Below are 72,089 nucleotides of genomic sequence, written 5' to 3' on the forward strand. Positions count from 1 at the left end.
GAGGAGATATTGTATTGTTTGGTGAGATTGCCAACAGTCATCTATAAAATCAAGGGGAAATACTTATACTGGTAAGATTGTAAAGCTCCCAATGGGCTTACTCAAATCCTCTTTTCTGAAGGTGTTTATCCCAATGTTCTCCCTAAGCTTGAGACTGGGCTTCTCAGTGGGAACACTGCTAATGTTCAGGGCCAGACAGGTCTTTGTTGTTGGAAGGCAGTCCTGCGCATCCCATGATGTTTAGTAGCATCCCGTACCTTGATTCACTAGCTGCTGGTTGGGATGAACAAACCTATCATCAGACCTTGTCAAATGTCCCCTGAAAGTGGGGATGAGAGCCACTGGAGAAATGAGAAAGCCATATTGATGATTTCATGAGATCAAAGGGACCATATCTGTTGACTTGCCCTGAACTTGGGATCCTAAAAGTTGCAACTAATTTCGGCAACTTACTTCTCTGGTTGTCTTTTGACATCATCTCATTTCAGTTTTGGATTTGCATATGTTTTATCTGCAAATCTGGAATGGAATATTCAAATATATTGTGCTCTTTTTAACAATATAATTTAATTCACCCTATCAGTACTTGCTGGTGATACAAGTCCATGAAAGATTTTCATTAAAAAGGGACCATCTATCTTATTGTATTATTTTCTCAGTTGAGGTGAGTTCATTTACAAATTTTAATTTCTTTGATCTCATTTTAAAATAAACCATGATAAGAATAACACTAACACTTTAATACAAACAATCCATTTCTTTTATAGTTTATTATTTCTGACATTAAGGGACAGGAATTATGGGGACACATGGAACTGAGCAACACTAGTTCGAATTCAGACCCCAGATCTTCAAAGCTTGAGCTCTAAGACCTCAGGCAAGTCTGTGATCCTCAATTTCCTTTTCTGTATAGTGGGAATTTGATCTGGTCTCTTGGACTGTTGGAGAATCCACATGAAATCAAGGTTTCATGAACCTTTGAAAATTGAAAAAACACTATATAAATATAAAGGATTATTATAATTGTAATTATTACCATTTTTTTTTGAAAGAGAAAATGAAATAAACTAGGTATCAGGGAATACGAACCTTAGATGTGCCACTTACTGATGGTTTTAGCTCAGGTCTATTACTTAGGGTCTCAAAAATTCTGTCTCTTCATCTGTAAAACTCAACAGTAGGGTTCACAGCGTGGGGGTTTGAAGATTACAGACAAAAAAAGTGCACAAAATGCTGAGCACAGTGTGAGGCAGAGTACAGACTCAAGAAAGAGTAACTCTATTATTATTATTACCAGCATGGGTATTATTTCATCACTCTTGTTAATTTTTCAAACACATTTAGCCCTAATTCATATTTTAAAAAGAGATATGGCTGGGTTTTTAACCAAAAGCTGTCTTTTGGCATTTAAGCATGGAAGGGGAGTAATACAGAAATGCTATCTCATTTTATTTGCACAATTGCAACAATGGATCTTCTGGGCAACCCATTTAAAAGATGTTGTGACAAGATCATCAAGTGTGAGCCAGGTTGCCCTTGGCAAATCACCTGTAATGGAACCTCGGGTTTAATCCTCATGAGATCAAATGCACTTTATGGGATTGTAATTGTATTAGTGCCATTTTATAGATGAGGAAATCGTGGGAAGAAGCTGTAAGGAGGCAAAGGCTTTATCTTGTTCTCTGCCTTATCTTTGCCCTTAAATCAGCACCCACTCCGTAGCAGGCATACAATAAATACTGTGACCAATTCAGTGGATGGATGAGTGAACGGAGTTCAGAGCATAGCCAAGATGGTCCCAAGAGGAGGAGCAGAAATTCCCAGCCAGATGGTCTGGCTTCAGCTACCCCTCCAGGTCCATGGGACATGATGCAGCCCCTGCCAGGGATAGCTGCCCTGGAAATCCGTTTCTGCAGCACCTTATCCGTTCCTTTCTCAAAGCACGTGTGCGTCTTGTCTTAGGTCAGCCTCTTATCTGCTCCCTGTTCTCTCTGCTGTTCAGCTGCAAGGTCCTCACAGCAGTGTCCCTGTGTCTGAGCCACACCCGTGGTCCTGCCGCCATGCAGCAAGGTCTGATAACTTCAAGAGATGTTATTCCAAAGCATGCTCACTGGATTACTTAGCAAACACCTCCATCTGTGTGGCACTTGGTCCCAGGCATGGCATGGGCATTTTCTTATTTCATCATCACTGAAATTCCATAAAGGAACTATCTTCCTATTTTCCTCCCTTCTTATCATCATCATCCTTGTTTCGCGGGAGAAATAAGAAGGTCAAAGAGGTGAAATAGAAGCCAGAGTGAGTGTTCAAAGCAACTCCCCCAGGGAAGTGACCCCGTGCCCCATTCCATACCTCATCCATGCCCCCTTTTTGCATGTTCAGCCTCTCCCGGTTTCCTCCCACAACTCCTGGACCCTAGGAGCCCTGGCTCCCAGTGGAGACAAAAACGAGGCAGGTCTTTCCTGGCTGGTTCCGTGGCCTCTGTCACTGCTGCTGGAGGTGTCTCAGGGTCACTGTAGATATTCCACGGAGGGAACACTTGCGTCAGTTTGGATATCGTGACATGCTTTGAATCGTTAGAAAGTTATTAGCTCAAAAAACAAAAACCCTCAACTGTTTGTCAGATGCTACAGAGAGGAGAACCATGCCTTTAACCTCTGTCCACTCATGTTTCCTAGTCACTGGCCTTGGATCTTACTGGTGGCCTTGTCACTCCCTCCCCACTTCTAGGCTGGAATCCAGGAGGTTCTGACTTTCCTGGGGATGCGTTAGTCACGCGCAAGCTCCTCCTTCCTGTCTACCTCCACGGGGCCCCAGCAGGACCCCAGAAGACCTCAGTTGCCTCTCTTCGTCTCTCGGGTCTTCCTTCCTCCCGGGCAAGTCTTATCTTCCTGGGAGTTCAACCAATGTTCTTCCCTTAGGGGCTTTGCCTAGAGGAAGGTGCGAAGCTTAGCTTCACCCACTTGTCCACTGCTCTTGCTGTTGTTCAGTTGCCAAGTCGTGTCCAACTCTTTGTGACCCCATGGACTGCAGCACGCCAGGCTTCCCTGTCCATCACCCACTCCTGAAGCTTGCTCAAACTCGTGTCCGTTGAGTCAGTGATGCCATCCATCCATCTCCTCCTCTGTCATCCCCTTCTCCTCCCGCCTTCAATCTTTCCCAGTATTGGGGTCTTATCCAATGAGTCAGCTGTTCGCACCAGGTGGCCAAAGGATTGGAGCTTTATCTTCAGCATCAGTCCTTCCAATGAATATTCAGGGTTGATTTCCTTTAGGGTTGACTGGTCTGATCTCTTGCCCACCGCTGTACAGAGTGGCTTTTGCTTGTGACCCCTTCTGTCCTTTGTTGGGCAAAGGGGAGAGGAGGGTAAAGAAAAGAGATGGTATGTGCCAACCGCGGATCCAGTCTCAAAGGGAGACTGAGTCAGAGTGGCCTGCTGGGGCTGGCCCTCAGAGCGCCCGCCTCCTCCCGTCTGACTCAGCGACCATGCTCACTTCTTCCCACCTCCCTCCTCCCCATCAGCTCCTCCCCTCAGTACATCTCTGACCCACATCCTGCCCACACAACATCACACTAACTCGTAGAAAAATGTTCAAGGAGGCTCCTGTGAGCCTCCTTCCACTGGCCCAGCCTCGTCCCAACCAACAGCTCCTGTGATAATGTCAACTCCTGGCACCTGGAATTACTCTGCCTGCCTGGGGCTTCAGCTCCATCAGTGCCACCACCCAAGCCTGCCTCCCAGCCCACCCCTGCCACACACACATCCCCCTAGGTCTCTTCAACCCAGCACTGACCAGGCCTCCTGCTCCTTCTGCTTCTCCACTAAACTGGGACCCTCCTGTGGGCGGGGGCTGCTCTCAGCCTCCTCCGATTCCTCGGGGCCCGCTTAGATGAGGCTTTGACCAGGAGTAGACACTCCATAAAGCTTTTCGTCCCCAAGAAAGATTTATCACGGAGCCTCCGGAAAGAATGATGGGACTTGAAAAAACTGACAGGATTATTATTGGATTTCATTTATTAAAAAAAAAAAAAACTTCATATATTTTATTATCCCAAACCTTGCATTCCAAGACATTTTTTAATGCCAAACCTGACAAATGGATAGCTTTCCCCAGATTTTTTTTTCCTTTTAATTATTTGCATTCATTTTCTGTTTCAAAGACGTTTTAACATTGGGCAACCAGCTGATGACTGAAACCGACATTAATAATGGGAATATTAGAAAAATTAAAATAAGAACTTCTAATGTAAATTGAATGAAATGCTCAACCACCCAGCCAAATTGAACGACAGATTATTCGTTCTGAGCACACAGGAGCGGGTGAATAATTTGAGAGGCCGGGGGAGGTGGGCGGTAGGCAGGAAGTGAGATGGAAAGCAGGAAAGGCCTCAAAACTAAGATGCTCCTGACCTCTCTGAGCCTGAGTCTCTTCATCTAGATGTTAAAAGGGGGTGAATGAGTTAGCGGTTCTTAACCTGAATCCACAAGCTTTCTAGCCCTTCAGAGGGAGCTGTGAAAGTCCAAGTGTTTAGTTGCTCCGTCCTGTCTGACTTTTTGCCATCCCATGGACCATAGCCCACCAGGCTCCTCGGTCCATGGAATTTTCCAGTCAAGAATACTGGAGTGGGGTGCATTCCCTTCTCCAGGGGATCTTTCCCATCCAGGGGTCGAACCCCAGTCTCCTGCATTGCAGGCTGATTCTTTCTGTCGGAGCCAGCAGGGAAGCCTGAAATCCTGAAGTAATGTGCCAAAGTGTCCTGGATATGTGTTTTTCTCCAGAATATTGACAGCTTTCATCAGGTTTTCCCAGATCTGTGACTCAAAGGCATTTAGTAACTCCTAAACTAGGCGATTTCTAAGCTTCATTTATTCAGGTAGTCATTCATTCCAGTAACAAATATTTATGAACACTCAGTGGGCATTCTGGAGGCCCTGGGGAGCAGAAGTGCATAGGGAGAGCTTTCCACTCTCAAACTCCTTCCCAGTCGGACTGGGAAGGACTCTTAACCTATGCGGGTGAGAGTGCTGTCTTGAGTCCTTCCTGCTGTGACCTTGGAAGGTGAACCCCACCTCTCAGCTTTGTGCTTTTGATCGGGTGAGCAGAACCCGGGCCGAGGTGGGCCTCCATGGGCCCGGCGGAGGGGCCAAAACGTCCTGTGGGAAAGGCCGTCCGCGTGGGGAGGAGAGAGGAGGCAGCAGGCGAGGCGGCCGGGTCTCAGGGCCTTGGGCGCGACGGATGCCGGGGCCCAGGAGGTGCTCGGGGTTTTCTTTAACTCACAGTAATCTTCTGAAGCTCCGACTGCCTGCTTTTTGTGGCCCTAACTCCTGTATACCTGGCCCCTCCCTTACATCTTTGGAACAATCTCTCAGAGCCATGGGGAGACTGCCTCCCAGGGTTAAGAGCCCAGAGAGACCACCAAATAAAAGCTAACCCTCAAATTTTAGGTGGTGCATTTTTTTTCTCTGTTAACACAAAAATAATAAAATTTAGAAAAAAAAATGACAGAGTAATAGGTAATATTTTTGAGCTGTCTATGGCAGGTCTTGGGGGGATCCTGTGGGTCTGTCTCCCAGATGAAGAAACAGAGGCTTGCAGGGGGTTTGGGAACCTGCCCCCGCCAGGGTGTCAAGGGCCAGAGCTGTGTGTCGCCCCCTCTGGCTGCCTCCCCGACACCAGGGCTCTACCCGAGAGCTGGTCCTGGCTCTTATCTGTCCCAGGAGCCTCCTCTAGGTCCGAGTGGCTGCGTGCCTGCGTGCTCAGTCACTTCAGTCCTATCCGACTCTTTGCGACCCCATGGACTGTAGCCCACCAGTCTCCTCTGTCCGTGGGATTCTCCAGGCAAGAACACTGGAGTGGGTTGCCAGTCCCTTCTCCAGGGGATCTTCCCGACCTAGGGACTGAACCCTCATTCCCTGCGACTCTTGCATTGCAGGCAGATTGTTTTTGCCTACTGAGTCACCTGGGAAGCCTGGTCCGAGTGACTGTCTGTCTCTTCTTAAATCATCTCAGGTAGAGGTCAGCAGACTTTTCCGCACCAGGTCGGGTTGCAAGCCTGTCAGGACTCTTGTCAGCCTCCTCACATCTCCTGTTATAACATTAAATGAATATGTATACCTGTATCTGATTCATGTTGATGTATGGCAGAAACCAACAGAATATTGTAAAGCAATTATCCCTCAATTAAAAATAGATAAGTTAAAAAAAAATTAAATGAGGAAGCATGGCTATGTTTGTATAGAACCTTATTTATAAAAACCAGTCTGCTGACCTTGAATCTAAGGGTATTTGGTACCAAACAAAGGAAGCTGATAGCTCAGCAGGTGAAGAATCTGGCTCCAACACAGGAGACACAGGAAGTGCAGGGTTGTCCCCTGGCTTGGGAAGATCCCCTGGAGAAGGAAACGGCAGCCCACTCCAGTATTCTTGCCTGGGAAATCCCATGGACAGAGGAGCTGGGTGGGCTACATGCCAGAGAGTCACAAAGAATCAGCTAAGCGCAGTACAGCACAGAGGGAGCAGAGTGGTTAAAACCAAGCCCGCTGTGAACAGGCAAGCAGCGCTGGGTTCCTTGTTGGCTAGATTGCTCCTAGTCTGCTGTAGGCTCCCAGGAGTCCAGGTTCCCTATTAATTTGCTGAAAAGGCTTACACTTAAAACACATGAAAAAATGGCATGAATGTCCTGAGACTGCAGGGACAAGCAGGTGTAAATTGCTAGATGAGCCACAAGCTCAGATGGCCCAAGGTCAGAACTTCAGTCTGGACCCCAGCACACCCTGGTCATGCTTCCTTGGGGATTTATTTAATCTCTCTAAGCCTTGGATGGGGTAACTTGTTGGCTCAGATGGTAAAGAATCTGCCTGCAATGCAGGAGACCTGGGTTGGATCCCTGGGCTGGGAACATTCCCTGGAGGAGGGAATGGCAACCCTACTCCAATATTCTGGCCTGGAGAATTCCACAAACAGAGGGGTCTGGAGGGTTATACAGTCCATGGGGTCGCAAAGAGTTGGACACAACTGAACGACTTAACACTTTTAAGCCTCACATTGCTCATTTGCAAATTGAAGCTAGAAATATTATTTCATTAGGCTGTGTGGGGGTTGATGGGTCTGTGTTACTTACATGGTTGTCACTTGCTTCTCACTTTACTGTGGAGACCCTCCCGGACGCCCCTCCCCTCCTCGACTCTTCTCCAGGTAGCTTGCCTTCTCCCAGAACTCTGAGACTCCTTTAATAGGCTCCCAATTTAAAGGAGCAGAATTCCTCAGTGCCTGCTGCCAGATCTCATTTGCTAAACAATCATTTTGCTAACTGGGATTCAGACAATGTAGGAAGAAACACTTGAAAACAGTTTTAATTGGTGTTGAAAATAAGAAGCATGTGTGTGTTGGGGGTGGGGAAATCAGAGCATTATTAAATTTTGCCGCCATAATGACCATTGTAGAATTAGCTGGTTATTTCCCCATTAGGACATAATGACATCCATTGTTGGCAGCCCGGTGTTTGATTATAAGATAATGACAATAATTTATTGTTTGCTGCTCTTTACCTTGAGACAAGGTAACCACAAGTTTAAAAGAAGATGTATAAGAGGTAAATTACATGTTGCTAAATATGAAACAGCACCTCACTTGTCCTGGTTTATAACAGTAAAAACAACAATTTTAGATAGAACATATATTTAGTAGGTTTTCCCCCTAGGAGAGACAGAGACACTGATCGTTGCATAATTACTACAAAGGAAAATCCCGCTAAATTGTTAGGTTTAGATCCTGTATGAAACCGTATTCTTGAACTGTGGAAAGGAAAGGGGTCTGTTTTGAACCTCCTGCTTGCTGTTTGAACCAAGCCTTCTGATCACGGAACCGGAAGCCATCCCAAAGATCACCAGGGTGGGGGTTTATTAGCACCTTTCCAGGTTCGATGCAGGAGACAGGGTGCTCAGGACTGGTGCACTGGGATGACCCAGAGGGATGGGATGGGGGGGAGGTGGGAGGGGGGTTCAGGATGGGGACACATGTACACCCATGGTTGATTCATGTCAATGTATGGCAAAAACCACTACAATATTGTAAAGTAATTAGCCTCCAATTAAAATAAATAAATTAATTTAAAAATGTAGCACCTATTTACAAATGCAGTTATTCACTGATGAAAGTGAGAAAAGTGTTAGTTGCTTAGTTGTGTCAGACTTTTTGCAACCCCGTGGACTGCAGTCTCCCAGGCTCCTCTGGTCCATGGTATTTTTCAGGCAAAAATACTGAAGTGGGTTGCCATTCCTTTCTCCAGGGGATCTTCCCAATCCGGGAATCAAACCCAGGTTCCCTTCATTGCAGTCAGATTCTTTACCATCTGAGTCACTAGCGAAGCCCATTCACAGATGGGTCATAGGCAAAAAAGTTCTCTAAAAAAGAACTTTGAAGAAAAAGAGGCCCTTTTTCATTGAGTTGTCTTTGCCTCTGGTCAGCTGTCATCACCTCTGGTCTGCATAGGTTGCTTCTGCTCTGCTCAGATCGATAGAAGACTCTCTCTTTGGATAGGGAATAGCACATTTTGAGCTCAGGTCTATAAAGGAGTGTGGCTTGAAAGGCTGATACAGCTTAGCCCAGCAGCTAAGCACGCAGGCTGATGAGTCAAGGCTGTCTGGGTCCTGAATCCTGTTTCCACTACTTACAAGCTGCATAAACATTGCCAAAACATTGCCTGGCCAAATGAGGTTGGACTGCCTCATAGAGCTGCTGGGCTGTTTGAGAAAGTTTCTAAGTTTACAAAGCTACCCGGAACAGTCAATGGTACACACTCTTAAACTTTGTCCATCATTTAGAACAGGTGTAACATGGATCCGGTAAGGAGGTTTCAATGGCCATGGGATTACACCATCGTCTGCGGACATTTTCTCTGTAGCCTGTGACTGGAGTTTCTGAACTTTGTTGCTATTCAGTTGCTCAGTCGTGTCTGACTCTTTGCGACCCCATGGATAGCAGCACGCCAGGTTCCCTGTCCTTTACTACCTTCCAATGTTTCCTCAAACTCACGTTCATTGATTCAGTGATGCCTCTGTCGCCTCCTTCTCTTCCTGCCCTCAATCTTTCCCAGCATCAGGGGCTTTTCCAATGAGTCGGTTCTTCGCATCAGGTGGCCAAAGTATAGGAGCTTCAGCTTCAGCATCAGGCCTTCCAATATACAGTCAGAGTTGATTTCCGGTAAGATTGGCTGTTTTGGTCTGAACTTAACACATTCACTAAAAGCTAGGGGTGCACCGTCTCTGAATTTCAGACTCAGAGCATTGGAGGCACCAGAATACTGCAAGTCTACCTAGGAAACGGAAGAAATATAAAAATGCGGCCTTCCAGAGAAGTCTCAAACCATCTGTTCCCCCCTCCCCTCCCCAATGCAGGAAACCCCCTCCACGTATCCTGGAAAGAAAGTCCTCCAGCCCCTGCTCACACAGTCCGAGTTGGGACCTCAGTCCTACACGAGGAGTCTGATACGGGTGCACGCTAGTGGTCAGAAAGTTCGTCCTCACAGCGAGCTGCAGTCTGTGTCCTGAAACTTCTCCCACAGTTCCTAGTTTCCCGTTTGCAATTCCAGAAACAAGTCAACTCCCTAGCTCCTGCAAAAAAAAAAGTTCGAAACATTTTGGCTGCTTTAGAATCTTTTTCTCCAGGGTAATTGTTTTCAGTTTTTCTTGCAGCTTTCCCAGGAACTTGACCTCCAAGCCACATGTCTTCTTGGTTGCCTGCCTTTTCAGAATCTGTGTCCCATCCCTGTGTTCTGGAGGAAGCTAGCAGCCCAGTTTTAACCTGCCATTGAAGGGGGAGGCGTACTTCTTTCCCGTCCTGGCGTTTCCTCCCAAGTTGTGGGGAGGGGATTCTGCTATAATTCCTGTTACTGGTCAGCCTCTGTCTCTTCACTTGCTCTTCCCCAGGAAAGGTGGGGTGAACTCTCTGAGGGAATATTTAGAAGCGGTGCCCTCGGGTGCTCAGCTCAGATCTCTTTTTCCACTGGGAGTCATTTACCCAAAGGATGTGACTTCTACTGCTTCCTTGATACTGTCAGTTTTGTAGAGCCAGGTTCCCCGAGCAAAGATGCTCATGATAAGCTCATTCTGGGACTAAAGTGCTAGGAAACCCGTTCATTTGCAGATGGAAGCCTCCATCTCCATGAGCTGCTCGATCAATAATCAAGGCATCCCGTGGCTTCAATCTGCTGACTCTCGTTGGCTTCTCAATAGGTTTCAAATAACATATTCAGATGTTACTTGAAAATCACTGCAGATGGTGACTGCAGTCATGAAATTAAAAGACGTTTGCTCCTTGGAAGAAAAACTATGGTCAACCTAGACAGCATATTAGAAAGTAGAGACATAACTTTGCTGACAAAGTCCACCTAATCAAAGCTATGGTTTTTCCAGTAATCATGTATGGATGTGAGAGTTGGACTTTAAAGAAAGCTGAGTGCCAAATAATTGATAATTTGGACTGTGGTGTTGGAGAAGACTCTTGAGAGTCCGTTGGATAGCAAGGGACAAGTCAATCATAAAGGAAATCAGTCCTGAATATTCATTGGAAGAACTGATACTAAAGCTGAAACTTAGATACTTTGGCCACCTAATGCAAAGAACTGACTCTTTGGAAAAGATCCTGATGCTGGGAAAGATTGAAGGCAGGAGGAGAAGGGGCTGACAGAGGATGAGATGGTTGGATGGCATCACCAACTCAATGGCCATGCGTTTGAGCAAGTTTCGGGAGCTGGTGATGGACAGGGAAGCCTGGAGTGCTGCAGTCCACGGGGTCGCAAAGAATCTAACACAACTGAGTGACTGAACTGAACTGAACATGTTCGGAGAGAACTATTAGATTAGGAAAGATACATACACCTCCATGTTCATAGCAGCATTGTTCACCATAGTCAAGACATGGGAGCAATCTAAGCTGTCATTCACAGATGAATGGATAAAGATGTGGTGCATATGCACAATGGAGTGCTACGCCGTCATAAAAATGAATGAAATAAAGCCGTTTGCCTCTCCTTGAATGGACCTAGAGATTGTCATACTAAGTGAAATAAATCAAAGAGAGAAAGACAGACATCATATGATATCACTTTTGTGTGTAATCTAAAAAAATAATGCAAATGAACTTGTTTACAAGACATAAGTAAACTCACAGACATTGAATACAAATTTGTGGTTACCAAAGGGGGAAGGGGGGAGGGAAAAATTAGGAGTTTGGGGTTAACAAATATACTATACTTATACCACTTATACCACTTATAAGTATACAGATATACCACTACCTATAAAGTAGATAAGCAACCAGGATCTACTGTATAGCACAGGGAACTATTCTCAATATTTTATAATAACTTATAAGGGAAGGGAATGTAAAAAAGAATATATGTTTATATATATATGTATATATATATGGATGGATGTATAATGACTCACTTTGCTCTACACATAAGACTAATACAACATTGTTAATCAACTGTATTTCAATAAAAATTTTTAAAATAATCATATGGAAGAAGGGATGTTCTTTATCATATCTCTCTTACATCCCCCAAACATGTATGTGATTGTCATGATATTTCTGCCATGCTATGCTTGTTGCTATACATATGTTCTCAGCCTACATAGAATCATGGCCAATCAAATCTTAATGGATATACAATGTTTTTAGATTGCATGAAATGTTCTGAAAGAGCTACGTAAATGTCTTGGTTTTCGCAGTTTCCTTTTCAAGCTTCCCAGCAGCGGTTTCATGAGTGTCTAATCTAGACAAGCTTTGATGAATTGGCCTAAGGAAAATCATCTCATAATCCAATTCAGCCTCAGTGAGATCGCCACCTCTTTAGCCTTATCTCATCGGGACTTGTGACCTTTAAAATAATCACATTTTCCTCTCTATGCATCTTTAAGTTCTTCTCTAATAGGAGGGGACATCCCATCCCAACACTCTGGTGTTTCTTCCTTCAAGAGAGCCAACGTCCCTTATAGTCTCAATCACCCACATGGCTGGAGCAATACTTTCCCAAGCAGTATTTTGTCAGAAAAAAAGCAAATGTTGAAAAATTGGGCAGGGAATGTTCATGCACACCCAAGATGAATAGTCTCCCTTTTATTTTTCTTTTGAAAATATAAAATCTGAGCTGTACTTATTCTTACTACAGGAACTGAAAAATCTAGCTCTCATTTTGAAATTATAAAAGTGCCCATGTCCTAAAAAGGCCCGGATTTATTATTTTATTTCTTTTTTAACATCCATTTTGAAAATATGTAGATGTGGAATATCTTCATAACCTAAATTTATTTTTTTTTCCTTTTAACTTTCAGGGTGGAAAATATAAGTGTCTGTCCCCTTAACAGTTATTTAATCAAATATTTTCCCATCTGTTACTAGTACCCAGGTGCCGCTGGTGGTAAAGAACATTCAGGAAAAGTAAGAGAAGCAGGTTCTATCCCTGGTTTTGGAAGATCCCCTGGAGAGAGAAGGACATGGCAACCCACTCCAGTATTCTTGCCTGGGAAACCCCATAGTTAGAGGAGCCTGGCAGACTACAGTCCATGGGATCTCGAGAGTTGGACGTGACTGAGGCAGCTCAGCACATACGTAATAGTCTCAGTTGAGACTGGCTTCCCAGGTGACTTAGGGGTAAAGAACCCATTTGCAACGCAGGAGATGCAGGTTGGATCCCTGAGTCTGGAAGATCTGCTGGAGGAAGAACTTTCAATCCACACCAGTATTCTCACCTGGAAAATCCCATGGACAGAGGAGCTGGTGGGTTGTAGCCCATAGGGTTGCAAAGGATCGGGCATAAGTTAGCTGCTGAGCACAACATGCACCAGTTGGGAAAATATGTATTAAAGAATTATTCTTCTAGTAGAGGGGGAAGAATGATGTGAGCCTATCTAAATGACAAGCATTTGACTCAGGAAAGTACCTGCTGTGTGTGGTTCAGAGGACCAGAGTGTACTTGTCCATTTGTGTGGCTTCTTCTGTTTGGATGTCCAAAAGGTTTTCTCCTCTGACTCATCTGCCTCCACCTCTGTGCAGAGACCTGGCCACTGCTTCTGGGAAGTTCTTGCCAATGCAGAAGCGCCTCCCATTCCTGATGGAAATTCAGCAACCTCCCAGGACCCTTAAATTCCCAGTTCTGCCTTTATTTTACCTCTCTCGGCTAAAACAGAAGTGAATCATTTGGAAAGCAAGGGAGAATGAAACTACCATTTCAATTGATTCATTACAGGCAACAGAATTCATTAAACTCTCCACCAATACAAGTATAAGGAAAACTTTCAGCCTTATTTGTGACCTGGCTCTGTCCACCTTGTCCTCATCTATCAGCTCCCAGGGACATGCATCATAAGTTCCAGCTCCTCTCAACCACCCTATCCCCTATTCATTTAATTCTTTCTTATTTTTTGAAACTCACCAAAGCTACTGCCTTAACTGCAAATCCTTTTCTAACTTCCATGGAACGGACCAGTTCCAATACTTTGGAACTTCTTCTCTGCCACACAATGAATGTGGCTTCCCAGTTGGTATTTCAATGATGAGGATGTTGATTCAGAGTGAGAAGAAAGTGACATTCCAGAAGCTGGGAAATGTCGCATTTGAGATTAACAATGAGATTTTTCAGTAAGTCCAGTATTGCTTCTTTTATGCTATACTCTCCACATCATCTCAAAAACAGGAGTAATTAGACCTATCATACAAGGTAGGAGTAAAGAGTAAATATTTTAAAATGAGGGATACAGACAGCCCATTTTATCAGTGGTCAATTGTTATAAATATGAGGCATGTTATCATTAATGTTTATGAGGCTAGAAGCTTAGATTTCCCTCTTCTGGGCTCTGTGTCATGGGGCTAATGCCCCTTCTGAGTTTAAATTAACTTATCTATATATTTTTTTCATTTCAAAATTAATTTTTATTGTAGTATGATTCATTTACAATATTGTGCTAGTTTTTGCTATAAAGCAAAGTGAATCAGTTATACATACACATATATCCACTCTTTATTGGATTCTTTTCCCATTTAGGTCATTACTGCAGCCACGAAATTAAAAAATGCTAGCTCCTTGGAAGGAAAGCTATGACAAGCCTAGACAGTATATTAAAAAACAGAGACATTACTTTGCTGACAAAGGTCTGTAGAGTCAAAACTGTGGTTTTTCCAGTAGTCATGTATGGATGTGAGAGTTGGACCATAAAGAAGGCTGAACGCCAAAGGATTGATGTTTTCCAACTGTGGTGCTGGAGAAGACTCTTGAGAGTCCCTTGGACTAGAAAGGAGATCAAACCAGTCAATCCCAAAGGAAATCAGTCCTGACTATTCTTTGGAAGGACGGATGTGAAGCTGAAGTTCCAATACTTTGGTCACCTGATGCAAAGAGCTGACTCATTAGAAAAGACCCTGATGCTGGGAAAGATTGAAGGCAGGAGGAGAAGGGAAGATAGAGGATGAGATGGTTGGATGGCATCACCGACTCAATGGACAAGAGTGTGAGCAAACTCTGGGATGGTGATGGACAGGGAGGCCTGGCGTGCTCCAGTCCTTGGGGTCACAAGGAGTCCAGTGTGACTTAGTGACTGAACAACAAATAGGTCATTTTGAGTTGAATAGAGTTCCCTGGGCTATACTATAGAGTTCCCTAGGTCCTTATTAGATAGCTCTTTTAAAAATGTTTTTATTTATTTGGCTATACTGGGTCTTAGTTGTGGCACATGGGGTGTTTGATCTTCCTTGTGGTGTGTGGGATCTAGTTCCCTGACCAGAGATCAAACCTGGGCTCCTGCATTGGAAGTGCAGAGTCTTAGCCACTGGATCACCAGGGAAGTCCTTTATTTCACATATAGTAGTGTGTATACATCAATCTAAAATTGTCTATAATTAGAATTAATATGCACCTATATATTTTTATTAAAGGCATATCAGAGTTCCTGGTATATCATTAATGTTCATGAAAAACTCAATCTCTTTTTTGTTCTCTTAAATCATATTTATGGGTTTCCCAGGTGATGCTAGCGGTAAAGAACCCACCTGCCAATGCAGGAGATGCAAGAGAAACGGGTTCAAATCCCTGGGTAGGGACGATCCCTTGGAGGAGGAAATGGCACCCCATTCCAGTATTCTTGCCAGTGGTAGCAAAGAGTCAGAGATGACTGAGCATCTGAGCAAACCACACTTATAGATAAATCAAAGTGTCCTAACATTTGCTTTCTGATTATTCCATCAAATACATTTTAACTTTTAAGACAAGACCAAGACTGAGTTTCTTCCAGCTAAAAAGATGAATTCCTTAATCTCTGTTTACTTGAGAATATTATCCAAACTCAGATAAATTCCTATTGATTTTCATATTGTACATCAAGAGACACCAATCATTGCTGATTCAAATGTGGCAAAACTAATGACCACTTTTAATTTCTCTGCCCTTATTTCTCCTTCAAAAATTTTAAAGGTGGAGAGAATTTTCTCTTAACCAGCATTTTCCAGGAAATAATGCAGAATCCTCTTTACAGTTATAACCTAAAAAACAAAACAAAATAACCCTGGTATTATGTGGAATTACGTATTTGGGGTTTGTTCTCTATTGAAGCACTAGTGTTTTAAAATTTCAAAATAAAATAGCTCATCTTTTTCTGGGAATAGTTTACTCTTCTTAAGTTAGAGAACATAAATTTGTGATGGGAAGATTTTGAACTGGAAATTTCAATTTCCATGAAGCAACTTTCCAACTGGCACTCTAGTGGTGAAGAACACACCTGCCAATGCAGGAGACATAAGAGACTCGGGTTCGATCCCTGGGTTGGGAATATCCCCTGGAGGAGGGCATGGCAACCCACTCCAGTATTCTTGCTTGGAGCATCCCCATGAACAGAGGAGCCTGGCGGGCTACAGTCCATGGGGTCGCAAAGAGTCGGACACAACTGAAGCGACACAGTACCGCACAGTAAGCAAATTTCAGCAGCCTATATAGCAAGTACAATAAACGGGTAGAGTGCAAGCCTAATTTCTTTTTTAAAATTATTTTTAAAAATTTTAAACTCTTTTGGTCCTCTTCACCCATGTTTCTGCCCACCTCTATCACCTGCTTCTGACTACCATCACTCTGTTCTATGTGCTTGATTTTTTAAAGAAATGTTTTTTGTTTATTTTCTGTTTTTTTTAAATTCCAGATGTAAGAGAGATCATATATTGCTTGTCTTTCCCTGTCTAACTTCTTTCACTTAACATATTGCCCTTATCCACATTATTGCAAATGGCAGGATTTCCTTATTTTTTACTGTTGAATGGTTTTTCTGTGTGTGGAGTGGGGGGGAGGAGCGGGGTGCTTCCTAGGTGGCACTAGTGGTAAAGAATTAACCTGTCAATGCAGGAGATTTAAGAGATGTGGATTCGATCCCTGGGTTGGGAAGATCCCCTGGAAAAGGAAATGGCAATCCACTCCAGTATTCCTGCCTGAAGAATCCCATGGACAGAGGAGCCTGGCGGACTTCAGCCCACAGGGTCACAGAGAGTCGGACAGGACTGAAGCAGCTTAGAATGCGCGCGCTTGTGTGACATTTGCTTTACCATCCGCTCACCAGTGGACACTCAGGTTGTTTTTATACCTTCGCTATTATGAATAGTGCTACAGTGAACACCAGGATACTGGTACCTCCCCAAGACCGTGATTTCATTTTCTTTAGATAAGTACTCAGAAGTGGAATTGCTGGGTCATAGGGCAGTTCTATTTTTAATTTTCTAAGGAACCTCCATACTGTTTTCCAAAGTGGCTGTACCAAGTTAAGTTCCTACCAACAGTGTAAAGTTCCCTTTTCTCCACATGGTCACCAGTCTTTGTTATTTCTTATCTTTTTGAGGAAAGCCATTCTAACAGGTGTGAGGTGATATTTCCAGTGGTTTTAATTTGCATTTTCCTTATGACTAGTGATTGAAAATTTTTTCATATACCTATTGGCTATTTGTATATCTTCTTTGGAAAAATGTTTATGTAGGTCCTTTGCTCATTTTTTAATTGAGTTATTTATTTCCAATATTGAGTTGTAGGAGTTCCTTATATATTTTGGACATTAACTCCCTTTCCAATATATAGCTTATAAAGATTTTCTCCTATGCCATAGGATCCCTTTTCATTTTGTTGATTGTTTCTTTGCTACATATAAACTTTTAAGGTTAATGTAGTTCTATTTATTTATTTTTGTCTTTTTGTTGTTTTTGGTGTCAAATCCAAATATCTTTGCCAAGATAATGCCAAAGAGCTTTTCCTCAGCATTTTCTTCTAGGGGTTTTATTGTTCAAAGTCTTGCATTTAAGTCTTTAGTTCATTTTGAGTTGACTTTGTGCTTGATTTAAGCCTGGGATCTAATTTCTTTATTTTACATGAGGTCATTGCACTAAGTAAAATGAGCCAGACACAGAGAGATAAATACTATATGTTATAGGTTATAGATTCCAGTAGTCATGTATCAATATGAGAGATTGACCATAAAGAAGGCTGAATGTTGAAGAATTGCTGCTTTTGAACTGTGGTGCTAGAGAAGACTCTTCAGAGTTCCTTGGATTGACACCAGTCAATCCTATACAAAATCAACCCTGAATGTTCATTGGAAGAACTGAAGCTGAAGTTGAAGCTCCAATATTCGGCCACCTGATGCAAAGAACCAACTCATTGGAAAAGACCCTGATGCTGGGAAAAACTGTGGGCAAGAGGAGAAGGGGATGACAGAGAATGAGATGGTTGGATGGCATCACCAACACAATGGACATGAGTTTGAGCAAGCTCCAGGAGATGGTGAAGGGCAAGGAAACCTGCCATGGGTTGCAAAGAGTCAGGCACAACTTGGTGACCGAACAACAACATACACGTGGAATCTTTAAAAAAGACAAAAAATGATCTCATAGAAATAGAGAGTAGAATTTTGGTTGCCAGGGCCTGGAGACTGGAAAATGGGGAGAGGTGGATAAAAATATACACACTTGCATTTATAAGATGAATGTGGTCTAAGGACCAAATGTATAGCATAATGACTATTGTTAATAATAATACTATATTAAATACTTGAAATTTGCTGATAAAGTAGATCTTAAACCTCATCACCAAAACAAGTGATGGATGCATTAAGAATTATTTCACAATGTATATACATATCAAAGTGAAATCATTCCTTTGTATACCTTAAATATATTGCAATAAAGCTGGAAAAGGAGATGGCAATCTACTCTGGTATTCTTGCCTGGAGAATTCCATGGACAGAGGAGCCTGGTGGGCTACAGTTCATGGGGTTGCAAAGAGTCAGATACAACCGAGCAGCTGTCATGCCCTCAAAGCTAGAAAAATAATCAATTATGTTAATAAGACAGATTTGCTTTTAGATGTTTTTAACTCACACACACACAACCAAAGGGGCACAAGAAAACACTTGGAGGTGATGGATATGTTTATCACCTTGACTGTGGTGATGGTAACACTTGTGTACACATATCTACACCCATCAAATTATATACATCAATTTTGTGAAGCTTTTGTACACTAGTTATGCCTTAATAAAGCTGGGATAAAATCTGAAATATACATACAATGGAATATTATTCAAACTGAAAAAAGAAAATAAATCTGACCGTTTGCAACAATGTAGATGAATCCCGAAGGTATGATGCTATATGAAATAAGCCAGGCAGGGAAAGACTGAAGCTACATGATTCCATAGTAGTCAAACTCACAAAAGCAGAAGACAGAACGGTGGTTTGGGGGAGTGGGGACTTAGGGAGTTACTGATTGATGGATATAGTTTTAATTATGCAAGAAGAATAAGTTCTAACAGTCAGCTGTCCAACCAAGAGCCTGTAGATAATAATACAGTTCTGTGTACTTCAAAATGTGTTGAGGTTAGATCTCATATTAAGTGTTCTTACCACACACACACACACAGAGAAATGTAAAGAAAGAAGGAAATGTTTGGAGGTGATAGATATGTTTATTTCCTTGATAGTGGTGATGATATCGTGGGTGTATATATATGTCCAAACTCATCAAGATGTATACATTAAATGTGTGAACTTTCTATATCGATTATACCTCAATAAAGTGTTTTAGAAAAAGGAAACCTACAGCATACAGCTATTTTTACAATGCTCTAAAATTGCTTGATTAAAATAAGTCAGAGAGGATATTTTAGTGGAAGTGCTTCCAAAGCGGAAGTTCACTGAAAATGCAACCCATCATATGAGTAAACAACCATCACCCATTCACTGAATAAGACTTTTTGAACAGAGTCACTCTTCTAGGACAGGCATGACTCTGGAAGTGTATAAACGTACTAGACACGGGTCCTGCCTTCAGGTGGGAGAGATGGCAGGAAAGAGAGTCACGATGGGTTGTGGTAAGTTATTAATCAATGAACCACTTAATGAATGCATATTAATACTTCTGTAAGGAGGGCTAGCAGGGGGAGAGAGCAACTGACCATGGGCAGTAAGGGAGAAGAGGTCAGTCACTCGAGATGTTTCTTGAGGAATAAGTTGAAATTCTTCAGGATAAATCAGAAGATCATTCCAGGCCAAAGGGCAGCGTGGGAAGAATGAAAGAGACCTAGGCTGACATCATCACCGTTCCTTTGGTGAGGCTTACTGTCTGAGACACGATTGAAAGAGATTACACCAGGGGGAAGCTCTGGGGTGTCAGGTGGGCTGTGACAGGTCTGCAGTCTACCCTGCAAGCGCTCATTTTCAGACAAGAGTCATCACCCGCTTCCCAACACGGGTCTCCTTCTCTGCAAGCATCCTTCCCACCTGCACCTGCAGGATGTCCTGAGCATCTGTGGACCTGGCTCATCACTAGCTTCAGGACCGGCCTTCATAGGACCCAGTGTGATGGGGGCCACCCATCAAGGGGAGGGTGGCACCCAGCTGGGGTGGAAGCAGAGGGCCCAGCCTCTTAGCACCTGTTTAAGACCACAGGAAAAGCCACTCACGTCCTTTCAAATAGGTGAAATTTCGCTTTCAGCTTTATTTACCTGAGAATGAATTTCAGTTTGAAGAGGCCTTTATGTCGTTGGAGGCGAAGCACCAAAGGTATAAGCAATTTTCAACAAGAGTACTACACATTTGTCTTTATAACAATTTGTGTGTAACAGCTTTTATGCAAATGACACTAAAGTGGCACCTTTTTTTCTAAATTGGACATTTTTATGGTTATAATTTTCTTCTGTAATAACAGCAAAAAAAAAAATGACTGTCCCAGTGGAGTTGAACATTTCATTTCTGAGCACCGTCTTGTGAAGTTGGAATGACAAGGTTCTTTCATTTGCACCAAGAATGACAAAAAAAAAAGTCTTCTTTGTCTTCCTTGTCTTAGTTTTCAGAGGCGGTTAAACTTCGGCTGCCTCCTTCCCCCATCAGCAACCCTGAGCAATCAGAACGGGCTCATAAAATCAACACCCAGCTCCCAGTCACCAGAAATACTGCTCGTGCTCTCTCCTTTCAAGCTGAGTGGCATAAATTACTTGGTTAGATTTCAGTTTCAACACGTTGTTGGGTCTTTTGCATTCATACCCGCTTTCCCCCAAGTCAGACAGGTGACTTTTATAGACAATGGGGTTTAATTGACTACCGTACAATGGAATTTATAGACGGTATTCTAGACGAGCATCCCGAGATACTCGTAGAAGAATCCACGTTATTGTTGCTTAATCGACCGAAAATTTTTGCAGAGACAACAGAAGAAGGCGTGCGTTTCAAACAATGACTTAAATTTATCCAAGGATTCAGCTCCACAATATATATAATTTGTGGCAGTGGAAGCCTTTGGGATGGGCAAAGCAAGAAGGTCATAGCAAGTGGTGGGAAGAGAGGGCGCAGAGGGGTGGAGAGGACAAAGCCCTGGACCCTGAGGGTTGCTGGGGGGTCACCCTCTCTCTCTGTGCTTCTGATTCCTCAGTGGTAAAAAAAATGTTCTTTCATGACCTTTTTTTTTTCTCCTTGTTCTAGTCAACTGTCAGAGGGACAGCTTTATTATGTTCAAAGAAACTTGGTGTAGAATTAGCTCTTTCGGAATTTGGAGAATGAGAGAAGAGGATAAAAGCTTGATATGTACCGCCTTGGGAAGAGTCTAGAATCTTACTGCATTGCGTTTAGTCTTCGAACCCAAACTTTAGAACTTTCTAGGTATTTGACCTTCAGAAAATAAGTTGCCCTTTCTAAATTTTCATCGACTCATTTGAACATGGGAGCCAGTTAGCAGTTGTCTCATGAGGTTCTCATGAAGACCAGTGAGGTGATAGGCACCTAACGCTTTGTAAGTCGATGTTTAACTTGTTATTGGTACAATTAAGGCTGCTTGGCACCACGGAACTGAGATTATAAGGTCACTCCAAAGCTGGTTACACATGCTGTAATGTTAAAACCATCCACTCAAAGGTTTATAATTCCTGGCTTGAAAAAACTCCCACCTCTGATGGGTCATTGATGTTTCATGACTTCTTTCCTGGGGCCACACAATCTTGTATTCAGCCGGCAACACTTATGGAGCTCAGCCATGCTCGGTCCTGGGCAGGTTCTGAGGGTTCAGAGATGGGTAAGACATCGTCCCTGCTTCCAGCGAGCTCAGGCTTTAATAAGGAAGCACAAGAATTTGACTGGAAGTGAAGGACATTCCCAGAGGCTGCATTTCTTTCCTCTCTCTTTTACAAATCACGTCCGGAGTACTTGCTGATAGAATATTGCAGAATTTTTACTTTCTTCCTTAACTATTTGTGAAATATGTGAGCATGATCTTTATGAGGAATAATTTTTTGTTTGTTTGTTTAGTCACTAAGTTGTGTCTGACTCTTTGAGACCCTGTGGGCTAGAGCCCGTCAGGCTCCTCTGTCCATGGGATTTCCCAGGCAAGAATACTGGAGTGGGTTGCCATTTCTTTCTCCATATATTGTTTATAAAGTGAAAGTTGCTCAGTCCTGTTTGACTCTTTGTGACCCCATTGACTATAAAGTCCATGGAATTCTCCAGGCCAGAATACTGGAGTGGGGAGCCATTCCCTTCTCCAGGGGATCTTCTCAAACCAGGGATAGAACCCAGATCTCCCACATTGAAGGAGAATTATTTACCAGCTGAGCTGCAAGAGAAGCCCAAAAACACTGGAATGGGTAGCCTATGCCTTCTCCAGCAGAACTTTTCCACCCAGCAATCGAACTAGGGTCTCCTGCATTGCAGGCAGATTCTTTACCAACTGAGCTATTATTTATGAAATCAAACGTAAAAGATGATAAATAGGATTAACATTGCTGTATGTTACATATGAAAGAGGTTGAGGGAGTAAATCCTAAGAGTTCTCATCACAGGAAAATTTTTTTCTCTTTTTGTAATTTTGTATCTATAGGAGATGATAGAGTAACCTTGTTCTAATCATGTTGTGATGTATGTAAGTCAAATCGTTACGTCAGACACCTTAAACACACACTGCTGTGTGTCAACTATATCTCAATAAAACTGGGGAAAAGAAGAAAAAAATCAAAAAGCTAATCTACTTATGAAATGAAAAAAGTAAAGCGAAAGTTCAAAAGGGGAAGTTGGCCATTCTTGGTCCACAGATTTTGAACTAGAGAGGTTTCAAATAATAAGCATATGTGTGTGCCGTTATTAGTACATGGATACATGTATATGTGTCTGTGCATAAGCTGTATATTAACACACATACCAACATAGAGGGTTCCTTTAAAGAGCCCATCTTTATCTCCGGCTACTCAGTGGGATTTCCGTGCTCCAGTTCTTTTTCCTGGCATCACACCTGTCCTGAGGTCATGGCACGCTCTCACTGGTCCTTCATCTAGCTACCTATGATACCCCCTAGTGCAGGAGGACCTGCAGCTCTGGCTTGTAGCCCCGGCCAAACTTGGGCCCATGTGACTTGTGACTCCAGCCCCGAAGTCCATCCATGGCTTGTCCTTCCAGACAGTGTGGAGGAAAAGGAAGTATAGTCTCTGAGGTTCCTCTCCTACATGGTTTTGCTTTTTAGGCCATTTACTCATTCTTTTTGAACTGCAGTCTTTTCATCAGAGGAATAAGGAGAATAAGGACCATCTCAGAGGCTGTTTTGGGGGAGGGTGTAAACACCTGACATATGCTGGTCATTTCATATGCATTACTTCCTTTTCCTCTCATTTGATCCCTGCGAAGAAAGATGGTGACATCTGAGCCACCTGTCAGCTCATTAATGAGAATTAAATCTTTGTTTTCCTCATGGGATGGTTTGGACACTTACAATTTGCACATTGGACAAATAAAAAAAAAACTGTGTATCCAAATGTCCCCAGCGCCTGGAGCTGGGGACACAGTCCAGCTTGTGGTCCAGCCAGCCGATGCCCACTGGGGAAATTCAGCCCGAGATTTTTATCCCACGGACTGCACCATGCATTGGCAGCACTGTTTCACCTTGCACTTTTGCAAGCAGAAATGCTTAAGGGCTGGTGTGCATGCATCAGCATGTCTATATATCCTCACAGAAACCAAATATTGAAGCATGTCATCATTCTAGGATTGCTGCACAAGACAAAGCAATTTGCATGGATCCTTTGTGAGCTTTCTTTTCTGGTGGTAGAAACTCATTAAAATCTCATGAAATCCTTCTACATAAAATGTGAAGTGATACTGGGCTGCCTCCCTAAAAGTTAATAGGTGTGTACTGAAGGGGAGTTGGGGGAGGGCTTGGAATGGGAGGCGTGTACTTGAACTGTGATAGGAAGGCGGGGGTGGGGGGGATTCCTTAGCATATTTTAATTATTGTCTGGCTGCCCCTGTAAATAAATGAGCCAGTGGCTGGAGCTGGGATCTGACTGGGGGCTGAAGTAGAGGCGTGGGGTCCCTCTGGCCCCTCCACTTGGATCAGGGCTCAACTTGAGCCTGATTGTTGCAAAGAGAAGAAAGGCTGCTGGCCTACCTGGGATTAATGAGTATCCAGGGAATGGGGGATGGCTCTAGGCTGGAGCCAGGGTCATTAAATTCTGCTGGTCATTAATCCCCCGGAAATGCCCAGGGCTGAGGTCATTATCCTTGGGAGATAAAAAATTCAGGGCCGAACAGCGAGAGAGCATGAATATCATGCATGTCTTAGATGGGTGGTATGTTTTCCGGTTTGGAAGCAGTGCGTAATTGCAAGGATAACATCTTTTCAGAGATTCTTGGTGTATGCGTTGGCCCTCAACTTTAAATTCAAGCTCAACCAGGTCTTTGGCATATACCTACGGGGTGTCAGGAGCTGTTATGAGTCTGAGTTGCTTTAGCCCTCTAGGCCAGAAAGGTAACACTCTTGAGTTTCAAGATGAAGAAATTGAAGGTCAGAGCATGTAAGTGACTTGGGCACAGTCACCCAGATGGACAGCAGATTAGCCAGACCCACAGCTGGTTTCTCTAGTCTCTAAGCTCAGAGCCTTTTTCATGTATCTCAGAGGCCTGCCTTTGAGCGCAACTTACTTCCCTGGTGGCTCAGCTGGTAAAGAATCTGCCTGCAATGTAGGAGATCTGAGTTCAATCCCTGAGTTGGGAAGATCCCCTGGAGAAGGGAAAGGCTACCCACTCCAGTATTCTAGCCTGGAGAATTCCATGGACTGTATAGTCTGTGGGTTGCAAAGAGTCGGACACGACTGAGCGACTTTCACTGTACTTCACTTTACTTAAGCAGTATACTGAAATGTTTAGCTCTTCCTGTGTTTACATGCCTTCAGCTACTCACCTTCTTCAGAATTTTCCCCCACTCATTCTTATGAGTTGGAAAATAAACTCAGTTTCACTCTAACACTGTTGCAATGCTTGGTGCTTTTTGCAGAAACACTGTAACTCTGTAGCTTGCATCATTTTCTTACTTGGTGGATTGGACTTCTAAAGACTGCCCCAGCTGCGTGGGTACAGTGAATAAAACCACCTTGCACCAGTCACCAGTGGGACTTTGTCGAAGATTTTACTTCTCTGTACCTCAGTTTCTTCTTCTGTAAAATGGGACTGATGATCTCACCAACATGTGGGATTGTTGGGAGGATGGATGGGCTGGTATTTATAAAACTCTGAGAACAGTGTCCAAGGCAGCGTAGGCAACACATATGTGTTTATAAAAGAAAATAAAGTCGAACCAAGTAAATGAAGCCAAATACAATCAAGTCAAATAAAATAATATAAAGTCAAATAAAATAAAGCAATATGGTAAAATAGATTAATAAGGCTGGGAAACTATGGTAAGTAGCAAATATTCTTCCAACCACTCTAATACATATGAATATATAAACTCTTTTGGGGGTAATTTTTGGTCTTTAATGTAATTTTGAAACATCTTGTAGCGTTTTTAGCAATTTTATTGGTATTGCTTACTTGCTACACTCAACTGCTGCATATGCAAAATGCCAGCAAATTCAGTCTTATTTGTTGTTAGTCTTTTAGATATTTTGTACCAGCCTTATGAGTTTTTTGTATGCAAAAGATAAAAAAGGTAGAAAAGAACCCTGAACTTTGGAATCTCAATACATCCTTGAACTTGAAGTAAAATAACATTGCAAGTGAGATTTTTTCCATCCATATTCTCTAAGGCTTCAAGGTCTTGGAGGGTTCAAGTCTAACCCAGTCAGGTAACCCTACTAGGTTTGATTTTTCTCACACCAGGAGGCAGGAATTTGTATAACTATTTAATGTATCAGTTGTATCACACCTATAATTTCTATAATGAACTTCTTATATTTATTGATTGGGGAGGTATTCATAATAAGACTGGAAAGCATGCAATGAAGACTGAAAACCTGAGCTACAGTTCCTTCTAGAAAACAAATTGTCTTCTCTTTACTTTCCTTTCTACTTCTCTCTTGAATGTATAGTCATCATCACAGTGAAGGTCCAAGTTTAATGTAGCTGTTTACTATGAATCCAAGGTGGGTAATTTGAAGGACTTGGCTGATTTTGAACTCTGTTCTGTTATTAAAAAAAAGGTTATGCTACTTTATGGCTATAACTATCATCAGATAATTACCAATGAGATCAGTGGGCCTCATTTTTAAAATTTTATCAGGAGAATGAATGCTTTCCTGAAGCAATGATAAGTCTGTTCACTAAAATAGGACACTGAGTATGTCCGTTCTGAAACCACAGATTTCTGGGCACATCAGAGGGGCTATGGTTTGGTTTCTCAACATACTTAATGATTAACCACAAATGCATTTGTATTATTTGTAAAATCCCTCTTATTCATTAAATGAATTAAGTTTCTGCACTCCCAGAAGACCTGTCCTAAAGTTTAGAGCCAGGAAACACCCAGTGCGTCCATTTTCGAGATAACGGAGCATCGTTCATTCATTCATTTTTTATGTTTGCTAAACATCTCTGTTTTCAAGATACCTCTGTTTTTAAAGAATACTGCTTTGCCAACTATAAAGCGCCCAAGAGCCTCCAGGGATAATATGAAAAGGCAGATTATATAAAGTAGGGATTAAGGTCTTTTACATTCGTAACAAGCTCCGAGGTGAAGCCAATACCACTGCGCAGTGGATGGCAGTCATGTAGTAATGGAGGAAATGATGGGGAACAGGGGCAAGCATGGTTCCTACCCTCGTGGACTCAGCATTCTGGTTTAGGAGACAGAATGAACAAGCAAACGGGCTGAATGAGGTCCTTTCAGAGAGCGGCCCATGCTATGAGAAATAGAATCTGGACACGGAGGTGCTGGCCATGGGCTGTTCATGGGATGTCCCTCCTCCTGACGAGATGACAATTGCGCTGAGAAGGATGTGAAGTGGGGAAATTGGGGAGAAGAGCTTTCCAGATCGAGGGAACGGCAAGTGCAAAGTCCCTGAGGTAGAGACACGCGAGTTGTGTTTAAGAAAAGAAGTCCAGGGTGGACAGAGTTAAGTGAGGAAGATAGCAGTGTGAAATGAGATCAGAGACTCTACATGAGCACTGGGGTGGGTCAGGCCCTGGAGGCCACAGGAGGGAGTTTGACCTTCAGCCCACCTTTCATGGAGAACGTGGGATGCGGAAAGTGGGGCAATGGTGTGCCTGGAGTGACTTTTTCAAGGAGCTCTTCAGCTGTTGTGTGGAGGTGGGGTCTACAGAGGTAACACGGGAAGCTGGAGTCTGGGTCCGGGAGAGGTGACGATGGTTTGGACACAGCTCGGGGAGAAGATGGATGAGGGTTGTATTCTGGAGAAAGGACATACAGGTTCATTGTTATAAGAACGGACTGACTTGAGAGCTGCCATGTCACCTTTGCTCCACCAGCTGGTTGCTAAAATTAACCCGGATCTAGGAAGGCCGTCTACACCTGGGAAGGGAGACAGGTGAGTAACCGGTAGTTGTAATGCAGGGGCCAATTACTACCTGAGGAAATTACTCTGCAGGGCGAAAGAGGGGCAGAACCAGCTCTCCATGTTCACTTTAGCCCTTGAATCCCTTCTCTGAGCAAGTCTCAGGATCCACGTTGGCAAACTAAAGGGATGCAGTTAAGGACAGCTTAGATCCCATTCAGATCAAATGACCTGTGTTGGCGACGTACTTTCCTTTGATTTTGTCTGTTTCTCCAGTGTTTCGTGAGGGTTGGGGCACGTCATGTGATGGATTCATCTGAGCACCATGCGTTGAGACTAGAGAAATAATTCCACTGGGACCAGCTCTGTGCTGATTTAAGAGGCAGGGGAATGAAATGGGGAAGCATCCCACTGGCTGTGTGGCCTTGGGCAAGTTACTTAACCTGTTTTCTCATCTGTGAAAATGGGCACAGTTTTGAATTGGGCACAGGATTGAATTTGTTAATATGGGTTAGACATGAACTCATAGAGTCTGATTCAACGGTATATGTCCAGCCATTATTATCTATGATTATTGCTGCCTTGTTGTTATGACCATGACCTGGGTAGTCGGGCCAAGGCAATGTTACTGGATCATGGGAAAATCCTTTTTTATCTGAACTGGGTGAATTTATGGCCTACAGTCCACTTGGGGAAGCTACCTGGGGAAAGAATATGGGCTCTGGGGTCCCACAGGTCCATTTTAACCTTCACCTTCACTGTTCACTGGCTCTGGGATTTGGGAAAGCGGCTTGAGCTTTTACGAGTTGAACTTCAGTTTCCTCCTCTGTAAATTGGGAATTATCATATTGATCTTAAAGCTCAAGGTGAAAATTAGACATGCTGTCTGCTAAATGACCAGCACAGTACCTAGAACGAGGTGGATCATTTATCAATGGCGTACTCATGCATCCAACAAATATTTGTCAATGGCCCTTTGTGCCAGACACTGGACTAGGTATCAGAAAAGTAATATGCACAAAGCCATGATGACCCTACTTTTTTGAGAAGGAAAGCACAGGGGATCATGCAGGAGACCTACTGCAGTGATGCTAACTTATCCAACCAGAGAAGAATCCTTTAAGGAAATGACATTTCCATTATGGTTAGCATTTGGATTCTTATTCGTGGAAATACCCCTTACTTTACCCCAAGGCATCTTGTATCTAGCTATATTTTATGGTCCGTTCAATGTTGACAGATATCATAGACTAATTACATAATGCTCTTATCTGCAGTGTTGTCAGAGAGCCCTGCCCTCCCCATTGTGGCAGGCCTAATAACCCTACCCCCAAAATGACTGTGTCTTAATCTCCAGAACCTATGAATAAGGTATCTTACATGGTGAACGGACTTCACAGAGGTAGTTAAGGTTCTTGAGGTGGGGATTATCCTAGGTTATCTAGGTGAATCCTACCTAGTCACATGAATCCTGAAAATAGGAGAACTCTTTTGAGCTGAAGAAGGCGAGTGGTAAAGAACTGATACTTTCGAACTGTGGTGCTGAAGAAGACTCGAGAGTCCCATGGACCACAAGGAGATCAAATCAGTCATTCCTAAAGAAAATCAACCCTGAATAGTCTTTGGAAAGGCTGATGCTAAAGCTGAAGCTCCAATACTTGAGCCATCTGATGTGAAGAGCTGACTCGTTGGAAAAGACCCTGATGCTGGGAAAGACTGAAGGCAGGAGGAGAAGGGGACAACAGAGGATGAGATGGTTGGATGACATCACTGACTCAACGGACATGAGTTGGAGTTAACTCTGGGAGATGGTGAAGGACAGGGAAGCCAGGAGTGCTGCAGTCCATGGACTCACAAAGAGTCAGACACAGCTGAGCGACTGAACTACAATGACAATAGAGAGAGATGTGACTACAGAAGTGTCAGAGAAATATGGTTCTAGCTTTGAAGATGGAGGGAAGGGGCCATGACCCAAGGAATGCAGACAGTCTCTAGAAGCTAGAAAAGTCAAGGAGATGGATTCTCCCCTAGAGCCTCTGGAAAGGAGCATGGCCTTGCTGGCACCTTGACTTTCGCCTAGTGATCCCGTGTTGGGGAATGCCAGCAGCCACAGCAAGCTCATACACCCCGTGTGCAGGTGGTGATGTCTGCCTTACTTCTCCTTGCAAGGAGCTGCTGTGATCCCATTCTACAGATGAGCAAACACTGGGAGTCAAGAAGCATTAGCAGTTTGTCCAAGGCTCACAAGAGAAAACCTGGGGTCGGCGCTCCTACCTGTGCCTGCCTGACTCCAAAGTCAGTCCTCCTTTAGCCCGCCATGCAGCTTTGATGGATAACCTCATTTTTCTGCAGAGATCCACAGACAGATCCTTACGCCCCTGACCACCAAATGTGGGAGATGCAAAGCAGCCCCTCAAAACTCCTAGGCCACGGCCCATCTGTTGCGAGTCATGTGCTTAACTCTGCTTTCCCACTTTGTTTGGTGGAGCCTGTCATGCCAGACAGAAATCCTGTGACCTAGCTTGTAGTGGGTTTTGCCGTAAAGGTATCGCGCGCGGGTGAGTGTATTTCACTCTGCTGTTATACATCTCTTCACTCAAGCAGCTGTCCAACATGTTGAATAGTCTTTCATCTTGTCAAACACTTCCCTTCGCCTTTCTACAGCTTTCTCAGCCAACATGTACACACCTAATCAATCTAACGCCGCTGTTTCCAGATTTCAAACCCCCAAGCCCTGCCCCGGCCACTTTCTTAAAGAGACAGTCATCTCTTTTCGGAGCATGCAAAGAATGGCTTTTCATTAGGGGATGTTTTCTGAGTGATGTCAGCTGAGATTTTCCATTTGCCTGTATGTCTTCCAGTTCCATCACAGGACCTCCTGATGACAACAGGAAAATAACATAAGTTGGTGTCCTTTCCTTTCCCCTAATCTACGTACATGTTGATAAAGCAGGCTTCATCCCTTTATTCTCATATATTCACTTTCTCTGGGGCTTTCCTGGTGGCTCAGTGGTAAGGAATCCACTTGCCAATGCAGGGGACATGGGTTCAATGCCTCGGCTGGGAAGATCCCCGGGAGAAGGAAATGACAACCCCCTCCAGTATTGTTGCCTGGAGAATTCCATGCACAGAGGAGCCTGGTGGGCTGGTCTGTCTTCTTTTTTAAACACGAAGTCCAAGTTCTGCAAATAAGCATGTAGTATCTTCCATCTCCAGAATCAGAGCCTGGGCAACTCTTTGCCTCCTCTAGTACCTTTCATCTCCCACACCGCCTCACTCCGCACACTCCTGAAAGGTTGGTCAGCATTATTTTCTGCCTCCCTGCCTTGATCTGTGGTCTTATCATGGCTTATCAGACCCGTCTCCCTGATCTGCTGGATGAGCTTCTAATTATCCTTCAAACTCAGTTTGGACATCATACTTCATGGAAAACCATTCCTTCATCTCCCAGCATGTATTTCTCTGTCCTTGATACCCCGGGAGTCCTTGCCTGGTCTTCTATGGTACATATTTATAAAACAGGGGTATATGTCTTATCTATTTCTGGGAAGCAAAAGCAAAAACAGCCTTGTTCTTCATAACTGCTGGTGCCCACACCCTTTGTGGTATAACTTTGCCATGTTCTTCCTCTCTAATTTAGACTCAACCGTATAACCTTTGGCCAATGAGGTGTTAGCAAACATGATGTAAGCAGAGTCTGTCAAAGTACTGATGCGGCTGGACCTGCCTGCCCCCACACCTCTGACAGCGCTATGAGAGCTTGCTTGAGGTAGCCCACTGGGGGATGGGAGACAGAGCAGAACCCTGACGTCCCAGTTGCCTGGCCAACAACCAGCCCAACTCTGCACATGCGAGCAGGCCAAATGAGATCAGCAGAGCTCCCAACACATGAGCAGTAAGTGTTTCCTGTTGTGTACTACTGAGGGTTTTTTGTTCAGCAGCATATTGTGGCTGTGAGTGACTGATACACTCCCTCTTGTTTGTCAGTTGCTAAGTTTTGTTTGGTTCTTTGTGACCCCGTGGACTGCAGCATACTCAGCTTCCCTGTCCCTCTATCTCCCAGAGTTTGTTTGTTCATTGAATCGGTGATGCCATCCAACCATCCCATCCTCTGTCGTCCCCTTCTCCAGGCCCTCGACCTTTCCCAGCATCAGGGTCTTTTTCAATGCATCAGCTATTCGAGTCAGGTGGCCATAGTATTGGAGTTTCAGCTTCGGCATCAGTCCTTCCAATGGATATTCGGGGCCGATTTCCTTCAGGATTGACTGATTTGACCTCCTTGCCGTCCAAGGGATTGTCAAGAGTCTTCTCTAGGACCACAATTCAAAGATTCAAAGGCATCAGTTCTTCATCACTCCACCTCCTGTATGGTCCAGTTCTTACATCCGTACACGACTACTAGAAAAACCACAGCTTTGACTAGATGGACCTTTGTCAGCCAAGTGATGTCTTTGCTTTTTAATATGCTGTCTAGGTTAGTCACAGCTTACCTTCCACTCCCTTGTAAATCTACACTTTCCCTAAGGGCAGACATTGTGTGTAAGTCCTATTTACATCTTCAGGGCCCAACACTCATTAGATATATTTACTTTCAATTGAAAGTAAAACAGATTTTTAAATTCTCATGTATATAAGAGAACCTCAAAATTGCTAACACTTAAGCTGGAGCTTTCGTTATGCAGAGGGAAAGCTAACATCATTTTTCTCTTATGACTCCAAATTTCAAATTTTCCATCAGTAGATTGATCCTTCATTTGTGTAAAGGTGGAAGGGAAACCAGCTCTAGGACAGTCTTGCTGCTCCCCACACAAAGCATGACTCTTCCATCAACCAGAACTGTGTAGGAGATATTAATTAACACCTCTTATTTTTATTGTAAATACATGACTTATATTACTTAAGGGAATTGTGGGCAGTGAACCGTGTGGAGGACAGAGATCACTCATGAGTTAATCGTTATCCCTAAAGCAGTTAATTGGAGTGGATTGTGAAGCAGCCTATGGATAAAATGATTGTGTTTTAAAGGAATCACAACAAAACAAGAAAACCTCTCTTGCTAGTCCTATGGTTTAGTGATAGACTGTGGATATTCTCAGTTGCACTTCTGTTTCTCAGTATGGTATTTTTCCTCTGAATTTCAGTTTTGCTGCAGATAGACGCACACAAAGAAGGCACTGAACACATAGGTAGATTTGTGCTCCTTTTAGTCTTCTTAAAAAAAAAATATATATATACATATATATATATATATATACACACACACGCACACACACACACAGACTTGCACACCCCCCCACACATATGTATTTGAATTAGGATGGAAGGAGGTAAGTCACTTCAACCTCTAAACCCCTTTGACATTCACAAGGTGCTAAAAGTCAGCTGGGGTCTCAGCTTTGACGAATTTGCATCTCTTTGAATATGACGCTTGAAAAACCCCAGCGATAGATTAAATTTTGCCAAGGAGAAAATGAGAGAGAGGCTTCCATCTCCTAGGTCTGCTGGGAGGATCTTTATGGTTGATTTACTTTTTTTAAATAAATGTTTCTTTATGTGTTTCCCTCAGTTCCTGCCCAGGCTGCCTCTATCACACAAGCTGTAACTTCTGCCAGTCCTATCAACCAGCAAACAGTAAGTCAGCCTGGCTCTGGAGCAAGGTGAAGGGCTATTTCAATCCGAGCTGCATATACCTTCTGTGTTTTCTGATTAAAATGTGCAAGCAAACCTTGGAATAAACTCTACCTGACATGACTTCTCAAATAATTTATGCTCCTTGCAAACCTCGAATGCAGGATTGATTTTGGTGCCTGTCACTATATTTCAGATGATCAAAAATGGATCAGGGCTTTTAAATGAATTTAATGACCAAAGATGGTCCTGTAGGGGGAAAAAAAAATCGGTGAGATCAGAAAACAAAACTCCTTGTCCAAAGCAAGAGTAGAGGGCTATTCTTTTCTTATAAAATGACACATATTCATCATCAAAAATTTGAAAAACAAAGAGGAGAGAAAAATCACTTGCAATTAAATAGGCTGGAGAGATCCATTGCTAGCATGTAGTCATATTTTTTCCAGTCTTATCTGTGTCTCTGTGTTGCTTTCTATAGGTTAACATAGAAATAAGTACAAATCTGTGTCCCGATTTTTATCATTTGCAATATACCAATGATTATGATGATGATGGTGACATTTGAACAGAATTAATCAAGAATTTTCCAAGCACTATGAATATATCGCCCTACTGGGACCTTAAAACAACCATATCACATAATTTCTGTTATTTTCCCTATTTAAATATTTTAAAGAATTAGCCTAAGACCACACAACCAGAAAGTTCTAAAGCTGTAACTCAAACCAAAGCAATCTGATTTCTGAACTCTGTGCTCTTAATCACTATGCTGGGAGAGATGCTTTTGCAATGTTATCATAAAATAATCACATATATAATTTTTAGTGGTAGTATAATGTACTGGGAAATATTATTTGCCATATATTTATATTTCATTCTATATAGATATGCCCTCTTGGCGGCAATTCTATGCTATAACATTGTATACATGATCTATTATCTTTACAGCTATTTCTCCATGTCTGGATATTCAGTGGTACCATTATGTGGCTCCCAGATCCACACTTCATGGAAAAAGCACCAAATATCTAGTCAGACAGACCTGTGGTTGATTCTCATCTCTGCAACCTACTTCCAGTGTTTTCTTGGACAAGTTGCTTATCCCCCCTACCTCCAAGGCAAAGTAGGTGTGTCAGAAAAACTAGACAAGGTGCCATGGATGTAAATGGTTTAGCATAGTTGCTGATCCATTGAAAGTGGACAGTACATAGTAATTCTCAGTGTTACTAAGAATAATTTACAATGATGATTTTGAATGATAATTATGTGACTGTGAATAATCAGATTCAGTACTCACAATAATCCAGTAAAAGAGGCCTTGTTTATCCATTGTGATCAATGAAAACAATAATACTTATAAAAGTTAATTGACTTTCCCGGGTGAAGCCTGAGTTGTCCCCTGAGGGTTTGATTTCTGACACTCCTTGCTATACTGGGACCTCATCAAAAGTGCTTTAAAAATTCTGCCATTCCCTTCTCCAGGGGATCTTCCTGACTCAGGGATCAAGCCCACATCTCCTACATTGCAGGTGAATTCTTTGCCACTGAGCCACCAGGGAAGCCCAATAAATATGGTACTTTATCTTGAAAAAAAAATTCTGCAAAAGAGTTTAAGGATAAAGGATAAAGGGGAGAAATGGATAAGATTATTTTTTTAAGCAAGTGGAGAGCTCATGGAAAAAAAAACAAGAGAGGGGCAAAGAAAACCAGATTAGAGTCTGTTATTGGAAGAGAGGCAAGAGATGATGGAATAAATGGGAGACTGACTTAAGTCTGGGAAGAAATGGATAGTGTCAAGAACTACGTCAGAGGTATTGGAGGATAGGTGTGCTATGAGAGATAGGAAGGGAAGAAGCAGGATATGTCCAGATTTATATCTGTGTTCCTAGACACAGTAAAGTCAACAGCTTAATACACCAAGACAGACAGAGGAATGGTCCGGAGAGGAGAACTTGTATGCCTTAGCATGCATTGGCAGTAGTTTCCTAATCGATACCCAAATGGAATTGACCAAGTTGTTGGCTGTATACATCTGAATCTCAAAAGCAGGAATACACATTTTGTGTGGATGCTTCCAGCACATGGGTGGAGTGAGGATGTGGGGTTACATGAGAGTATCCAGGAAGAGTGTGAAGATAAGGAGACTGAACGTGGGACCCAAGGAACACATCACTTAGGGCATGGGTAGAAGCTGTGCTGTGTGTTAAGATGGGCTAAGCTCTGCTGCAGTAACAAATAAGGTCTGTTACCTGAGTGGCTTAGCAAAAACAGAAATATATTTCTTCCTTGTGCAAAATGTGAGGAGAGTTTGCAGGGGCTCCCTCCATCTAGTGACTCAGGGAACCAGCATCTCTATCTTGGGACCCCAACCTCTCAATAATTGGTTTCTAATGGTCCTGAAGGTCATTGGAAAAGACTAGATGCTGGAAAGATTGAGGACAGGAAGATAAGGGGATGACAGACGATGAGATGGGTGGATAGCACCACCGACTTAATGGACATGAGTTTGAGCAAATTCTGGGAGACAGTGGAGGAGAGAGGAGCCTGGCGTGCTGCTGTCCATTGAGTTTCAAAGAGTTAGACATGACTTTGTAACTGTAAAACAACAGCAAAAGGGTCCTGAGAGCAGGGAAGAACATATGCAGAAGCTCCTTAATTACCTCTTAGGGAAGGAATTCCCTGATGGCTCAGTGGTAAGGAATCAACCTGCAATACTGGAGATGCGGGTTTGATCCCTGGGTTGGGAAGATCCCCTGGAGGAGGAAATGGCAACCCACTCCAGTATTCTTGCTTGAAAAAGCCCCATGACAGAGCAGCCTGTTAGGCTACAGTCCATAAGGTCACAAAGATTGTTGGATAATGCCAGCAATGTCAGATATGGAATCTTGTGCTGAAAAACAAGTTCTGGACATCACCCACAGGGGGACCATGGGGTGATATCGGTCCTGCTTTGACCAGGACTGGATCATGTTCTGAGCAGAGCAGAGCCCCCAAGAGTAAAAGAGAGAATCCAGCTGAAGTCTCCTGGGAAAGGTTTCTAGTCTCATCCTCCATGTAAATGATGGGTCTGGCATTTAGATCATGGTGACTCAGATGGTAAAGAATATGCCTGCGATGTGGAAGACCCAGATGCAATCCCTGGGTTGGGGAAATCCCCTGGAGAGGGGCATGGCAACCCACTCTAGTATTCTTGCCTGGAGAATTCCATGGACAGAGGAGACTGGTGAGCTATAGTCCATGGGGCCGCAAAGAGTCGGCTATGACTGAATGACTAACACCTTCATTTTCTTTCACTTTCTGTTCCCAATGACCTAAGTCATCAAGGACCAGCCATTTATTCCTCACCCTCTCTGGGTGTTGGTTTCCTAATCCCTGAGAGGGGAGGGAGCAGTGACATGGATGATCCATCCATAAGGCTCCTTCCCCTTCTAAAACTACTAACCTGTAATTAATTGAGATATTGTAAAACACAGCGCACATTAACACTGCTGCTCTGCAAGCTGTTACTTTTATTAATCATGGGCAGCTCTTTCCCACACTCTGAGTTAATGGGCACTGACTGCAGGTTTAGAAATTCATTTAGAGGGACATTCAGAAGGGGGATGCCGTATCCAAACCACATAAAACTTCTCATGAAGTTTAATTGCAATGCACTTCCCCAGAGAGGCAGAGCTGTTATCAAGTAAGAGCAATTCTCGAACGCACGCCGAGTTTGAAAATAAAACATAACACTGCTCATAACCATGCTGATGATAGTAGGAAAACTCAATTGCTTGAAGCATTCAGAGGTAAAGCTTTCCTCCTTGTCCATTGGAGGAACATCTCATCTGGGCTGAGCAGGCTCTGTGTCTTGCCCACATTAGGAAAAGGGAATACGGCAGAGTTTGTCCACTGGGTTAGAGTAAGGAAGGTGGAACTTAGGTGTCAGGAGCCTTCACTTTGCCCTTCTAAAGAGGATTGTATGAGGAGCGTAATTTACAATGACTCAAACATCCAGAATTCTCTTCCCCATTGATTCTGCTTATCCAATACCAGGGCAGTCTCACTTTCAAGAAGACACTCTGTACTTTTTCTCTGTACTTTTTGTATTTTGGGTTAGCCAGTCATGTATCAACAAACTCTCTTGGAAGAAGCTGAGCAGGAGGCAGTTTCCAGCGGAAGCTTGCCCTGGAATAGGTAAAAGGAAAGGTCTTGGAAGAGAGACAAGAGTGGAAGGAAGCAAAGGCAGTCATTAGCTAAGGAGGTGCGTGGTGAGGTGGGTCCACAGTTGACAATGTACTTCCTCCCACCACTTCCGGCCAGCATCACACCCACCCAACAGGGCCAACAGGACTGGGATGAGGAAGGAGGATCTGAGGCATGTAGAAGTGATGTGACTTGCTGTGGACCACATGTTTAATGCGTAGAAGGTCTGAGCCTAGAATTCAGGCTCCTGGAACAGGACTGGGGTGAGGAAGCATTGGGCTCCTGGTCACCCGGAAGCCTGCGCCCCTGCTCTGGGGTCTTCACAGCCACCGCCTCTCTTTGCTCCTCCCTGTTCCTCCCTCCATGCCGCTGGGGCTGCTTCGTCTGCTCCTGCTTTTGCTGATGCTGCCGTTGAGCTCCTAGTCCCCCTACCTCCCCTTCTTCCTGCCACTGCCCTTACTGCTATGACTTGCTCTTTGCTAGGGACTCTGATGGGCATAGGGGCTTCCTTTGTAGCTCAATTGGTAGAGTCTGCCTGTAATCCAGGAGACTCAGGTTCGATCCCTGGGCTGGGAAGATCCCCTGGAAAAGAAATGGCAACCCACTCCAGTATTCTTGCCTGGGAAAATCCCATGGACAGAGGAGCCTGGCGGGCCACAGTCCCAGGGGTCACAAAGAGTTGGACAGGACTGAGCAACTAAACCACCACCACCACCACCTGATAAGGATAACAATTGGGTTTAAACATCAGAGCAACTCTACAAAGATGTTTCTGAACTTGGAAGGTTGATGCAACTGGTTTATATCACACAGCTTGTAAGTGACTCAGTGGGAATTTGATCTGAATTTAGAGACTGTTCTCTAATCTGTAAGGCAGGTGCTTTCCTGAAGTCAAAGGGAGGGGGCTTTGGTTGGCTTTGTATGACAAATACTCTTTCCCAGGGACAAGCTGTCTGGAGATGTAGAATTAGGACTAGATGGGGGAGGGGCTAGGCCAAGCAAGACCTGGGGTAAAAAGAAGAACATGTAAAGGGTTCACACATCTTGTGAGAGAAGAGCCAGTCTCAAGAGGCAAGAGTGTTCTGGGGGAACTGGAGACTAAAAGGAAGGGAAAGGGGAGGAAAAAGAAAGCTTTCTTATCTTCTAGGGCTTCCATGGTGGCTCAGATGGTAAGGAATCTGCCTGCAGTGTGGGAGACCCAGGCTTGATCCCTGGGTCTGGAAGATCCTCTGGAGGAGGGCATGGCAACCCACTCCAGTATTCTTGCCTGGAGAATCCCATGAACAGAGGAGCCTGGCGAGCTACAGTCCATAGGGACACAAAGAGTTGGATACAACGGAAGCGACTTAATGCTCTTATGCCCACATAAGAGTGGCTGTTTTCAGAGACATGAAGCTTTGCTGGTGTTCAGTTGCTTTGCTGTGTCCGACTCTGAGACATCACGAACTGCAGCACGGCAGGCTTCCCTGTCCTTCACTGTCTCCCAGAGTTTGCTAAAACTCATGTCCATTGAGTCAATAATGCCATCCACCCATCTCATCCTCTGCTGCCCCCTTCTCCTCCTACCCTCAATCTTTCCCAGCCTCAGGGTCTTTCCTAGTGAATCTCATTCACTATAAATCTGATTTTCCAGAAAAGCTACAAAGATTTGGGGAGGTTTGGGGCAAGAGACACAAAATCCTGCCACCAAAGGGGTAGCATGTGCCACTGGTCCTCAGGATGGCTTCTTCTCCTTCCTAGCTGTCCTAGTCCTTGCCCCCCACCCCTCTGCCCAAGGGAGGGAGGAGAAGATGGGCTTAGGGACCACATCCTGGAGTGCACACCCAGAGAAAGGAGTTAGGGACCTCCTCGCTAAGCTGACCTTTCCTTTCTGTGCATCCGTGAGCAAGACCCGAGCCAGGGACCTCACATCATCCATGGAAGACGGCAGCAATGCTCTGAGGCTGAGGCCAGGCACCTGGGCCAGACGGCCCCTAGAGACCCAGGGGCCAGGTGTAGCACCTCTCCAGAGTTCTCAGGGCTTTCCCAGACACATTTCTATGCCCCTCATTGCAACAGTGCTGGGCTTTGATTAGGGAAGGGAGTATTATATCTGCGTGGAGATGGGATCGCTATGGTGTCACTGAGGCTCAAAATGTGAAGTGACTTTCTCAATATCCCACTCAAGAGACCAGGGCCAGGGCTGGGATTCACATACTCACATCTTCCACTATCTTTGTATCATACTGCTTCTTCAAAAGTCACTTCCAGGAAGGCAATCCCCACTTCTCACTCACCCCATAGTTTTATCTTGGGGAACATCCAAATGTATTAATAAATGGGCCATTTTAGCATCTCTCTCTTTTTTTTTTTTAACTGTCTCTTGTATACTATCCTTGCAAGTCTCAAGTTGTGCAAATTCTTAAGAAAAATGGAATTTGCTTCATATATTTCGAGTTTTGAATAAATATCTCACATCAAAACCTGGCTGGAAACGAAGACTTTCCTTGCCGACAATGCAAAACAAAGCCTGGGTTTAAAAATAAACAGAGCGCTGAGATGACAGTGGTATTGACAAGAATACCATAAACAAGCCCAGCTCCGGATCAGATGTCTCTTGCATGGTGTGCCTACCTCTCACATGTTGGTGTTGTACTTGGTCTCCCTGCTTAATTAAAATCATGTACCTACCAAGGGCCATATTGCAAAAAGAATTTGTTCCCGAGGTGAGCATTGCATGCAGCCATCAAAACATCTGTGTTTCAAGTTGTCATCCTTGGCAGCTTGGCTATATTTTGTATTCTTATTTGCAGGTTTTTTTTTTGTTTTCTTTAAGTTTTATTTGGAACCAAATACTTAATTCTGGCCCACTTCTTAAGGCAGTATTCTCATTATAAATTCACCATGTGGGTAGACTTTTGCATGGCACTTTGTCGACTTGCTCCATTTCTACCCTGACTGCTCTTAGGTTTTCCAAATGTTAGCCAGAATTGCTATGGTTCCCCCTGGCCTGTTGAATTCATCCAACACTTCTCTCCATGCTTTCAAGGCCTTTCTCCACAAGACTCCAGCCTTTGCATTCTAAGAAACATGTCACATACAGCCTACTAAAGCTTATTGATTTGTTTCATAAGTAACTACCAAGTAGCTACTACATTCTAGATACTGTTTTATGTGCTCCTACTATGTGCAAAATGCTGAGAGACATTCCTTCTTTTTTTAAACTTTATTTTGCTTTAATTGAAGTATAGTTGATTTACAATGTTGTGTTAGTTTCAAATGTATAGCAAAGTTATTTATGTATATTCATTGGAAAGATTGGTGCTGAAGCTGAAGTTCCAACACTTTGGCCACCTGATGCAAAGAGCCGACTCATTGGAAAAGATCCTGATGCTGGGAAAGATTGAAGGTGGGAAGGGAAGTGGGTGACAGAGGTTGAGATGGTTGGATGGCATCACTGATTCAGTGGACATGAGTCTGAGTAAACTCTGGGAGACAGAGAAGGACAGGGAAGTCTGGCGTGTTGCAGTCCATGGGGTCACAAAGAGTCGGTCATGACTTAGCAACTGAGCAACAAATCCATATATATATGTGTGTATGCACACACGTGTGTGTGTATTTCAGATGGTATTCCATTATAGGTTATTATGAGATATCGATTATAGTTCCCTGTTATACAGTAAATCCTTGTTGCTTGTCTATTTTATGTGATAACAGTTTGTATCTGTTAATCCCATGCTTGTAATTTATCCCTCCCAGCCTCATTTTCCCCTTTGGCAGCCATAAATTTGCTTTCTACGTCTATAAGTTGGTTTCTAATTTTATATAGATTTATTGGTATTATTTCTCAGATTCATTATATAAGTGATTCTCACGTAATACTTGTCTTTTTTATCTGACTCACTTCACTTAGTATTATAATCTCTGGGTCCATCTATGTTGCTGCAAATGGCATTATTTAATTCTTTTCATGGCTGAGTAATATTCCATTATACATATGTACGAAATCTTTTTTATCCATTCATCTGTTGGTGAACATTTAGGTTGCTTCCATGTCTTGACTGTTGTAACTAGTGCTGCTATGAACCTTCTGGTACATGAATCTTCTTGAGTTAGGATTCAAAGTGCTAGGCTGGTATAGCACTGTGCATGTTCAGCCTTTTACTGCCTATATCTGCCTCAGTCTTTGAGATTCTTCAACATTTCTAGTCTGCTAATGGCCCTCTGGCTCATTCTTATGGATTTGTTCTGGTTTCTTGTTTGAAATATATTCTCTGGCCTCTTGTGAGATTTTTCATGAACAGTAGTACTATAAAGAAAGCTGAGCGCCGAAGAATTGATGCTTTTGAGCTGTGGTGTTCGAGAAGACTCCTGAGAGTCCCTTGTCAGCAAGGAGATCCAACCAGTCCTCTTAAAGGAAATCAGTCCTGAATATTCATTGGAAGGACTGATGCTGAAGCTGAAGCTCCAATACTTTGGCTACCTGATGGAAAAAACTGATCATTGGAAAAACTGATTATTGGAAAAGACCCTGATGCTGGGGAAGATTGAAGACAGGAGGAGAAGGGGACAACAGAGGATGAGATGGTTGGATGGCATCACCTACTCAATAGACATGAGTTTGAGTAAGCTCCGGGAGTCGGTGACGGACAGGGAAGCCTGGCGTGCTGTGATCCATTGGGGTCACAGAGTCAGACACGACTGAGCGACTGAACTGAACTGAGAACAGTGACCAGTTCAGCCTGCCCTCTTGAACCCACCACAAGTGTCGGTCCTTTAAATAGTTTACAATCACCATGCTACATCCTCCCTCACATTACGTTTTTAATTTTATTGTTTAAATTGATGTTTTTGGGGGGCTATAGTTGCTTTACGACGTTGGTTTGTTTCTATGATACAGCAAAGTGAATCAGCTATGATTGTGTGAAGGTGTTAGTTGCTCAGTCATGCCCAACTATTATTTATATCACTCAAATTGGAAGGATTAGGAGTTTAGTATTTACTAAGGGTCGCAAAGAGTTGGACACGACTGAGTGACTGAACTGAACTGAAGACTTTAGTCCAAGAACATACACCTGAAAGTGCAGAGGTTGGGACTTGGTTCTTGATCTGCCCGTGTTTTCATCTCACACAGATCACCCTGTAATGTCTGAAGACATTAGCTACTAAGTCACTTCAGTTATGTCTGACTCTGTTCGACCCCATAGATGGTAGCCCACCAGGCTCTGCCATCCCTGCGATTCTCCAGGCAAGAACACTGGAGTGGGTTGCCATTTCCTTTTCTAGTGCATGAAAGTGAAAAGTTAAGTCGCTCAGTCATGTCCGACTCTTAGCGACCCCGTGGACTGCAGCTAGCTCACCAGGCTCCTCCATCCATGGGATTTTCCAGGTAAGAATACTGGACATCAGAGATTACTATATAACTGAGACTTTTTTGTGGATTAGTCATCTTTTCCTGAGTTGCAATTCATGGATTGTTAGTCTTTAAAAAAAAAATCATTTGTGATAATCAGCAAATGGTAAAACCAAAAGAATGTTGAGTTAAAGTAAGTTCACTTGAGTCTACTGTTTGATTTAAGGAACGCTATTTGGTGGGGGATTCTCTGTCTTCATTTTACTGAAGCTTTCGGAGCCAGTAGACATGGTTGATCATGTAAGACTCTTCTCTTGACCACCTCTCATGATTATCATGTGCTTCTGTCTCCATCCCTCTGTCATGCTGGCTTCTGCCTACCAGTTTCTTCTCTGAGTCATTCTCTTTTACTTGCTGTTTAAAAGGTGATGTTGCTCAGGTCTTGGTCCTCAGCTTTTTCTACTTCTATTGTTGTTGTTTAGTCCCTAAGTTCTGTCCAACTGTTTTGTGACCCTTCATTCCTTTCCATTATATATAAGCCCAGTGACAGTAGACACCATCTGATCTTATTCAACAGCTTGTCTTTAGTTGTTAATCCAATGCCTGGAATACAGCAGACCCACAGTAAATATCTGTTGATTGAATGAATATTTTGCCATCTGAAGACAGGCAGAAGAGACCTTTGTTCGAATTCAATCGAATATATCCAAGCATGTTGTTATTTTTCTCTAAATAAAAACATGGATGATAACTTAGCATCATTGTTAATGCTAATGAAATAATTCAAGTTAAACATAGTTTTCATCTAAGTATCCAGACAATAAAATATTAATGCTGTTCTACTTCTAGACCACAGGGTTGAATGAAGAGATGTTTAGGGAGATGTTTTATATGGTTTCTGTGCTTATATTTGATGACATTTATCCTTGCTTATGCAAACTTGAGTTAATCTTAGCCACCGATTCTTTTTGAGCCCTTCCTCTGGCCAGACTCCATGGGAAAAGGGAGACATGTAGGTCTTGGAGGAGCATCCATCTGCAAAGATAGACAATTTCAGGCTCAACTCAAGAAGATAATAAGGATGTGGTAGCATTTAGTAAAGATAAAGAAAAACACATATTCTTTGAATATACAGAAGAAAGAGATTAATTTCCTACCTATGATGAGAAAAGACTTCTTGGTGGTGGTGGCATTTCCTCGGATGAAATAAAAATGGGTGAAAGTGGTGGTAGAATGAGAAAAAGGAAAAAAAAAGGCAATGTGTGTGCATGTTCTAGTCATGACGGACTCTTTTGTGACCCCGTTTCTGTCCATGGACTTTCCCAAGCAAGAATACTGGAGTGGACTGCCATTTCCTTTTGCAGGGGATCTTCCTGCCCCCAGGGATCAAACCCCAGTCTCTTGCCTCTCTTGCATTGGCAGGCAGATTCTTTACCACTGTGCCACCTGGGAAGAAAGATGAGAAAAGACTCCACGGTGCCACTTCGTGGTGGTGGCAGCATTTCGTTGGCCTCCCAGAGTGAAAATGGTAGCAGAATGAGACATGGGAAGAAAAGGCAATAACAAGAAGCAGACTTCACTGGCATCTGCTTTACAGATCAAAAAGCATATTTCATATCTTTTTTAACTTAATAATCCTGGGAGCCAATGGGGCAGGGATTATAGACTATTTTGTTATCATTGCTGTTGTCTGTTTGCCTGTTTTTAACAAAGGAATGAAGCATCAGAGATTAGGCATGCTTTTCCCAAGGACACTTGGTTAATAGCAGTGAGCTGTCTTGCACCAGAGTCTGTGAATTCAGGCCTTAGAGCTCCAGTCTGGGCTAGGCAGTCACATGGGCTTCCTTGGTGGCTCAGATGAAAAAGAATCCACCTGCAGTGTGGGAGACCTGGGTTCGATCCCTGGGTTGGGAAAATCCCATGCAGATGGGCATGGCAACCCACTCTAGTATTCTTGCCTGGAGAAGCCCCCTGGATAGAGGAGCCTGGTGGGCTACAGTCCATGGGGTCGCAAAGAGTCAGACATGATTGTGACTAAGCACACAAGACTGTCACATGTATGTTGAGCTAAATGTATGGTCACAGATACCTCTTTATCCTTCTACTCATCCCAAGTGGAGAAATACTCTGTGATGATTTATTTCCTGGAAGACTGCTAGTCCTGACTAGCCAAAGCTGTCACCTGTCAAGGAGTCCCCTAAACCCTAAGGGGGAAAAGTTTTAACTTTTCAAACATTCTTAAGAGCAGGAAAAACATCCACAATTTTTTTGCCTCCTGAGCTCACTGGGGCTGTAGAGTGGAATGTGGCCCTTCTGGGACAACTGGTTATTTATAAAAATTCTGCTCACCTTCTGTTCCAGAGCTCTGTATGCTGAGGCAAGCCCTTCCTCTGGGATGGAATTTTTCAGGGGAGACAAGGTTTCTGTTTCCTGATTTGTTGGTAACCACGTGTTAGCAAGACAACAGCACAATGTAAACGTTGCCCAGGGCTCCCAGAGTGGAAGTGTGGGTGTAAGGATGACGTCTAAGGCTGCTCATTGCTGGAGACACTCAGGATTGAGAGTGTCCATTGCTTGGATCTTGGACTAGTGTTTCTGGTCACAACTAAAGTGCTGGCTCTAGGAGATGGTTGACGATACGGAAATCAACATGACCAAAAGGGCAGTGCCAATGGAAAGATGACAGAGACCCCTGTATCATGCACAGTCTACTATCAGAAGGGCCTCTGAGATCTTCTCCCCTCAATATACATACACTCTATCCCATGAGTTACCCCAATCCTTACTCTAACCAACCAACCACTTCATATGCCTACTTCCCACTGAACTTCTGATGCAGGGAAATATGAGACATCAAGGCTATACAGGTCCGACTGATGCCAACCTATAACCTGTAACTAACTTATAACTCAGTAGATCAAATTCAGAAAGACAATAAGTACAAGTGAGATAGGAGAGCTTGAGAAGCTAAGAAGAAAAATTACATTTGTTAGCATAAGAAAAGGTCAGGCACTTTGCAACTTTTTCTGTCTAGTGAAGGATCCTGAGTGTTGGGGTCCCAGGTTCATCAGAAAACTTGCCAGGAGACAGAGGTATCATCAGGAAGAGTCTCAAGAAGGGCAGACCATGTGACTATTTGAGTGATGGCTAAGACTGGACTTTGTCTCCTCTGTTAGCGCGACTGTCTCCTCTTTACATTGTTGCTAATCTTGTGTTAATCTTGACATGTAGACTACAATATCTGATAGCTTTTTGCTAGTTGTACTCTGGGGAACGAGATCTGTGTACTGCTGCAGAGTGAGGGTTCAAGGGATGTGGTTAGGAGGTAGAGGTAAGTGGAATGATGGGGAAACAGTAAGGGGAAAAAAGAGATCATAGGAATGTAGGCATCCAGTGCTCTTGACTCAGAAAGACATAGAAAGATTGGAAGAGATGGGAAGGCTTCACAGAGTCTGGGGGCCGGGCGGTGGGGGGGAGGGTTTAAGGATGGCATGTAGCCTAAAGGAGCAGGGCTGAGAGGGCCATGCAACCCACCTCCAGGAAACTGACCTAAAGGGCTCTTTGTGGACCAGCTAAGCAGAGCTTCAACTGCACAAAGGAACTGGGGGCTGACCAGTGAGTCTTTGCATTGTAGCCCCAAGGCTCCCTGGAGGCCAGTGCTGACCATATCTCAGCCTCTTCCCAGTCTGTCAGCACTTTGGTCATCCACCCTCTTTTCTTTGGTTCTCTGCTTACCCACCAGACCCTTTCCAGTTGAATCTGTTGTGGTCTCTGAATCTAGGTAGGCATGCAACAGAGCAGAAGACAAGAACATGCTGAAACTTTCATGCTGATGGTAAATTGGGGGAAGAAATATCCAGAAAAAGGCATACGTGGTTTCCACAAACTTAGGGAAGTAACCGCTGGAGAAGGGAATGGCTACCCACTCCAGTGTTCTTGCCTGGAGAATCCCATGGACAGAGGAGCCTGGCAGGCTACAGGCCATGAGGTTGCAAAGAGTTGGACATGACTGAGCGACTAAACACACACACACACACACACACACACACAGCCTAACAAAAGGCTGAGTGCCACACACTCTGAGACATGCATTCATTCATTCATCCTAACCTCTCCACTCCTTCAAGTCCTCACCCATCCCCTCTGCAAACCGACTCAGAGCCTGTGCATTTCAGCTGGACCTGACATCTCAATGGAGCTGTTTCTCCGGGGCTCTTTCCTCCTTCACCCCTAAATCTCCATCTGTCCCTTTCCTCCTCTTTTCCTTCCCGACGGCAGTTTTTTTATTTCAGAAGAAAACTTATGAAAATTGTTGAAACATGCACTACAAAGCGAAACCTTATTTTTTTTTTTTAACATTTGGCGGAGAGCTTCTCCCCACCACCCCCCAAAAAAGGGAGCCATGTCAAAGACACTGCCTCCCCCCTTTGACATTCATGCAGTGCTCAGAGTCAGCTGGGGTCTCGGCTCTGACAAATTTGCATCTCTTTGAATGTGACGCTTGAAAAAAGCCGGAGCCGCTAGATTAAATTTTTTTTTTTTTTTCCGTCGAGAAAATGAGAAAAGCCTCTATCTCTCTGCAGAGTCTACTGGGAAGATCTTTATTCTGATTCTTGTTAGAATTGTTTATCACCCTGACAGGCCAGACTCGGACGAGATAAAGGCTGCGCTCCATCACGGGGCCTGACAGTGGTAGGACATGCAGAAAAATGAAAGGAGCAGGAGAAAATATTATTAATAGATGCCGACTTGCTTTGCCTGCATGGCACGTCAGGGAAGGGAGAGGGGAGCCATGGCTTGATTGCAGGCCTATGAAGTTCTGTCCAAAAAAGAAGCTATTTTTCATTAAGTGATAGAAGGGCCTTTTTCATGTTCTTTCCTGAGGAGCTGATAACTTATGCAGTTTATTCTAACCCTGCTGATTTCTGTCAGGGGAAGAAAACTCCTGAAAGATGGCTCCGACTTGTCCTTTTCAGGAAAGGAGGCTGGTTTGACAGATACACCAGCCAGGCCGGGGGGCCCGGGCTGGACAGGCTCAAGGTCCTGAGTCTGGTTGGGTGTGTTGGATGAGTCTAGGATGGATGGGGAAGGGAAAGAAAGGCTAAACTCAAAGTGCTTTCAGCCTGGAAGCGGGTTCTCTCTGTCTTGTAAATATAGGGCTTTGGCATGGAGGGTCTGTGTATGGATTCTCTTCCTAAAAATGCACACTGGTACTCAACTATGTGGCTCCTCTCCCAGTCACATGGCTATTAGCTGTTGTATGAAGAATCTCCCCCAGTGGCTCAGCAGGTGAAGAACCTGCCTGCAATGCAGGAGACACAGGAGATCCAAGTTCAGCCTCAGGGTGGGGAAAATCCCCTGGAGGAGGGTATGGCAACCCATTCTGGTATTCTTGCTGGAAATTCCATGGACACTGGGCTAAGCGTCCAGTGTCACAAAGGGTCGTATGTGACTGAGCGACTGAGTAAGCTACAAGAGGCAGCTCAGGCCGCTATAACAGAGTACCAGAGGCTGCAGGCCTTGGGAAACAGGCTTATTGTGTGTTTTTATTTATTGTCTCACGGCTCTGGGGGCTGGAAGTCTGAGACCCAGGTGTCAGCAGTGTTGGTTTCTCTGAAGGCCTCTCTCCTTCTCCCTGTGTGTTCACATTGTCTTTTCCATGTGTGCGCATGCCCTATGTCTCTTCCCCTTCCAATATGGACACTCATCTTACTGGATAGGGCCTCATTCTCACAACCTCATCAGCTTTCAGTTCAGTTCAGTCACTCAGTCGTGTCCGAGTCTTTGCGACCTCATTAGCCTTAATCCCCTCCTTAAAGACCCTGGCTCCAAATCTAGTCACCTTTTGAAATAGTGAGAGTTATGGGGCTTCCCAGGTGGCTCAGTGATAAAGAATCTGCCTGCTGATGCGGGAGATGCAGGAGACTCTGGGTCAGGAAGATCCCCTGGGTCAGGAAGATCCCCTGGAGGATGGCATGGAAACCCACCCCAGTACTCTTCCCTGGGAAATCCCGTGGACAGAGGAGCCTGGTGGGTTCTAATCCATGAGGTCACAAAGAATGGACATGACAGAGTGACTAAATGACAACAGGACTTCAATATACAGATTTGAGTATACTGTGCATATTCGATATACAATTGAGTCCATACCAACTGCACAGCGACTGCGTCTGTTTTAGCTTTGGTGGATTCAGGTGGCAGAATCTGTGCAGGACATGATGCCCAAACAGTCTTTAGTGTCCTTAAGGAAATGCTTTCTTTTAGGTAAGGGGGGTTCTACAGATCTCTGTGCTGACAGGCACTTGGGGCACCAAGGGGAGGAAAGCTGGCCTCTGACTGACTTCCGGGGGAAAGCTGGCCTTTTGACTTCCGGGGGAAAGCTGGCCTCTGACTTCCGGAGGAAAGCACCGCCTTCTGGATGAAGCAGCCGAGCTGGGAGGAGATGCTGACAGGGCTCTGGGAGGTGATGTACCCAGTGCCTGAACTAGGCAGCTGAGTGCCCCAGGGCAAGTGACGTAAGACTCTGTGCCTATGTTTTCTCTCCCGTAGAAATGACGGCATTTCTACTACTGCCCAAACTGAATGAGGTCTGAATGAGATGAGGAACATGCAGACGACCTCATTTAGGCTCTCCCTGATAGCTCAGTTGGTAAAGAATCTGCCTGCAGTGTGGGAGACCTGGATTCGATCCCTGGGTTGGGAAGATCCCCTGGAAAAGGGAACGGCTCCCCACTCCAGTATTCTTGCCTGCAGAATTCCATGGACTGTATAGTCCGTGGGCTCGCAAAGAGTCAGACATGACTGAGCGACTTTCACTTTCACTTAGGCTGGAGGGCTCTCCCAAGTATAAGGGTTGATTATGATCGCTGGAGGATGATCCTGTGGCAGTTGTTCCCTCCTGTGGATTCCTGTGAGTCTGGGCTTGTGGTTGTCCAATTATATACTAGAAAAGTTCTGTCCCCCACCCCGGTTGAGGGAGCAGTTGAGTTCCCTTTGTAAGCTGAGCTCTGACCCTGAATTTCTTCTCTCATTCACCTGACAGCCGGAAGCCTGGCCGAGGGCTCTGTGAAGGCTCAGCTGGAACATCTCATCAACACCAGGGAACTGCTGGAATGTTTTAAGTTTTACAGTTTTCAGTGGAGGCTGGGGAAACAAACTTGGTTAAACTGAAGGTGAGTGATGCCATCAATATGTCTCTGACATATCTGTCTCTGTAGGGTCCTTGGAGCATCTGGGAAAGCCAGCAGCCTTGGGTATCTGGGAGTAGACTTTGTCATAGACAGAGGAGACTCTTGTGTTTTATTTGTATCATTAACCACTTTAGACCATGACCCTTTTAACTTTAAGGTCCTTGGGTGTAGAACAGAAATGATAATACTAGACAGAGTTGTGTTAATAAAGTATTTTCATTGCTTGGCATACCCCCCCCCCCCACCAAAGTACAATAAATACTCAGTTCACGATAATCATAATGCTGTTGTTGCTCTTGGTGATGATGAAAACGATGATGATGGAGATGGTTGTTCTTTGGTAATCAAGTACACAGCTCTTAACTTGTGGCAGGCTCTGTTCTGGCTTCAGTTCAGTTCAGTTTGGTTGCTCAGACGTGTCCGACACTTCGTAACCCCATGGACTGTAGCATGCCAGGCCTCCCTGTCCATCACCCTTGCTTAAGTTCATCTAATACTTCAACAACCTTAAGGAGTAGTTATCATTAGCATCCTCATTTTAAAGATGAGGACTTTGATGCTTAAGAAAGGTTGGTAAGCTGGTCCAGGGTCCCATGATCAGTAAGAGACTTTTTGACTGGCCAAGATGATAGTGTTGTTCATTGGAGAGTTGTGGAAGGTCTTTTACTCTACTACATTAAGGAGGTACCCAAGTGAAGGGTTAAACAATCAATAACAATAACCAAATTATTGCCAAATGGTCTGAGCAGAGGTAGTAGGATCTAAGTACTGTGTGCTTACTCTAGCATCGAGGTATGAAATGTAACTAAAGGGGAAGGACTGAAATTCTTGGCTCACTGGGGACAAAGCCATGAGGTTGGTAGAAACCATTTCAGCCCTTGTTGACATAGCACCTACTGGATGAGAAAGGGAATCAAAAAGAACTGAAGGATCACATGTGTGAAGGATCCCAGTAAGAGAGATTAAATGGTTCCTGCAGGGCTTACAGAAATCTCTTGCTCATTCTTCAAGCAACAGGCTAAAATCACCTTCTCAGTGATGTCTTCCTTAATGTTCCCAGCATAGGAGAATGTCCCCAGCATAGATATCATGGTACAATGGAGTCATGTATTTATTGATCTGTGTATCTTTTATCCTTGATTCTCACACTGGACCATTGGAGACTCTGCAGAACCCAGGGCTTTGTCTGACATTGAAATGGTATTTTTGAACAGAACCACAGAAAATAAACACTCCATGAATTCCAAATACATTGAAAATGCATTCTAAATCTGTGGGGTGAAAGAGTCATATCAACACAGAGCAGAGGTTAAAATTTGAAAAATTAATTTTGGAAAAACAGCTTAAGATCTTAGAATTATGTTTCTTTTATTATAACACACACATAAGCCATGCTAGGCACTAGAGTGGTGGGTGTGGAAAAGAGTGGCATGAGAAGGCATGGGAGGTATGAGTTCAGACTAGAGGAAGCTTCCCTCTAGGAAATGTAACCCTGTAGACTTACTCTATCTGTTATCCCTGAGAAATTCAAGGGGGAGGATGAAGTGAGGAAAGAAGGACAGAAGACTAAGGAACTGAGCCTTTGAGCCACAGAAGTGGAGATATAAAGGGTGAATGGGGTTAATTTTGGTCCTCAAGGGGGTAAGGATCTTCTAGGAAGAAAGAATATGTAAGCAAAGACTAGAAGGTGCCAGAGTGAACATTGGACTTGATGTTAGAAGACAGGTATTCCAATTGTGGCTTTACCCCTTGTTCAGTGCAGCTCACTTGGGCTATCTGCCTGCAGATTCCTTATCTGTACAATGAAGGTGGCCAAGTAAGAAAGTGAAAAATTTCTTCCCAGCTTATTGAGTCACATGATCCACAAGTTGTCTTCCTTGGACAGTGTGTCTACTAACAACAGATTAATTTCCTTCAGACACTTTGTGGTTTAGTGAAAAGAGCTTTGGAGTTGGAGCTGTGGCTACTTTCTGATTCTGATTTTTGTTTCCTTACTTTTGGCCAGTTCTGTTCCACTCAAACAATGTAAATATGATACTCACTGGAACCAGACTTTGGGTAACCTGGATACATCTGGGAGTGAAAAGACATGCTACTTACAATTATGTCCACAGAGCAGATTCCAGTTGAAAAGAAGAGCTGTGCTGGGCAAACTAGGACATGGGATAATCCTAGCTGTATACCACACTGAACACTTAAAAATAGACCTGAGAAAGAAGATTCCATTTCTTCTCTCAGAGAGCCTACAATACAGTTGGAGAGATGGGCATATTTATTCTTCTATTTATTAATTTGCTAGATATTTACTTATCCTCTCAAAGCCTCAGTTTATGCATTTCTAAATTGGGACTGATACTTATTTAACCCTCATAAGATTGCTCTGGATTCTAAAGGATACTATTAAAGACAAAAAATGTAAAACTTTCCACAGCATCGTGCAATGTTCACATGCAACATATGCATTTTTTTTATTGTTTAGAGCAGCATTTGGCATGAAGAAGATGGTTAATAAGCATTTGCTGAGGGAGTGAATAAGTAAAAGTTTGCAGCTGCTGTTATAATTGTCTGCAATGGGACAAGTTCTGTCTTGGGTCCTGACACCATTTTTATGACAAGGTTTAACATGTATTATGGTATAGACAAGGGAAGCCTCAGTGGCTCAGTGGGTAAATAATCTGCCTGTAATGCAAGAGACATAGGAGCCATGGGTTCGATCACTAGGTCAGGAAGATCCCCTGGAGAAGGAAATGGCAGCCTACTCCAGTATTCTTGCCTGAAAAATCCCATGGACAGAGGAGCCTGGTAAGCTATAGTCCAGAGGGTCACAAAGAGTTGGACATGACAGAGGACAAGTGTAAGACACTCTCTGGACCCAAAGGAGAACACTTAAGGTCACCTGAAGAGGACGTCAAGGGGTGCATTATGGAGAAGAAGGTACCTGAGCTAAGGGTTAAAAGGTTAATAGCTATAACCAAGAGAATTGGGATGGGGAAGATGGAAAAAGGTAAGTATGTTCCAGGCAGGGAACTCAGCATGGAGAAAGTCACAGTGGTGTGACAGAGATGATGTTTAGCAAACTACAAATATTCCTGAATTTTAAATGCAAGGTCATGAGAAGCAATTGAAGGTGCAGCTAGAGAGGGTGGCAGACATTGTTTATGGTAGGCAAGCAAAGACTTAGTTCTTACCCTGGATGGTCTGCAGAGTCAATGCAAGATTTTAAGCAGAGAAGTAAAATGGCTAGACTTAGGTCTTAGATCAGTGTTGAGGCTCTCCTGTATCTTCTACTATTTGTACATCCTGGTTTGCATTTGCAGACAATACAGTTCCTCCATTAAATTGAGGATGGTGGGTCTCTTGTTGAGGATATTTGGACCTCCTGTATCCAAATACAGGCTGTACCTGGAGCTTAGCCAATTGGTACAGTATCCATGGACTTTGCATCTCCTAAGGAGTTGAGCCATCGAGAATGAAGAGGCTGGTGTTGATCCATTTCTTGGGGAAGAGTTGGGATAGCATATTAGTTCTTACTGCCTAGATCCAGAGGAGGGCCCATGAATTCCCATCACATCTACAGCATCCCAGGAGCTTGCCACCGTGCTGATCTTCTGGACTCAGTGACACTGTTGCTGCTACCTGCTGTCATCCCCAGTCTCCCACCCTGTCTTTCAACCTTGTGCAAGTCCCTCCCTTTGACAGAAAATAGCTGGAGCCAGGTGATAAAAGAGTGAGAAATGTAGGTTTTGGGTTTCCAGATCCCTGTAATGGGAATATGGAAGGACAAGCATGGGACAGAGAAGCAACACACAAATATATGGCACATCACCCCTGATCACTCTTCCCCACAGAGGTATTACAATGCAGACTTATAACTGGAGGATTCACAGTGTTAACTATTAACATTCTGGACCAAAACCAATGAAGTGTAGAACTAGATGATCAAAACTAGTCAGACACTTATCACTGGAATATAAGTTCTCTGAGTGCAATGATTCTTTCAGTGTTACTCATCCCTCTAATCTGACTCCCAAGGTCCTAAAACAAGTTCTAAATCATTGATATTTGCTGATTGGCAGGCACATTTCTTTTCTAATATATAACGGGAAGTTAAAAAACCTTTTCATTGTTAATTCTTACATGTGATCTGAAGATCTTCCTATATTCAAAATGAAGATGATGGCATCTGGTCCCATCAGTTCATGGCAAATCAGTTCATTTCAGTCGCTCAATCATCCCTGACTCTTTGTGACCCCATGAACCACAGCATGCCAGGCCTCCCTGTCCATTACCAACTCCCTGAGTTTACCCAAACTCATGTCCATTGAGTCGGTGATGGCATCTAACCATCTCATCCTCTGTCATCCCTGTCTCCTCTTGCCCTCAATCCCTCCCAGCATCAGGGTCTTTTCAAATGAGTCAGCCCTTCCCATCAGGCGGCCAAAGTATTGCAGTTTCAGCTTCAACATCAGTCCTTCCAATGAACACCCAGGACTGATCTCCCTTAGGATGGACTGGTTGGATCTCCTTACAGTCCAAGGGACTCTCAAGAGTCTTCTCCATCACCATAGTTCAAAATCATCAATTCCTCGGTGCTCAGCTTTCTGTATAGTTCAACTCTCACATCCATACATGACCACTGGAAAAACCATAGCCTTGACTAGACAGACCTTTTTTTGACAAAGTATTGTTTCTGTTTTTTAATATGCTGTCTAGGTTGGTCATAACTTTCCTTCCAAGGAGCAGTGTCTTTTAATTTCATGGCTGCAATCATGGCAAAGAGATGAGGAAATAATGGAAGCAGTAACATACTTTATTTTCTTGGGCTCCAAAATCACTGCGGAGAGTGATTTCAGCTACGAAATTAAAAGACGTATGCTCCTTGGAAGAAAAGCTATGACCAACCTACATAGCATATTAAAAAGTAGACACATGACTTCGCCAACAAAGGTTCATATAGTCAAAGCAATGGTTTTTCCAGTCTTCATGTATGGATGTGAGAGTTGGACCATAAAGAAGGCTGCTGAATTCTGAAGGAATGATGCTTCTCAACTGTTATTTGGCAAAGACTCTTGAGAGTCCCTTGGACTGCAAGGAGATCAAACCAATCAATTCTAAAGAAGTCAATCCTGAATATTCACTGGAAAGACTGATGCTAAAGCTGAAGCTCCGATACTTTGGCCACCTGGTGCAAAGAACTGAATCGTTAGAAAAGACCCTGATGCTGGGAAAGAGTGAAGGCAGGAGGAGAAGGGGATGACAGAGGATAAGATGGTTGGGTGGCATCAACGACTCAATGGACATGAGTTTGAACAAGCTCCGGGAGCTGGTAAAGAACAGGGAAGCCTGGCATGCTGCAGTCCATGGGGTTACAAAGAGTCAGACATGACTGAATGACTGAACAACCACTATATTATAAATGTTCTTTAATGCATGGCTACAATGTTCTCTAAGGAGCCCCAAACCTCATAAATCATGTGCTTGTTTAAATTTTGTGGACCTTAGTTAGAATAAATTAAACTACCTAGACAAGTACAACCCCAAATATAATGGCTGACATATGATAACCTCCATGGCAAGTCTATCTTTGTGGTTGGCAAGCAACTTTCCTCCATGTTGTGACTCAGGAACCCACGTCTGTTTTATCTTGTGGTGTCACCATCTACTAGTGTCTTGCTGTCATCTGCATCCTGAAACCAGGAGAATGAGGTAAACCAAATGTTTCTTAAAAAAAAAATCCATGGAAGTGGTGACCCCCCCACCACTTTGGTTTATTCCATTGGTAAGAACTAGCCTCATGGTTACATCTCAGAAAAGGAGATGTGGAAGAGCTAAGCGCAGAGGAAGCAAACGAAACTGACTTTTCATGACCAGCTGTCTCTCCGTTCCACAATGTGTGTGTATTGGTTTAAAATTGCTGAGATGACAAACATTTAAAAAATAATTTTAATAATAATTATTACATTTCCTGGAGTGTCACAAGATCTCCCAGTTGTTTTTCAGTTTAGGTGTCCCTTATGTGTATTTTTTCTTCCTGGTAGGAGAAGGAAATAACATTTTTGAGGGTTTGTTATTTATCATAGTTTATGTATTTATTTTTGGCTGCACTGGGTCTTTGTTACTCTGTTCAGGCTTTCTCCAGTTGCAGTGAGTGGGGGCTACTCTTCATTGCAGTGTGCAAGCCTCTCATTGCAGTGACTTTTCTTGTGGAGCACAGACTCTAGGCACATGGGCTTCAGTATTTGCAGCACAGGGCTCAATAGGTGTAGTGCATGGGCTTTAGTTGCCCATGCCATGTGCAGGCTTCCAGGACCAGGGACAGAACCCGTGTCCCCTGCATTGTCAGATGGATTCTTATCCACTCTATCACCAGGGAAGCTCAGGACTTATTACCGTGAACCTCAATTTTGCTCTGCAGTTCACATACAATCATTTCATGTTCCTCACAGTAACTCCATAAAATATGTTCTGTATACGTCCTTTGTAGATAAGATCATTGAGACCTACAGAAGTTCTTTAACATTTCCAAGGTCTCAGAGCAGTGTGATTGCAATCAGAGGACTTGAGTCCAAGTTTGCCTGAATCCAAAGTCTGTGCCCTACTCACCCCATGACCTGCCATCTGATGGGATCCAGAAGGGTCTTCATCAACAAGAGGCCATGAAATTTCCTGCAGAGCAAGGATGCTGGGGATGTACATGTCGTGACATGTACATGTGTCATGTTGAAGTTTTCCATATTCAAAGCACAAGGAAGTCTTCATTTCTAAACTGAAATGTGCTTATTTCCAGTGTTCTTAAAATATGTAGCTTTTCTAGTTGATATTAAAAAATACCTTTGCTAGGGACATGAGTAAGAGAAATGTTTTCCTACTGGAAGGGAAAGTAATAAACAGGGCACCACAACAGCAGTCTGAAGCCCCTATACTAACCCCACCAAGGGGGACAGCAGAGTGGCCGGGGTTTGCAGAGTGGAGAGTGAGTGGTGGGAGACTCGGTCTTCAGCAGCTCTAGCCACTGTTGCCACAAGCTGAAATAGGCCCATTGTTGCCACATCTCCCAGTTTTTCAAGGGAAGCTGTGAGCCTAAATGCATGATTCTAGTTTTAAATATTGGCTCAAAAAGGGGTGGGGGGAAGAAAGGTTGAACAAGTCACAGTCAAGGGCTGAATTCAGCACCTGGGACAGCGGGAGTACAACCTCTGCTTCTGGGGACCCTGGGCTGTAGGTCCACCCTGCAGGATTTCATTCAGCCTTTCAGCCCCTGCTCTTTGTGCTACAGACAAAGCCCTAGCGTTGCCAAGGACGTGCATTTCTCTAGTGCCTGTTTGGCACATCACAAGAAAATAAGGGACATATCTAACTGCCCAGGTTCAGCCAAACCAAAGGACAAAGGCAGCAAGGCTCTCCCTGGACCCCGGGGGGAAACCACAGCTCTCCCAGGCAGACGATATGGAAGTTCCCATCTCTGTGTAATTAGGATCAGCAAAGAAACTCAGACATGTGCCCCTTCTGTGTTGGCAACTGATATGACAGAACTACATGAGGTGCAAAATGCAGGCTCTGTGTGTGTGTGTGTGTATGTGGTGCGGGTATATGCTGCTGCCCAAGTTTCAGAGTGATTTCTGACTTGAAGTCGATGAGATGGGATATTATGTCTTTTTTTTTTTTTAATGTAACCAACAACAAACTTTGCTTGGTGTAAATTTAGCAGGGATGAGAGTTTGCCAAGGTGCAGTATGTTATTGTTGAGCTACTGTTTTGACAAAATAGTATGTATGTGTGGTTGCGTCTGCGTGTATAAAGGAGACAAGCAAAAAAATATATAGCTATATATATATATATTTTTTTTTTTTTAAAGGAAATGAATGCAATAAACAAGGGACAGGGATTTCAGATTAGAAAGAAGCTGTTGAAGCTCTACTTTTGTCATAAGTCTCCGGGGAAGTTTATTTGTGAAGAGACATCCAAATTTCCAGTTAATTCTTAAAATATTCATCCAGCAAATAGCTCTGGAACCTGCTCTGTGCTGGCACTGTGGTAGCCCTGACCATGTCAAGGTGCATAAGGTGGATCCTTGTGCTCCGGGACCCCACAGTCCACAGGAGACAGCCCTGCAGATCTACAGGGAACTGCTGTGCAATTCCAGAAGTAACCAGAGTGGCCAGCGTTTTTATTATTCTAATTCATGCAAAGCTGTTCGAGCAGGATCTGGCATGTAGCAGCACACACAATAAGTTAATAGGCACAGGGCAAGGTGTTTTGCACTAACGTTTCTTATTCTCATAACAACCTCAGATTAAACTGTTTTATAAAGGAGGCAAAGCTTAGCAAGAGACAATATTGCAGAGTGATTAAAAGATCAAAGCCCAGCTCAGCCACTTACTATATTGGTCATTTTACCTAATCTTATTGTTCTCCAGTGTGCTTGTCTGTAACTTAGAGCTTGCAATAAAGCTATTGTAGTCATTAGTTTTGTTGCATGACCATCCACAACTGAACTCAGTAGCTTAAATCACTACTGATTATTATGGCTTGTGTGTCTGTGGTTTCGCTAAGGTCTGGCTGATCTAGGTTGGGCTCAACTGAGTGGTCCAACTTCAGCTGCAGCATCAGCTCCATGTCTTATTCTCATTGTGGGTCTATGGTTAGGTGGGATGGCTCTGATCCACCTGTCTTTCATCTTCCATGTGCAAATGGTCTTGCTGAGGCTGGTTCTTCTGGCAATGGCAGAGATACCAAGAACAGGCTTTGTTTTACAAGTGTTTTCGACGGCTTCAATCACATCACAATGGTTGATGATCCCTTGGTCAAATCAAGCCTCATGACCACGGCAGAGTCATTCAGTGAAAAAGTGGATACTGTCTCTTGGACATGGCACTGGGGGATCAATACATAGTCCTGAGCAACAATCGAATCTACAAGCTATCTATAAATTTGAGAATTACATGAAAAAAAGCTAAGTAACACACTTAATCAAACTTTAGTATGCAGTGAAGGACTGATGAAACTAGACAACTGACCACTGATAATTCTGTTATTTATTTTATGGATGACCCAGTTGAGGCTCAGAGAGATTAGGTAACTCATCTGGGGTCACATAGTGGTAAGCAAAATGCCGTAATTCAAACTCAGATTTTCCAAGTCTCTTTCTTTCTGATGGAAACTTATTGACCTTACTGGAGGAGGAAAGGCCAACCCACTCCAGTATCCTTGCCTGGAAAATCCCATGGGCAGAGTTGCCTGGTGGGCTACAGTCCATGGGATCAAACAGAGTTGGACATAACTGAAGAGCTGGGCACACAGGCACATGGACCTGTCTGGCACTAGGAACAGGTTTTTAAGGACCCCCCAAAGCAAGGCATGCATTACAAATATCTGAGTTGGCCCTATTTAGGAAGACAAATCTCAGACCTTGAGAATTCAGAGTGTAAACCTAGATGGACAAAGATCCGCGCCAGAGAATAAGAGCAGGAAGATAAATAACAACAGCAACAACTCCCTTGCCCTGAGGTCCCTGTGTTCCATCTCCAGGATTAGGAGACTGCGCTTCAGGTGGAGCAGATCTTCCCTCTGCTCTGCCTGCTCATAGGCTCAGCAATCTGGCCCGTTGGATGGAACTGGGAAATACCTGCTGGCTGCTAAAGCTCTCCCTTCTGTGTTCAATCAGACTGGGAAGGAAGAGATTTTCTCTAGATCTCTTCATTTGCTAAGATTTATTTTCCCCCTCTGATCTTTTCCTCCCCTGAGGATCTTGAATTTATAAGTATTGAATTTTTTAGAACTCTCTGAAAAAGTACTACATTAAATGCAGAAAAGGGTGATAAGTTCCCAGGGCACTTTGTACTGCTCTTTATCACAGCCCTTAAATGTTGGTTTACAGGATGTCCTCAAGTGTTGGAGTCCACCTTCTGCCCTCTGGCCATTCTGTCCCCTCAGTCCCTAGAAGACAAATTCCTCCTACCTTAACCAGGCCAGATGCTCAGAAAATATTGGTTTGAATGAGTGAATGATGGATGAAAACAAATGTGATGAATGAATGAATGAGTCAATCAGTTATACATCAGTGAATACATGAATGGATGAAAGAGTAAGTGGTTAGGTGAGGACATGGGTGGCTGGATAGATGTCAAGGGGGTTCCATGAAAGAGTGAGTGATGAAATGATATATTAAAGTATTCATCCTTGGGACTTCCCTAGTGGTCCAGTGGCTAAGACTCTGCACTCCCAATGTAGGGGGCACAGGTTCAATCCCTGGTCAGGGAAACAGATCCCATGTGCTGCAACTAAGAGTTTGAATGCTATAGCTAAAGATTCTGCATGCTGCAGCTAAAGGATACCTCATGTTGCAAGAAAAATAGAAGATCCCACATGCTGCAAGACCCCAACACAGCCAAATTAATTAATTAGCTAATTTTTAAAAAGTATTCATCCTCTCTGAAGTCCCCTTTATAACTGGCCTTTGTCAGCCACCACATCTTGGTCAAGCAGATCAGGTTAATTACATTCATTTCATCCACTTTAGCTCAGAACCTGAGGGAGGGAGGAACTCATGCATTCTAACAACAAAGAAGAAGATGGCTTGAGGCATGAGATCTTGAGGAGACTGACTTGATTACAGCAGTTCCCTCCCTGGACATGAGTGAATTGTCCAGAAACTACCTAAGAAATCATCAACTTGCACTTTATTCCCACATGGCATTCTGGATGCCTAAGGACACTTGGCAGGTTGGTGAACCATGTCAAGTTCCACCAAACATCAAAGGACTCTACACCAGTTCATGGACACCCTGAGAACCTAGGACCCACTGCCATATTTACAATATTATAGATCCTCATGAAATGTCTAAAAGAGGGATAGGTGAATGAGTTCACATGTCAGAGAATGCATAGGTGAGACAGTCAATTAATGAATGAAATGAGTCAGTGGAAAGGTAAATAAATAATGAACAAATGTGCCAAGAAACTGAGGTCTTGCTTGTCTTGTTTTGCTTTTGACTCATGAAGAGGGGGAGATGCTGGAGTGGTTTAAGCAAGTAGAAGATATCACCACATTGTTTCAAAAATGGGAAAGGCATAAAAAAGAAAAATTGTTTAGTATCAATATTTGGAATTTTCCATATACTTAAAGGGGAACATTCCAATCTGCCTACATTTTGCATTTTCTCAATAGACTGAATTTGTAATAGTAGTTATATCTTTAATAGACTGAAGTAAATCTGAAAAGTGATTTTTCAGATTTAAATTTTCAGATTTAAATTTTCAAATTTAAATTCAAATTTAAATTTTCAGATTTAAAATTTTCAGACTTAAAAACTGAAGTGATTTAAATCACTTTGAATTATTTGGAATTGCTAATGGTTCCCTGCAGTGAAGGGAACTTGAAGTGAGTCTGACTTTATAGATGGTTTGGAAGGATGACCCTGACAACAGGCTGGGAGGTAGGAGCAAATGGGTGGTGTGTGGGCCTCCCATTGAAGGATATAGTGGTGATCACAGCTTAGTGATGATGAGAGTCTGAGTGAAAGTCATCGCAGGGGGATTCACAGGCATATACCTGGGCGTGGGTGACTTGATGAGATTTACTGACCTACCGGATGTGGGAAGCATGGGGAAGAGAACAGAAATAACTAACTTATGACGTCATCACTGTTTTTTTATTTTTTATTATTTTATTTTATTTTTATTTTTCAGTGGGTTTTGTCATACATTGATATGAATCAGCCATAGAGTTACACGTATTCCCCATCCCGGTCCCCCATCCCACCTCCCTCTCCACCCGATTCCTCTGTGTCTTCCCAGGCCACCAGGCCCGAGCACTTGACTCATGCATCCCACCTGGGCTGGTGGTCTGTTTCACCACAGATAATATACATGCTGTTCTTTCGAAACATCCCACCCTCACCTTCTCCCACAGAATTCAAAAGTCTATTCTGTACATCTGTGTCTCTTCTTCTGCCCTGCATATAGGGCCATCGTTACCATCTTTCTAAATTCCATATATATGTGTTAGTATGCTGTAATGTTCTTTATCTTTCTGGCTCACCTCACTCTGTATAATGGGCTCCAGTTTCATCCATCTCATTAGAACTGATTCAAATGAATTCTTTTTAATGGCTGAGTAATATTCCATGGTGTATATGTACCACAGCTTCCTTATCCATTCGTCTGCTGATGGGCATCTAGGTTGCTTCCATGTCCTGGCTATTATAAACAGTGCTGCAATGAACATTGGGGTACATGTGTCTCTTTCAGATCTGGATTCATCAGTGTGTATGCCCAGAAGTGGTATTGCTGGGTCATATGGTAGTTCTATTTCCAGGTTTTTAAGGAATCTCCACACTGTTTTCCATAGTGGCTGTACTAGTTTGCATTCCCACCAACAGTGTAAGAGGGTTCCCTTTTCTCCACACCCTCTCCAGCATTTATTGCTTGTAGACTTTTGGATAGCAGCCATCCTGACTGGCGTGTAATTGATGTCATCACTGTTAACTCATCTTCCTTCTCATGTCTGTGGAAAAAGGAGAGTAACATCAATCTAGACATGAAATGTGAGCTCTGCTCCCAGTGCCACTGACCGAACATATGAGTGTCCCATGGCTAGACTGTCCCAAGTCAGCCTTTACTTTCCTAAGGCTCCTCATAGAAGGGCCAGGGATATTCTAATCTGGATATCTCTTAACTATCTCAAATGTACCTAGAACCTCTTGATGATCTGAAATAGATTATAAAATGGAAGTATAGTAATTCTCCTCATTTCAGTTCAGTTCAGTCGCTCAGTCGTGTGACTCTCTGCAACCCCATGAACCACAGCACGCCAGGCCTCCCTGTCCATCACCAGCTCCCGGAGGTTACTCAAACTCATGCCCATCAAGTCGGTGATGCCATCCAGTCATCTCATCCTCTGTCGTCCCCTTCTCCTCCTGCCCCCAATCCCTCATCAGGGTCTTTTCCAATGACTTTTCCAATGAGTCAACTCTTCACATGAGGTGGCCAAAGTTATTGGAGTTTCAGCTTCAGCATCAGTCCCTCCAATGAACACTCAGGACTGATCTCCTTTAGGATGGACTGGTTGGATCTCCTTGCAGTCCAAGGGACTCTCAAGAGTCTTCTCCAATACCACAGTTCAAAAGCGTCAATTTTTCGGCGCTCAGCTTTCTTCACAGTCCAACTCTCACATTCATACATGACCACTGGAAAAACCATAGCCTTGACCAAACAGACCTTTGTTGGCAAAGTAATGTCTCTGCTTTTTAATATGCTATCTAGGTTGGTCATAACTTTCCTTCCAAGGAGTAAGCGTCTTTTAATTTTATGGCTGCAGTCACCATCCACAGTGATTTTGGTAATTCTCCTACATATGAACAAATTCTATTCTGAGAGCACATTCATAAGTCCAGTTTGTATGTAAGTTCAACAAAGATAGCCTAGGTATCCAATTAGTGCAATTGGCTATATAATACTGTACTGTAATAGATGTATAATGCTTTTTGAACAAATAATGCACACACAAAAAAACAAACACAGCAAATAAACATTTTTAATTTCACTGTACAATACCATGAAAAGTAGAGCAGTGCCAGCTATATCACCACTGCTTTCACACTTGGTTCTGGACATCCTGGGCTTGAAATAAAGATACCGTACTACTGCACTCTATATAATTCTGTACAGTCAAGTACTCAAGTGCACAACCACTTGTAGAGGCTGCACGCAGATGACAATGCATGCCAGAGACGTGAACTTACATGATGGAACATGCAAGCTTACAGTCACATCTTTGAAAGCTTGCAACTTGAAAGTTCATATGTAGGGGACTTAACTGTATACAGAATTATTGCTGAAATTGGAGAACTCTTGGAGAGGTGATTTGTTAAAAATACAGACTATATTTCAACCTTAGGGTACATAATTAGTGGAGAAATGCCCTCAGCTAATGTTACTAATTATTTTGATGGTGATCATCTCACACAAAATGGAAATGGTCTGTGGATCCCACGTAATAGTGAGTTATACCTTTAAGAGGTACTTCTCAAATGATGTAATGAAGCTAGTCTGAATTTACTAGAGATACTAAGTGCTTTGGAGTTGGAGAGAGTTGGCTTTAGGTTTTAGATTTGCCTCTTTGTAAGACGGTGATCCTAAAGCAGCTGCTTGTACTTTCAGGGCTTCAGTTTCCTTTACTTATTCCCAATAAAATGGGAATAAGGAGAGTGGGCTGTTATTAGTGGGCCCAATGCCTCCTGGGCTGTTGTATACACTAAATAAGGTAGTAGATTTAAACACTTACCCCTGGGACTGAGACACAGGGGCTGATGGATAAATACTTAGTTGCAGAAGTGACAAATTATGTTCCGTGCACAATTTTATTGGAACTAAATAAAAATTAAAATGACAATGATTTTTGTGCATGTGGATTTGAGGACCCCCTTAAAAAGATTCTTTTATTCGCTCCTCTGTAGGCATCCAGCCAGCTATAATTGAGAATTCCAGTCTTAATGTGTCTTGCTAACATTAATTATAAGTCATCAATTAAAAAAATCAAGATAGTTCTACTTACACTCTGAAGATTATGAGTATGTGAAGACTGGATTGCTGAACCACCTCCAGGGTCAACCTTGCCTCTAATGGAAAACTCAATTTTTATTTGGATTTTAAAATGTCTCCAATTATGTAGTCAATATTACATGAATATTCAAAGACTGGTTTTCATCTCATCTGAAACCATATTCTCCAGACCCACTCTTAAGAATCTATATACTTATAAGAATACAAATGAAATTGGGTCCATAAATTCTCCATATGTAATTTATGTATGTACATATGTATACATGTACACATGTAAAGTATGTGTCTACATGTACATGTAATGGCTGTGTATATGTACACATGTAATGGCTGTTTGTACGTACACATGTAATGGATGTGTGTATGTAGTGAATATAATCCCCCTCTTGATGAGTGTTTATGTTACCCAGCCAGCTTGGTTTGGACTTCTGAAATGGAGACAACCCAAGTTGCTCTCTTCTTCAGCATTTCCGCCTTGAACTTTGTTATGAAAAACAGAGGTTTAATTTAGAAATGGCCAAAACTTTCCATTTGTATGTCAGCCTGGAGGAACTCAACTTAAAAAAGAGTATTTAATAATACACAGAGTTGAAGGGGAAAAACCAGTTGAAGGACTTTGTGGTTAAGCCTGCAGCATTTGTTAACATTTAAATTCTTAGATTGCATTGCATTTTTTTCCCCCTAAGTCACATGGCAGTGGGTAATCACCATTAATCTTCCATGCTCATAGCTTTTCCCCTTCCCTGAAATAGTACTTCACAGGGATAAACATGACACCCATTTTGCCTTCCATTCATTTTTGTTCTTTTATTAGCAGAAAAAAGAAATGGCTACCAAGGACCAAGTTCTGTGGATCGGGCACTGCACTAAGCCATTTATGTGAATCACAGTGATTAATTCTGGAACCTGACAACATCTTGGGGATGAACGACTGTTATCCCCTATTTGAGAGAAAGAAACTGGAGGTCAGAAGAGGGAAGAAACGTGTCCAGAGAAACCCAGATAAGAAATAGGAGTGTGTACTGCCAGTGGCCATGTGTGAATAATTGGAGCCATTTAAAAATGCCGCAGAAAAGATCCTGCATGCCACGGCTAAAGAACCCACATGCTGCAAGGAAGACCAAAGATCCCCTGTGTCACAACTGAGACACAGCACAGCCAAACAAATAAATAAATATATATTTTTAAAAATCCAGATAAGATTTGAGTTTTGCATTAGAGGCAAGTTTGGCAGTGATTGGTCTTAAAGACTGACAGCTGGCAGGAGGTTATATAAGGTAGGGTAAATATTATGAGGATGTCTGTGACAGACAGGATCTGAGGCACCATCCATGATTCCCACCTCCTGGCATTTACAGTCTCGAGTGACCCCCATTTTTGAGTGTGAGTGGGACCTGTGACTTGCTTCAAACCAAAAGAAAACCACGAAGGTGGTGGGACATCACTCCTGTGATTTCATTATAAGACGGAAATGTCTGTCTTTCTGGGAGACAGTCCATTTGCTGGCTTTGAAGAAGCACGATGCCGTATGGCAAGCTGGCTTACGGGGTTGTGGGCAGCCTCCAGCCAACATCCAGCAGGAAACCAGGGCTGATAGTCTGACAACCTGTAAGAGACTGGATGCTGCTAACACGCCATGAGAGCTTGGAGGCAGATCCTTCTCTAGGCAAGCTTCGATGGATGAGACCGCAGCCCTGGACATCTGACTGCAGCCTTGTGAGACCTTGCAGCAGAAGCCCCCGGACCTAGACTTCTGACTTACTGAAACTGAGATGATAAATGTGTGCTGTTTTAGGTAATTCAGTTTGTAATGAATTTTTGTGTAGTCATAGATAACCAATAGGACATCTTTTAAAACCACACCGTGAAATGTATCAGTTCAATTCAGTTGCTCAGTCATGTCCGACTCTTTGTGACCCCAAGAACCGCAGCACGCCAGACCTCCCTGTCCATCACCAACTCCTGGAGCCTACCCAAACTCATGTCCATTGAGTCGGTGATGACATCCAACCATCTCATCCTCTGTCATCCCCTTCTCCTCCTGTCCTCAATCTTTCCCAGCATCAGGGTCTTTTCCAATGAGTCAGTTTTTCACATCAGGTGGCCAAAGTACTGGAGTTTCAGCTTCAACATCAGTCCTTCCAATGAACACCCAGGACTGATCTCCTTTAGGATGGACTGGTTGGATCTCCTTGCAGTCCAAGGGACTCTCAAGAGTCTTCTCCAATACCACAGTTCAAAAACATCAATTCTTCGGCACTCAGCTTTCTTTATAGTCCAACTCTCACATCCATACATGACCACTGGAAAAACCATAGCCTTGACTAGATGGACCTTTGTTGACAAAATAATGTCTGTGCTTTTCAATGTGCTGTCTAGGTTGGTCATAACTTTCCTTCCAAGGAGTAAGCATCTTTCAATTTCATGGCTGCAGTCACCATCAGCAGTGATTTTGGAGCCCAGAAAAATAAATGTATAATTCTTTGTAAATCATGGTGATCTTATGAGAAGAGCAGTAAACTTGTGTGTGAAATGACTCTCATTGAAGTCATATAAGCCCAGTGGACACATTCCAGTATCCAGTTTAGATGGCCTCTGGGGGATGGTGGGCCTTCGATGCTGTTGATCACTCTCTGTTGAAATATCTTCTTTTTTCTTCCTTGATGGTCCTCACCACTTTAGCTTGACTACTCCTCTTCAGCTTTGTCTGTGACTTGCTTCCTCTGCCAGCCAGCCCTGTTTCTCTTCTCACTCCAAATGCTCATGGCATTCAGTGCTCCGTGCACGTTCAGCCCCAGATCCGTGCCTCTTGCCCCAGGATTTCCCCTGAGCTCCTGACTCCTGCACCTCCTGGGTTTCTCAGTTTGAATGTCCTGAGGATGCTTCAAACTCAGATGTCCTCCCCAATTCCTTATCTCAGTGAGTGATACCTACCGCTTTCTACCCATCCATTCAGGCACTCAATCCAGAATATGATAGTTGCCATTAACTTTCCTTCTAGAAAGAACCACTGACTAAATCCTGTTAATTAATCCTGTTAATTAATCTCTGAAATAATTCTTAACCTACACTCCTCTCCCATTCTAGCCCATGATGACTTGGTTCAGATTTACATGGATTCAGAGGAACTATGGAAAACTTTTCTAGGCAGTCTACTTAATTTGTCTTCCTCAAGTCACTCCATACATTGCTACCATAATGTAGCAAAATAAGTGAAGGCTACAAAAATTCACCAAGGAGCACCCTAAAACCTAAATCTCTGCCTATTTCTTATTTTATCACAGGGACCACTGACCATGCAGCTGATGATGTTCATGGCTCCTTACTTGCAGGGCTCCTTCCAATGTCCCTTCTTTCTCTTAAATAAATATTTATTTTTATATCCAACTGCATATTCATGATTATATATATATTTTTCTTAAAGAAAGTCCCTACAAATACTGCTTAGAAAATTTCTTTGTTTCTGGATTACCCCTGTGATAAAGGCTAAACTCCTTAATGTGACCTGGATGAAGTGACCTGGTTCATCAACCTTATCTGGAACTCCTTGTCTCATATTTTATCTTAAGTGGAAAAAAAATTCACTTTTTACTAAATAGCATCCTGGGTTGGGAAGATCCCCTGGAGAAGGGAATGGTTTCCCCACTCCAGTATTCTTGCCTGGAGAATCCCATGGGCACAGGACCCTGGCGGGCTACAGTCCAGGGGCTGCAAAGAATCAGACATGTCTGAGCGACTAATATGCTATTTCATGTCTCTATGTCTTATGCTGGTCCTTTAGGTGGCAACATCTTTCCATCTCTTACTGACTTATGCCAACATATATCCAACCACAAACTTCTATTGGATAATTTCTCCTCCTTCTACAAGACTCAGCTCAAGTGTGAACTGCCCAAGTAGCTTTTTGGGTCCCCCATCCCTCTGCCGGTGGATCTCTGTGCTTCTACAATACTTTGACCTTTCTTTTATCTCCATGGTGACTAAATCTACCGTGTGCCTGACGTAGGTGTAAAACAGAAGTTTGTTGAGCTGTTGCTGAATTACATTCTGTAACCTAGGCAAGTTACTTGACCTTGTCAAATCTCAGTCTCTATCCTTGTAAACAAGGCTGTTACACCACCTCAAAAACTGTAGCAAGATTTCAAATAGGTTATGTAAAATAAAAATATTCAGTAAATGTCAAGCTTCATAGTTAACACAAATAGAATTGCCTGTATTAAAATATTTTTAGAATCAGAGATATTCACCTTAAATAACACTGTATGTTTAAATGAAAACTAAATTCTTGAAATCAGATCAGGAAAACAGTAAAACATTATATAGTTTTATAGTGGTTCAAAACCATTATATAGTGGTTCAAAGTATGGACTTTGGGGGCTAGTTGGCTTGGGTGTGAATTTTGGAATCATCATTTACTAGATTGTATGACTTTAGTTTAAAAAAGAAAACGGTCCTCTCTGTGAAGGGCTGCTGCAGTGATGAAATGCCTTAGCACACTTTACCTCTTAGAGGAGTCTCTGGCTCTTGGGGAATCCTCACTAAACGTAAACTATCACTATTGTTAACTAGGACTAATAGAATTTCAATAAAGGCCTTTTTGATATCACAGTGAAATCAAGACTTCTTGATGGCTAGTTAAGCACAGACACTCTAGCTGCACAATCCCATTACTGACAGAAATTATGGCCATATTTGCAATTGTAGAGAATAATGATAAGACATAGAAGGCACTGGGATATCACTAGTAGATTTAATCCAAGAAATGGAGAGTTACTGCTCAAGGGAGAATGTTGATGCCTTTCTCTTTAAATATTTGAACCATTCACATATATAAGTATGGGAGAAAAACTCATAAAACAATGAATAAAATTTTGCCACATGGATTAATAAACTCTAGGGTGTATCCCAAGAGAGGAAAAAAGTGTTGGGTTTATGGTGCATACTTTTTCTTCCTATTTATTTACTTCTTTATTTTATATTGGAATATAGTTGATTGGGGCTTCTCTGGTGGTTCAGTCAGTAAAGAATCTGCCTGCAATACAGGAGACGTGGGTTCGATCCCTGGGGACATCCCCTGGAGGAGGGCATGGCAACCCACTCCAGTATTCCTTCCTGGAGAATCCCATGGACAGAGGAGCCTGCTGGGCTGCAGTCCATGTGGTCTCAGAGTCAGACTCGACTAAGCGCCTAAGCATAGCTCAGCACAGCCCATAGTTGACTGACAATGTTGTGTTAGTTTCAGGTGTACAAAGTAATTTAATTATACAAGGATCTGTTCTTTTTCAAACGCTTTTCCCAGTTAGGCTATTACAGAATATTGAGCAGAGTTGTTGATAGATAATGGTAAATTGCTTTGCAAAGCAGTTTTACCAATTTTCACCCTCTTGAAAAATGTAAGAGTCTCCTTTGCTCCCTGTCATTTTGAAAATTTATTATTATCAATTATTTGATACAATTTTAAACAACTCATACATTAAAGGAGTGATTATAATGGAAATTAGAAATATTTAGAACTGAATATTAATTTGAAAACTTTCAAAATATGTGTGATACAACTAATGCAGTATGAAGAGGAAAATTTCATATTTCCTTTTAAATATAGAAGATTATTCTATAAAAGATAAAAAGTTAAAAAGCTAATGAAATTGTTCTCCAATTTAGGAGGTTAAAAATCACACCGTAATAGAGAGAAGAAATTACAAAAAGGAAATTATATTTGCAAAAAAGAGTAAAAAAGTAAAATTAAAATGAATGGAATAGAGAGAGTTGACAGAGTAAAAGACTAATATTCAAGGAGAAGAAAATAAAAATGATACAGAAAGAAGAGAGTAAAGAGAAGTAAGAGTGAAAGAGAAAGGATATATTACTACTAAGCTGAAGACATTAAAATAATAATAAGGATATTATAAACAATTTCACAGTGATAAATTTTAGATTTCAAGTACAATGGAAACATTCTTAGAAAAATATGATTTACTAAACTGACTCAAAAAGAATTAAACAAAATATGAATAGCTCTAAAATGAGTAAGGAAATTTGTTCAAATTAAAAAAAATCTTCCTTCTCCCCCTAAACCCCTAGAAGTTTTCATCAACAAGCTTTACCAAAGAACCAAGTAACAAGTAACTAAACTTTACATAAATTATTACAGATTAGGGAGTAGAAGGGAACACACCTCAACAAATTTTGGGACCAGAGTAACCTCAATACCAAAATCCCACATTTTATGAAAATAAAAATGATAGGCCAATTTCGATGTGAACATACATGAAAAAATCCTAAATAAAATACCAGCAAGCAGAATACCACCTTATATCACAAGGATCATTCATTATGTCCAAGTAGGATCACTTTCAGGAATGAAAATTAGTAGAAGAATTTAGTAAAATTTCCAAATTCAATCTACAAAACTCAATGACATGTTTATGCACAGACAATAAGTAGATAATGTAGTTTTATAGATATATTATTATTAATAAAATCAAGAATATAAGGAATTTAAGAATATATCTAGCAAAATATATTTAAACTATGAGGAAAAGTAGAAAAACAATTATGAGAAGATCTATAGAAATTGAAATAACATGGATCTACAGATTAGAAGATTCAATGTGATACATATGATAACTTCTCCAAATTGGTCTATAAAGTCACTATAATTTGAAGACCAGGTTTTGTGGGTATGTGGATATGGGGATATGTGTATAGAATTTGACAGGCTGATTCTAAAGTCTATATGAAATTGCAAATGGCAGGTAAAGGGGGATCCTCTTGAATGAGAAGAACAAAGTTGGTTGGCTGGTTTTTGCATATATCAGTAATTACTTTAATGATAGTTAATTAAGGAAGGATGATATTGTTCCTAGGTTATCCAAACCAACCAATGAAACAGATTAAGAGTCAGAAATATGGGAGTATGTGTGTGTGTGCTTGTGTATACGTGTTTATTTTATGTGCAGAAGTAGCATAACAGATCAGTGGAAAATAACACATTTTAAATACACATCACAGAAAAATTTATGATCTGCAAGAAAATGTGAACTCTATATCACAATATATTAATAGATAAAAGTGAACTTCAGGTTAAAAAATGCTTACATGTGAAAGGCAAAATTATAAATGTAAAAGAAAACATAGGATGATGTATTAAATGAATTCATGTGAAGAGTGTTCTTAAATAAAATCACAAAATGCAAAATCCATGAAAGAAAAGAAATAAATACAGAAAACAGAAAAATAAAGGGAAATCTTTAAAAATGGAAAAGATATTTATAACGTATAATTGAAAATGATTATTATACAGAATAAAGAAACTCCACAAACACAAGTGACCTAATAGAAAAATGGTCAAAAGATTTACACAGACACTTCCCCAAACCAGAACTTCAAATGGCCAGTGACACAGGAGGAGATGTGTACTGGTAAACAGGGGAATAAAAATTAGAATAATAATGAGATACTATTTCATACCCACCAGAAGGGCAAAAATTCAAATAATTGATAATAATACATTTTCAAAATGACAGGGAGCAAAGGAGACTCTTACATTTTTCAAGAGGGTGAAAATTGGTAAAACTGCTTTGCAAAGCAATTTACCATTATCTATCAACAACTCTGCTCAATATTCTGTAATAGCCTAACTGGGAAAAGCATTTGAAAAGAACAGATCCTTGTATAATTAAATTACTTGGTACACCTGAAACCAACACCACATTGTCAGTCAACTATGGGCTGTGCTGAGCTATGCTTAGGCGCTTAGTCGAGTCTGACTCTGAGACCACGTGGACTGCAGCCCAGCAGGCTCCTCTGTCCCTGGGATTCTCCAGGAAGGAATACTGGAGTGGGTTGCCATGCCCTCCTCCGGGGGATGTCCCCAGGGATCGAACCCATGTCTCCTGCATCGTGGGCA

The sequence above is a fragment of the Muntiacus reevesi genome, chromosome 15 (assembly GCF_963930625.1).
Source record: "Muntiacus reevesi chromosome 15, mMunRee1.1, whole genome shotgun sequence".
In the NCBI taxonomy this organism is placed as follows: Eukaryota; Metazoa; Chordata; class Mammalia; order Artiodactyla; family Cervidae; genus Muntiacus; species Muntiacus reevesi.